The sequence below is a fragment of the Clytia hemisphaerica genome, unplaced genomic scaffold, assembly GCF_902728285.1.
Source record: "Clytia hemisphaerica strain Z4C2 unplaced genomic scaffold, Clytia hemisphaerica genome assembly, whole genome shotgun sequence".
Classification (NCBI taxonomy): Eukaryota; Metazoa; Cnidaria; class Hydrozoa; order Leptothecata; family Clytiidae; genus Clytia; species Clytia hemisphaerica.
In genome coordinates, this window is record NW_027104528.1 from 541,414 (window position 1) to 613,502 (window position 72,089).

The 72,089-nt window shown below is 35.6% G+C and overlaps 3 protein-coding genes and 3 long non-coding RNA genes across 6 annotated transcripts in view; 1 reads left to right on the forward strand and 5 right to left on the reverse strand.

Annotated features, from left to right (window-relative positions):
• Window positions 1-31,703: 31,703 nt before the first annotated feature.
• Window positions 31,704-38,281, reverse strand: LOC136822047 (uncharacterized). The gene has a single exon (XM_067078266.1). It carries the CDS (start codon window positions 37,861-37,863, stop codon window positions 32,206-32,208), a length of 5,658 nt encoding a protein of 1,885 aa, XP_066934367.1. The 5' UTR covers window positions 37,864-38,281; the 3' UTR covers window positions 31,704-32,205.
• Window positions 38,282-38,638: 357 nt separating this feature from the next.
• Window positions 38,639-39,399, reverse strand: LOC136822058 (uncharacterized). Its single transcript, XR_010848848.1, has 2 exons — window positions 39,100-39,399; window positions 38,639-38,910 (listed from the first exon to the last, which is right to left on the reverse strand). It is a non-coding gene; the product is annotated as an uncharacterized lncRNA (long non-coding RNA).
• Window positions 39,400-48,460: 9,061 nt separating this feature from the next.
• On the reverse strand, window positions 48,461-50,272 carry LOC136822100 (uncharacterized). The gene has a single exon (XM_067078314.1). It carries the CDS (start codon window positions 50,270-50,272, stop codon window positions 48,461-48,463), a length of 1,812 nt encoding a protein of 603 aa, XP_066934415.1.
• Window positions 50,273-63,826: 13,554 nt separating this feature from the next.
• Window positions 63,827-65,632, forward strand: LOC136822051 (uncharacterized). The gene is made up of 4 exons (XM_067078271.1): window positions 63,827-63,998; window positions 64,305-64,392; window positions 64,566-64,697; window positions 64,918-65,632. Exons 1-4 carry the CDS (start codon window positions 63,987-63,989, stop codon window positions 65,274-65,276), a joined length of 591 nt encoding a protein of 196 aa, XP_066934372.1. The 5' UTR covers window positions 63,827-63,986; the 3' UTR covers window positions 65,277-65,632.
• Window positions 65,633-68,405: 2,773 nt separating this feature from the next.
• On the reverse strand, window positions 68,406-69,281 carry LOC136822056 (uncharacterized). Its single transcript, XR_010848846.1, has 2 exons — window positions 69,061-69,281; window positions 68,406-68,615 (listed from the first exon to the last, which is right to left on the reverse strand). It is a non-coding gene; the product is annotated as an uncharacterized lncRNA (long non-coding RNA).
• Window positions 69,282-69,446: 165 nt separating this feature from the next.
• The window catches only part of LOC136822052 (uncharacterized), a 2,863-nt gene continuing 220 nt past the window's right edge, over window positions 69,447-72,089 (reverse strand). Inside the window, exons 2-3 of the long non-coding RNA XR_010848843.1 lie at window positions 70,270-70,364; window positions 69,447-70,054 (exon numbers count right to left, since the gene is read on the reverse strand). This is a non-coding gene — a long non-coding RNA (uncharacterized lncRNA). The remainder of the gene's footprint in view (window positions 70,055-70,269; window positions 70,365-72,089) is intronic.

Genomic DNA, 72,089 nt, shown 5'->3' on the forward strand with positions numbered 1-72,089 from the left:
AATCGTTGAAAATTATATACGGAAACGAATGCTCATCTTTGCTGACCAAAAAACAAGAAAATGGATCTAAGTAGTGGTGTTTTTAAGTAAAATATTTACTTACCAATTATTCCATTTCTGGCGGCATCGCCTGTACCATTTATCACTATTTCGGCATTTGGACCTTTGAAGAGAGCCTGATTTGTGGCACTAACGTTGATATGAGGTGCCAGCGAAGAAATATAATGCGTAAATTCGGTATTCGTGAGCCTTATTTTTGTGGTGATATCTGAAACACAATGTGATAAATATATAGAAAAATGTGCAAGGAAATATAAAAAAAAATATGTGAAACAGAATAAGAAAAGGACTTGAAAAGTACTTGAAAAAGTATTTAAAATCACTTACTAAAAGCAATATCAGCACTTGTTAGATCTGTATCCGAGTGTTCCTTACACTTCAGGGGTTCTGGAATTTTGGGAGGGTTCAGCGTCATTGGACTGTTATCGAAAGGTGACTTTCTTGTACCTTGAAAAAATGAAAATGTCTAAATGAATTGTCTCTATCATATACGTGGTACATAAAAACTTGGTCTTGGTGACAATAGCTAAATGGTAAAACTATTTTTTTTAGCCGTAGCTTTAATCTTTGAATTTAAATTGTAAAAACCTACAATAGCTTAATAAATTAAATAATAATGCACACATTTAGGCAGTACCTGGAACTTCAACTTGACAGAATTTGTGAAATGAACCAGAGCTGCATTTCTCTCCTTTTGGTATCTCACAAACCTTGTTGTTTGTCTGATATTGCTCGTTGCGTTGTATGTACATATAGCCCAAACCTAAAATGGTTAAAATTTAATAAATTTTAATGATTTTTTGAAATTTCGACATGGAAAAAAAGTCAGTTTTTTTTAAATAACTTTTGAACTACTTTTTCAAATTTAATGTATGATAGCTCAAAATTTAAGTTAAAGCATCCTCTATACGATAAAAAAAGAATGAGCAAAAACTTTAAATCCTGAAGCTCACAATAACTCGACAAACCTGTATACTTTTTTTGGTGACCGGGTAAGAATTTAGATAAAAAGAAAAAAATAGATGGTTTGAAATCTGTAATAACCCCTGCCTTTGCGCTTTTATACCCGCATCACAACAAACAGTCTGGAACTTTAGCCTAATTAGGAAGTAGTTCTGTAATTCTCCTAACAAACTATCCCGCGACAAAAACATAACAACGTGTTTTTTCGATCAAATACATTTTCTTCTTACCTTACAAAAAGAATTCTCGCCTTTTAAAAAAAGGTTAAATTTTGTGAAAATGTTGTATGGCATGGTGGAAAAAGTGAAAAAACAACAAGCAAAAAATCAAAACAAACACTTCATCAATACAATACCCCTCGCATCATTTTGAAACATCACTTGGTTTGTTTGGGTATAAACCCATTTGGAAAGAAAATTGAAAACCCCCTGTAAAGGTCAGTTAGTTATTGGAATATCCGTCCATAATCAATTCGATTGGGAGTATCATCGGCAATTGGCGGCTCTCTAAGACTAGCTAGCGTTGATCACTTTTTACTCTATCAAAAAAAATTCATTTGTGGAAAAAAGAAAATTGGTACATAAGCTCTTATGAAAATGGTAGCATAGCTGCGGTACCCATTCAGTTAGGTCAAAACAAGGTCAAAAAGAGGTGCAAGTTTGATGGTGGATAAGTGATTGGTTTGATTAGGAGTGAGTTTCTAACTTCAGTTTTATGTTTTTTTTGTTTCACTTTTCTGACAAAGTGAAATTTTAAGTTATGTTAATAATAGAATTTCACCGGAAAAATCAGATTCACCAGATTTCCACCAGGGCTAGCCACTGTTTTTTTGTTTTTTCCCCGGGTTATGGAAAACTTTGGCCCTATTGCCCGGGTTAACTCTTTTCTCCACCGGGGCTTAAATTTGGGCTATTTTGGAGCATTTGTCTATGATGTCCAAAGCAATGTCAAAGAAATAGCCGTTGATTTGTTCACTGTGAAAAGCAAAAGTGACGAAACACTTGATTATGTTGTTGATATGTCTATTGTAGTGTGTGATTGTATTGCTGGAAGAGATGGATCTCCTTGCTGGCACCAGCACCTAATATGAACAAATGGCTTTGCAAGGTCAGGAAATTTTTACCCAAATTCGATAAATTTGATCGTAAGAGATTCGCGGAAATTGCAATGGAAGAATCGCTTGAAATCTCATTCTATGAATCCATTCATCCTAACATTGAACAAGGCGATAAAGAGTTTAAAACAGCCGTTATAAAGTTTGTCAAACCTTTGATTCTCTTAGTCAAAATCAAAGAGTTTCGTCCTTATACAGCTTTGGTAGTTCATTTTTTTTTGGTAGAAAGCGTTCGCTAATGAAAGTTCAACCAGGAGCAGTGGCTAGAAGAAAATCTGGTATTGGAAGCCGTCAAAAACAGAGCACTTCCAAGCACAGAAGTCTACCAGATCGACATGTCAATTTAAAGAGGAAACATGACATTACACGTTCTATCAATGAAAATGTACCTCAAGCTAAGAAAGGTGGTGGTCGCTCGATGGTTAGCAATACCGGGTGTGCCAAAAAAAATAGGCCTAAAATTGAAACTTTGACGTAACTTTTTTCAGTTAGAATAGAAACTTGAAATTTTACATGCGTCTTAAGCAACCTATGCCAAAGCTTTCCTTGAAGTTTCATTTGTACAGCTTTAGTAGTTGCAAAGATATGGAGATTTTCCTAAAGGATGTGAAAATGTGCTTGTTTATAGATTTGACGTCAGTTTTTTTTTCTGAAGATAAATTCAGAATATACTTTTTACAAAGCAGTACTTTTGATGATAAAAGTAAATACAAAAAAATATAATGAGTAAATCCGAGATTTGCGTTCACGAATAATGCATCTTAATTGATGAACTATTACACTCACCAACAGTGCAAACACGACCAACAAATTGTTTCATAGATTTTCTGATTTCAGGTAGGTTTCTTGCGCATTCCTTCCAAACAGACTTGATCTTAGAAATGATTACCTCCTCTGTTTCAAAAGGCCCTTCAATCTTCCTCGGTACACCTTGCGTTTAACTTCGTTCCAAAAATAGCAATCTAAAGGATTACTGTCGGAACTCTTTGGAGGCCACTGATCTTTCCTAAGGTATCGTCTCGGTATGGTTTCCTGTTAAAAGTCTTGGGCAATGTTGCTGGTGTGCGATGAAGCTCCATCCTGAATGAAAATCCAGTCCCTTATTGGATAGATTTTTTCGATTGCTGGAAAGAGTTCACATTTCATATGGTTTTTGTAGTTTTTGGCGTCGACTTTCAATCCTTTTCGTTTTACGAAAATCGGCCTTGTAACACCATGCCAGGTGAGTGCAGCTGACACCATAACTTTTACTGATTGGTGGTTGCTTTCATGGAAAAGGTTTACATCAGGAATGTCTTTCTTTGTGCCTCTGTGGTAAATTCGATCGTTTTGGCTATTCAACGGTACCTGGAGTGGAAAATCGCTTTCATCTTGAAAGATGGCGCGTTCAATCATCCTTGGTTTTTTTGCAAACTTCTCATGAAGACTAACAGCTCGATCGACTCTACGATTGCGTGTTGCATCGTTCTTCTGTGTTGTTTTTAGACGTTTGAATTGGTTGTAACCTTTATCTTCAACCATTCGGCGTACAGAGGAATGAGGGATTTCAAGCTCTCTAGCGATTTCTCTTGGTAAAGCGTGCGTCCCAGGTTCGTCTTCCTGCGAGCAGATCATTTCTTCAACAAAAGCTTCATTTTCAGCAGCTTTCTCACACTTCTTGGTCTTCCAGATCCTTTATTTTGCTCCATAGTAACATACTGTTTAAAATTCTTGACGGCACGTTTAACTTTTGAATGATGCCAGTTCTTTTCTGGGTTCTGTTTCCATATCTCATTAGCTGTATACTCTTTCTCGATATAATGTCTGATGATCACCTTCGTCAGAAAGAGGTGCCATTCTTCAATCTGTCTTGTGGTGATCTTTCTTTAGTAATGGTTAGAAATGCTGGTTGTCTTGAACGTTAGTAAGTGAAACCATTTTGCAATAAAATGTCATATTTTAAAATAACAATGCAATGGCATCTTTCTGATTTCAAAACAAAAGCTGAAATAAACAAACGCAACTCCGATTCGGATACTAAACGCTAGTTAACTGTGGTTGACTAGTTTTTTGTTTTGACGTGAAATTTCAAGTTTCTATTCTAACTGAAAAAAGTTACGTCAAAGTTTCAATTTTAGGCCTATTTTTTTGGCACACCCGGTACTAAACAGTTTAGAAAACGCAAAAGTAAACTAACAAAAATCAAATATGACAATATTTTGCTATTTCGTGTTGGTGTAATCATGCTAACTTTTAGGGTAGTGAATTTAAATTGGAAATTCTTTTACAGTTATACCTACATTGAAAATGTAATGAGATAAATTGCCTCAAAAGCCATCCAACTGATATGCCATTGACTTTTTCAAGCTAGAAACAATAATATATATACGATTTTCTATTCCCATTGGGTTTTACCGTGAGTATCACGGCTGGTTGGCTAAGTTGGCTGGTTTGCTATAAATTTGGTTGGTTTTCTAAGTTGGCTGAGTTGGTTAAGTTGTTGACTTGAAGTAAAACTAAAAACAGAGAGATGGACTTTATTGTATGGTTATCTATGTTTAATCGTAATGTTATAAAAACAATAGACGTATGTAAAACATAACGCTACCATACACTTCGAAGAACCACCATTCACATTCAACTATTTGTGTTTTGTTTTCTGGTGATTTACCATGTTGTCCTTTTGTGAAAACCTTTTGCTACATACGGGGCAAATAAAATCTTTAGATTTTTTATGTGTTTCTTGATGGCGACTTAGTTTTGAGGCACATTCAAAACATTTTCCACAACCAGGTCGATCACACATAAACTTCTGATTGTGTTTATTCTCGCGAGCTTTCAATGCTTGTGATGATTCGAAGACTAATTCACATTCTTGACAGGGGAAGGTTTTTGAACATCTGTTGATATGTTCAGTACGTCTTTTAGCGTGGATAAACGTTGCGTTGCAAATGCTGCACGGTGATATTGGTTCGTGTTCTTTAGTCTTTTCATTATAATTCTAAAAAGTAAAGAATAACGAGTCATTAGTGACCTATGACCTCAACACAAATACATGAATGCATTTGTTGAGTTATTAGGTCTGGGGAATCAATCGGCTAGTAGGATTGGTGAATCTGATTAATCTGCTGATTTAATTGCCGAATCTTGAGAATCAGGTAATTTCCCAAATTCATCAATACCACCAGAAGATTCACCAGATTGATTTGTTAAGGCATATATACCAGGTACAGTATGTGGCCCCCAAAACGCCGATCAAATTTAAAATTTCTCTCAAATCTAGAGGAAAAAAGGTTTTACAAAGATTTTTGCTGCATGAAAAACTTCAACATCTCTACTTTATTTCCCAGAAGTTCTTTTTCAAAATTTTCAATTTTAACAATATTTTTCAATCGCTTAAAGATAGGTAGCTTTTTTCTAATGGCCCCCAAAACGAAGGTTTGCAATTTTAGCGATTTCTCGAGATATCTTTAATATATGAATACAAAATTTTGACCATAGTTTGGAAATGTGATTTAGAGGGTTTTGGGCATAGTTTTTTTTGATAAAATTTTTACTGTATACCCCTGGTTGTCAAAATGCAGGTTGGGGGCCCCCAAAACGGAGGTGTAGTTAAAATCAAATTATTAAGCCCAGTGATAATAGGGGAAAAAACTATGAACATATTTGTGTTTCCCCTTAAATTTACGACCCGACGGATGTAAAATTTGTGATTTTTATGAAATATTTCAAGATTTTCGATATTGCAAAGACCAAACTGAAAATTTAGAAATTTTCAAAATGACCATTTTGATTTAACAACGTCTTAATCAAGTTTTTTAAAACAAATCTTTTTTGAAAATAGTTCCATTCATTTATGGAGTAAGCTGTGAAAATTTTAGAAAAAAAGCTTAACTGAAACTGAAAATATTAAGCTTTAAAGATATTTTTCTCCTATATTTTGCAAAAAAATGAGAGAATTTGCTGTTTTTGCTGATTCAGCGAAAAAAATTGTATATAATGTTAATTTTTTGTTATAAACTATTAACTCAAGGTGTTAGGAATGAAATTCCAAGATTTTTTGCTGTTTCTCATATTTAGAACTTTCGGTTTTATCAATGCTGATTCTAGGGCTCCAAAATACTGGTTGACCTTCAAGATGCTATATCTTTTACCCAGTCTCTAAAGTCACAGATGTATCTGCATTTTCTAAACGGCATTAGATGTAGAAAGTTTCCTATACCCCGTTTTCATAACTTATTTTCAATATCCAAGGAGCTAGAGTGAGTTATATGCAATTTCTATCTAATTTTGGTGTTAAAATATTTCCTTTAGCCGCAAATATGTTATTTTGAATTAGTCTCAAACCAGCAAAAACATGTTCATTTTTAAGTATAACCATCTTTCTTTCAAAATAAACAAAAATGGTTTAATTCTGATAAATCTACAAGTCAGAATCTTCATTTTAATGACGACCTCCGTTTTGGGGGCCGTCTCCGTTTTGGGGGCCATATACTGTATATCAAGCAGTCCATTCACTATGAAATTTTACCACGAAGTTGATATATCCCCTATTTTTATTCGACCCTTCAAAGACTCAATCCATCACTCAATCCCTCCTTTTATTCAAAAATTTCCCTTTCCCCTTAGGTCATCTTTAAAAGTTGGATCCTCCTTTAAATATCGGGATTCACAAAATGGGGGCAAACGTCAGACCTATTTGCAAGCTTCAAGAGGGAAGTTAAGCTAGAGAACAATACACTACCTTTCTCTCTTCTTGTGAAAGTAAATTCCATGATATTCTGGACTTCTTGGCAACTGTCCCAAACGATTCAGCATCAGATGCAGATTTGCCCTGTAAAAGAAGATTCTAATTTTCTCAAAACCATTTTTATTCAATTTGATACACTTTTGATAGAATTATACAAATGGGTATAATGCTATTAGACTTTATGTACCTTTTAAAATTTATGCCTTTGATATAATCATTAAAGTTAGATTGTAAAAAAATTTGAATTTCGATTACTTACAAGATTTTCACTCATATATTGTTGCCAGCCAGTCTTTTAGGATTTAAATCGACTGAAATTGGAAAGATTTTATAAGTTAAAGATAGTATCCTAATGAGATCCTGGGGGATAATTAACACTCGATTAGGATTATTTGCTTAATAACAAATCTTTGTTGCATCTTATTTTCCAAACTTGTTTACCTATTTCAGGACATGTTTCGTCTGATGTTTCACAAATATTGTTTGGTGCTTCAGATATTGTGTTTGGTACTTCTTGTTTGATTTTTGTTCCAGTTTTTGATGTTTCATGTTTTGTTGATGACTCAGCTTTCTGATAAAGTCAAGAAAAAACAATTCACCACCTTAGTTTCAAAAGAGCCTAAGTCCTGAGAGCCTTAATTTTTAGGGGACCGAGTCCATTTTTGTGATTTTGAGAGAACTGCGTTAATGGTTTTTTTCTTGATTTCTGATTCTAATTTTTAACAGTTTACCGAAAAATGCTACACCAAAATTTGAATTGAGAGGTTAATGATCTTTGCAATGGAGGTACAATAAAACTATGAGAATAAAGGAATTTTGAAGAAAATATTTTTCAAACAGAAAGACTCAGACTCACTTTCTTAGAAGGTTCCATCCCAATATCAATCTCATTGATGACTTTGTTTTGATACCACTTGATCAAAATACTCCTAACGAATCGTTATAAGTATACATCTTTCCCACCCATGATGTGAAATCTGGTAATGATTGACTATGCATTCTACACATATTAGAGTTTAGACCTTGGTATGGGAAAAGGTTGTTATTACATTGTCCTTGGTTTACGATAAGAAGCTCGAAAGAATCTACGATGAAGCGTTCTTCAACCATAGAAGTAAAGAAATTGAACTTCCCTATTATGTCTGATGGAGCATCCCAAAGTAGAGAATCACAGTAAAGCATTTTGCCTTCCGGGATGGCAATTGATATGCACACCCAGTGGCTTCCTGACAAACCAGAAAGAATTGAAAAGAAAGTTTCTTCCGAATTAACATGCTTTCCAACGTTAGCAATTATGTTTATAAGTGAGACGTTTTTGTCAAACAGAGAGTTTATCAGTTCTTGCAAACGATTATCGCTTTTCATGTCTTTCAGAGCACTCAATGTTATGAATAAAGCGCTTAGTTTCAATTTGTTTAGCATATCAACGTAAATATTAATGATTGGCAAAGTTAACCAACCATTTCCGCCGATTGTTGCCAAGTCTGAGGTTTGGAGTTGTGGGTATTCTTCTGTGACATTCGAATTAATCTTTCCGTTACGGATGACCTTGTGAAAATTTGAAAGCGTGGCCTGATCAACCTTTTTCAAATGGATAGGAGAGACGAAATTCTTTTAGCGGGCAAACCATGCGTCTTATTTTGCCAATTTGATTTTCATAGATTTGATTTCGTGAATTCTTAAGCAAGAATGTATTTGGTGACGGTTGAAAAAATATTCTTTTGCGATTTCAGAATCATCATTTTCATCAAAGTGTTCTTTCACTTTGTGACAAAAGGAAAAAGGAAGGACTTGTTTTTCCTCGTAACCATTTTTAAGAATAATCTTGTCGTCTTTTTGCTTGTATACAACGGAATCAGGATCAGCTAGCATTGGAAGAGGTTCGAAATAGATTTCTACGTCAGAGCGTTTCAGTTTGCTGCGTAGGTAAACATCTTGAGCAGCATTCTGGCAAAGAAAAAGAAGACAAAACTTTTATTAGAACGTTTGGCTGGAACATCAAACATCAAACATGCTCCCCCGTACACTTTTATATAAAAATACTTTACTTTAGGAAGTGCAGATTTGGCTCAGGCGAGTAACGTCCTGTCCGAAATCAAAGTGAAGCAGTTCCACTCATTTTTAAATTGTCAAATATGGTTTTTTCGAGGCGCATTACGATGTAGATTAACGTGATCGGGTGTGTTGGATATTAGATATGAACAGTTTATTAAGCCTAGTAGGAATTATAGCCAAAAAAAGCTGTTTTATGAAGTCATAAACATTACATAAGATTAATTCATAAAACTAAAAGTTCGAATATCTCGAGAACCAAAAGTTTGTATAAACGTAAAATTTTGACCATAGATGTATATTGATGTAACAAATTTTGTAAAAGTGACGAGGTCAGCATTTTTGAGCAAATTTCGTAATGTTTTTTTTCGAAGGGCTACGTCCGCTAAATAAGGGCTTGGGCCGCTTACGGAAAAAATTTTGTGTCGGCGAAAGGAACCACCATTAACAATCTGCTTTGACGTATTTGACTCACAGGAAGTATCTTGGTAATGATTGATAAATAAGTGTTTATCACCTGATCATTGAGCCATCCAGAAGACAAATTTTCTATGTGCTCTCTTATCATCTTCAGCTGGTGTTCAGGGTGATTCACCTCTAAAGTCAATAAATCAGCTAGGCATATGACTTTGAGGAGACAAAACTCGAATGGTTATTTTTTTTTGAACACTGTCAATCACCTCTCCATTGATAAAGTCGTCAACATCAATTAGATAATCAGATTTAACTTTGCTCGTTTCTAGAGAGTGAAATATCAATATTGTGTTTACACCATGAAGTTGTGATAATTTGTTTTATCGTCCACCTAAGAAAATAAAGAAATCTGAATAAGTGAACTAGTAATTTTTTGGAGATTAATTCAAGGGGATTACGTTTGCTGAAGATTGAATATGTCACTACATGTTCAATGACTTGACTTACTTGACTTATCAGCACACCTCTGGTTGAGGCTTCGCCCACTTGTGAACTTTCTCTCGCCATCTGGTTCTATCACGTGCGTATCGTTCGGCCGTTGCTAATGGAAGACCTGTGTCTTCCCTGATTTTATCTTGCCATCTTTTTGCAGGTCTACCTCTCCTTCGTGTGCCTTGGAACTCATCTTTCAAACATATTTTAGCTAGACTCTCCTCGGGCAGTCTTGCTACATGCCCAAACCAAGACAAGCGTCTCTTTTTGATCATATAGACAATCGGCATTTTGAGCTTTGCTCTCTTACGTAGCCGTTTGAGTGATATCCGGTCTTGGAGTCTAATCCCCAGTATGGAGCGAATACAATTGTTTTCGAATACTGAGAGCTTGTTTTCATCAAGCTTTGTTAGAGACCAGGTTTCCGCGCCGTATATTGCGATTGGGAGAATGAGAGCATTGTACAGTCGAATTTTAAGAGTATTTGAGACTTAACCAGATCTTCTGCTTTAGTTTACCAAAGGCAATATTTGCAAGTGCAATTCGTCTTTTGACGTCCTTGGAGGTACAAGGAACATTTGATCCAAGGAAAATGAAGTCTTGAACAGTCTCAGAATTTTTATTGTCAATTTTAACTTGCTGAGGGCTGGCTGTGATGGCTTTGCATTTTGTAGTTTTGATTCTCATGCCGTATTTCAAACAGGCGTCCTGTAGTTGATTCGTGGAGAGTTGAAGTTTCTCAAAGACAGCTGCTATCAAGGTGGTATCATCTGCGTAGCGAACATCAATACACAAGCCATTGTTAAGGATTGTTGCCTCTTGTAGTTCTTGGAGCTCATCCATCACAAACTCCAGGAATAGGTTGAACAGCGTCGGTGATAGCAAGCACCCCTGTCTAACACCTACTGTCACTTCAAACCAGCTGGTTAATTTACCATCTACGTTGACGGCACATTGGGTCTTCTCGTACATGTTTTTGATCACCTCAATTACAGTTTCGTTGACGCCGATTCGCTTCATCATTTTCCACAGAGCCTCTCTCCATATGGTGTCGAATGCACTTTTGAAGTCGATGAAGTGGTAATGAAGATTGATGTTTTTTCTCTTTGGATTTTTGCATCAATTGCCGGACAACGAATATCGCATCTGTTGTCCCTCTGTTAGGTCTAAAACCGTACTGCCTGTCGCTTGTAATTTCCTCCGTTTTTGCTTGAATATGTTGCAGTAAGATACGGTTTAAAACTTTTCCTGGGATCGACAGAAGGGCAATAGCTCGGTAGTTTGCTGGATTTTTCCTTGTCACCTTTCTTGAAGATCGGGGTAACAATCATCTTAGCAAAGTGAGATGGAGTATCTGCTGAATCCAAAATCTTATCAAAGATAATCTTGAGCGCATCAACGATTGTGTTTCCACCTGCTTTCAGCACTTCTGGTGTAATGCTGTCAGATCCGGGAGCTTTGTTATTTTTAAGGGAGGCAATAGCTTTTTTAATATCCTATTTCAATATTATGAAATCGTCTTCCTCGGTAAGAACAGGATGGTGATTTTCGATCGTTTCTAGCGTCTGTTCGTTTCTGGGAAATTCCGTGTTCAAATGGTTTTTGAAGTGCTTTTCCAAAATTTCAAGGACTTCGGCTGGGTCTGTGGTCTTTTTCCCGTTTGCACCTTTTAGGGCAGGGACATTTTCTTGGTTTGCCTTCAAGCTCGCGAACGGATTTGAAAAGGCTGTGAGAATTCTTTTTCTGAAAATCATCTTCAAGTTGTTTTATCATGTTTTCGAGCTTCTCTTTCTTTGCTTTGCGGACTTCCTTTTTTACAAGTTTGTTGATTTCACGATACTTTTTCCTCACATCTTCACAGTTAGGAGACGATAGCATGTCTTTCCGTAGTTTTCTCCTTTTTTCACATAATTGTATGGTATCCTTCGATAGGCCATCGACAGATTTTCTTTTTCGAAAGCCTACAACCTCCTTGGTTGCTTTATTTACGGTTTCAACAAATTTGTTGTATGATGCCTCGACTGAGCTGTTGTTTATTTAATTTTTCATCCGGCAGATTTTCGCACCCCCTGATGTTAACCGGGACTGGGGGCCTTCTTTGAACAACTTTATACATTTCATCAAGTGGTTTACGAGTAGTTGAATCAAATTGACTTTCTCAAGGTTCAATCAGAGTGTTTTTCCAGAGACACCATCTCACCGATATGATATCAAGTTGGGTACCATGGATCCGGATACCAGCCAGCCAACAAGTGAACAGTTTATATTATACAGGGCGCTGAACACTCGCCCTGTCGTCAGGGCCCTCGATTTGCGTTATCCAGTGCACACCGTCGGGGAGGGAGAGGGTTGACTTCTGAGTTGAGAGGCTTTTAGAGACGCCGGACCTCTATGTGCTTTCGCACACGTCCATTCACTCAGCTTGAACACCAATGTTCAATGATCCATTCTAAATAGTTTCCATAATTAATTGTGTAAAAACTTTCATTTCGACCCTGCAAAATCAAATTCCTGCAAAAAAAAGTATAAAATGTATGCTCATTTTTAGTTCGATCTTCATTTTCAGGTTGATGCTCATTTTCAGGGTTGTGCTTCTTCCAAAAATCGTTCCAAGATTTCTTTCTGTAATGCATGACAGCCATAAAATGCTTGCACGGAAGGTGTCGCCTCTTCCAATCAAAGGATGTGCAACTTGGTAAATCGGTGTCGTTTCCAAAGAAGACTTCATATGTAGTTGATGTTGTGAATGAGTGAACCTTGAAGTTCAGGTGGTCAATTTCTGTTATCATGTCATCATTGGCGTCATCAATCACTGATTTTACCTTTGTTAGGCAATGTTGCACCAATTTCTTTGGCTGGCTGTTGAAACCAAGTTCATTGGCTTTCGCATCATAGATCTTGAATTTTTTGGACGATTTCACATTCTTTAAGATGCAGCTGCAATGATAAATTGAATCAACTTTTTGAGTTTTGGCCTATCGAGTAATAGGAGATTGATACCCACTATAGGACCTTATGAAGGGTCGATTTTCTAAAAATGAAAAGAAATGTATCGAGTTAAATTCCAACCTTTTCCTTTTTTCTGGTAGAAATGATTCCACCAAAACTGTTGCCATTCCACTAAGTGATTTGTCGAAGTGTTGCTTCAAATACTCATGTTTGAAATCTGTTCTTTCTCTCCACCCCTCTAAAATGCCTGCCCTGTAGTGACGTACCCACCACTGTGTAGTGAATATTGTAAAAGATTTCAACGGTGTTGTTGCTATGTTGTTGCTTTCATTTATCTTTATAGAAAAGATTTCATATTAGCAAAATTGGATTTCAATTTTAAATTGTTAGAAGTTGGAGGTTTTATTGAACATGCCTATAGTATGGCTTAAATTATAAATTAGCTATGGCCTAAATTATAAATTAGCTATTGGAATTGTAACCTGTGAGTCTTATTATATTTCAATTCCATGCAGACATTACAATCTTCGGTAACTTTCTTGATGTCATTAACCGAGTAAGGTAGATTGCGTGATTTAACAAAGTGTAACAGTCGAGTTATTCCCGAATGACATAAGGCGGAGTGGATTTCAGCGAGCTGATTTGAGTGTAGATAATCGTTGAACAAGAATTGATTCTAGAAAATGCATCTGCATGGGCATTGTATCTCCCTGGGCGGTACAAAATGTCAAATTTATGATCCGAAAGTTCCATTCTCCATCTGGCAATCTTTTCGTTTTTAATCTTTCCTTTGCCAGTATAGTCAAACATAATACGTTTTTTTTTCTTCTATTCAGCTAAAAGTTTGGAGAGAATCTCTCAAAGAAGGCTCTCAAAGAAGAGACGTATAGACGAGAGTAGCGAGGATGAATCGGAAGAAGGTAGTTTACAAAATATACTACAGATATACTATATATCTAGATATATATCTTTACAATGTATAGCAATGTGCCCTCCCGGTTATTACCATAATGGCTTTATGGCAACTCCTGAACTTGGGCACAGGATGTACGGTTACACATTTGTGGATTGCATTGTGGAGTCACAAGAGTGCTCAAATGCGAGCAGCGAGCAATGCATAATGCAAATAGTGAGCGTCTTAAATGAAGACTCTCCACCCAATCCAAGAGTGCTCAAACTACAAAAGCAGTGAGCCAATATACAATGTATAGCAATGTGCCCTCCCGGTTATTACCATAATGGCTTTATGGCAACTCCTGAACTTGGGCACAGGATGTACGGTTACACATTTTGTGGATTGCATTGTGGAGTCACAAGAGTGCTCAAACTGCGAGCAGCGAGCAATGCATGATGCAAATAGTGAGCGTCTTAAATGAAGACTCTCCACCCAATCCAAGAGTGCTCAAACTACAAAAGCAGTGAGCCAATATACAATGTATAGCAATGCGCCCTCCCGGTTATTACCATAATGGCTTTATGGCAACTCCTGAACTTGGGCACAGGATGTACGGTTACACATTTTGTGGATTGCATTGTGGAGTCACAAGAGTGCTCAAACTGCCAGCAGCGAGCAATGCATAATGCAAACCAATCCAAGAGTGCTCAAACTACAAAAGCAGTGAGCCAATATACAATGTATAGCAATGTGCCCTCCCGGTTATTACCATAATGGCTTTGTGGCAACTCCTGAACTTGGGCACAGGATGTACGGTTACATATTTTGTGGATTGCATTGTGGAGTCACAAGAGTGCTCAAACTGCGAGCAGCGAGCAATGCATAATGCAAATAGTGAGCGTCTTAAATGAAGACTCTCCACCCAATCCAAGAGTGCTCAAACTACAAAAGCAGTGAGCCAATATACAATGTATAGCAATGTATATATATACTTATCTCAATATATATCTTTATAAATATAATATAACAAATACCATAATCATAACATGTGATTTGAGGCTTCTGGATAATCTAAAATGGATAGCGAGACAAATTTCTGATGCTAAGTGTGCCATTCTTTTTATTGATTTAGAACAACCACCAAAACGCCAAAAGCCATTAGCAGAATCAATAGCGGATAAAAAACGTAAAGGTAAATTATATTATATACATGGTGTTACAACCGGATTTTAGGTACATGAAAACGGACTACAAAGAATTATTTGAATTTCAATTAGTTGTGTCCAATACCTCATGTGGTCGGGGTGATTTTTGGACCTACCCCGGTGGGGTGAAGGTCCTATAAATTAACCCGTGTTCGTCAGTTAGTTAGTTCGTTCGTTCGTTCGTTCGTTCGTTAGTTACCAACTTTTCTCGAGATTGGCTCATTCAATTTTTCTGATTTTTTGCACAAAGGTGCATTACTATAAACCCTCGAATGTGACGGAGCCCGATTTTCGAAAAAAAAAATTTTCCGGCCGGTAGAACCGGAAATGTCCCGAAAAAAGCGGTTTTTTGAGATTTTCTCGAGATTTTATCATTAGTTTTTTGCGATTTTTTGCACATAGATGCACATTAGTACTGCCGAAAAGGTGTCGAAAACCGTTTGCCGGAAATCGTCGTTTTTTTCACATTTCCCTCACATTTTTTCAACTTATTTAATTGTTTCTTTACAGAAAAATGTTCTTTATGATGATGCCCAAAACTTAGCATCGTTTGATTTCCAAAAAAATCATCCTTTGAATCCGGAACTCCTTAAAAATCGCCGGAACAGCCGAAAACCGGCGTAAAACGGTTTTCCTTCATTTTTTCAACTTATACTCGACAGATTTTCATGATTTTTTGCACAATGATGTAAAATGGCAATGCCCAAAATGTGACAGAGCCCAATTTTCGAAAAAGAAAGTTTTCCGGCCGGTAGAACCGGAAATGTCCCGAAAAAAGCGGTTTTTTGAGATTTTCTCGAGATTTTCTCATTAGTTTTTTGAGATTTTTTGCACATAGATGCACATTAGTACTGCCGAAAAGGTGTCGAAAACCGTTTGCAGAAAAAAAAATTTTTCCGGTCTGTAGAACCGGAAATGTGCCGGAAATCGTCGTTTTTTCAGATTTCCCTCACATTTTTTCAACTTATTTAATTGTTTCTTTACAGAAAAATGTTCTTTATGATGATGCCCAAAACTTAGCATCGTTTGATTTCCAAAAAAATCATCCTTTGAATCCGGAACAGCCGAAAACCGGCGTAAAACGGTTTTCCTTCATTTTTTCAACTTATACTCGACAGATTTTCATGATTTTTTGCACAATGATGTAAAATGGCAATGCTCAAAATGTGACAGAGCCCAATTTTCGAAAAAGAAATTTTTCCGGCTGCTAGAACCGGAAATGTCCCGAAAAAAGCGGTTTTTTGAGATTTTCTCGAGATTTTCTCATTAGTTTTTTGCGATTTTTTGCACATAGATGCACATTAGTACTGCCGAAAAGGTGTTTCTTAATTGCTTTCTCCGTTCCAATAGATATATAATTCGAAATTTAAAATTATACATTACTTCCATTAAATTCTAATTATTCGTTTTATAAATAGGTAGGTCCATTAAAGTATTGCTTGTTTACTTACATTTTTCCTTGCATTTTTAGATCATGAAAGTTTAATGAAAGAATTCAACGAGACGATGAACTACCTCTTGGCACAATTGGACTATTTTTCTTCGTCTGGTGAGTCTAATATTGTCAACATAAACAATGTAGTTTTTGAAAAAAGAAACCAGGGTTCGCGCATCGGCTTGTATGCTTAGAAAACCGAATCAGAAAGGGAATTAGAAACAGGAAGGGAAGAATCTGTTTTTTAAAATTATTTTAATAATGACATAATATACATATATAAAGAACTTTTTCAACATCTAGACGGTGAGCAATCGATCGATTTTGAGGCGACCTTCATAAAAACAAGCCGTGCTCATTTTGCTCATAAGGCCGAGAAGAATAATAAAACCATCTTCAGATACGTTGACATGAATACACCAAAATACTGAGCAGAGATGACTCTGCTCATCGTCAAGTTGTTTGACAGAGCAACCAAATTGTCATTTGCGCATTATAATACATTCGATGCCAATTTCACGAGGCATGGTGGTTTGGCGAGGAGAGGGGCTGTTCCGGCTATTGATGCTTGGTTTTTGGTGTCTGGAAGGGTTCGGAACAGCTTTGACATTCTGGGCTACTTGGACACATTCCCTTGGATTGAAAAGGAGTTACAGTCGATCCGTCGACACCTCGACATCATTGTAAAGAAAAAATTGATTTAAAATCTTAATAAAACCTGTCTATTTTATTTTTGGCATACCTTTCTTGAATAGTTGATCGAAAATATTCTGAAAAAACTTCTTTCTCCTTTTATTAATATTCCTGAATTCCTGAAATTTTGTTTTAATTTACAAAACACAAAATTTATAACAAAACAGTCATTTGCTACCTACGAAACAGAGCTTTACATTGCATACGAATCAAAGTGAACAGCTGACCAATAAAATCTAGGGTAAAATTTGAAAAATTAAAACAGCAACAGTTATGCATCCAAAAAACAGCAAATATCCATATTTCAAGTGTTTTTAACTTTGGCCTTCTCTCCGGTCTTTTCATCACAACAGGAAGCTGTCTTTATTTTCTTTTTTGGAATTTCTGCGTCGCTCCCGTCTGCATCGCTCAGCAGCCAAGCTGGAGTCGTTCGTTTAAATCTGACTTTGTAGATCTTTTTTCTGCTCATGTGTTTGACAATTTCGTCCACAGTTTTTAAATTTTCTGGAATCTCATTGTCTGTTTCGGACGTTACATAGTCTTCGGAAACAACCACAACGTCACTCATGATGTATGTGACGAGAATGAATTGATTTTATATTCAAACGTTTCCCATTTTATAGATTTTTGGTAAGGTAGACCCCAGTCCTTGATGGTAATTGAACTTTGATCGACGACGTGTACAAATTTCAATGGTTTAAATCTGCTGACTATGCTGACACCTTTAACCCTAAGAAACAATCTTTCTTTCTTGAAAATAGAAAAACATGCTTACAATAAATATCATTTGTGCATGTTTTGAAAATTGATATACAACAAAGCTCTTTGAAATTGGATAGCCCTGAGTAGCCCTGTTGTAGCCCTGAAATTTTAGGCAAAGGTTGGGTAGCCCTGTAGCCCTGGTAATTTAGGATTTTTGACATTTTTGACGAAACCAAAAGTGGTCTTACATTCTCAACTGACAACAGGCCTGTTTGAAATATTGATAATCTCATTTAAACTAAATTGAACTTAGTAGCCCTAATGTAGCACTGATGTAGCCCTTGAGTTTTAGTTTTAGTTTTTAAGGACTTATCGAATGTGTTCTTTTCTTTGACATATTTTTTTATAAATAAAAAATATTAGATAAAATTTCAAATTTTACAAATCTTAACAGAAAGTTGTACCAATTACAAAAAAATATCAACTGTCATCATCAACTTGTTTTCTAAAACAGGCACTGTCAGATCTAACCCTTAACGAGTCTCTAGTTCTTGATGGATGAAATTGAAAACTTAAGTCCTTTAAAATCAGGGGTGTCAGGAAAATTGCCCCCGAGAAAACTGCCCCCCGAAAAATTGCCCCCGGAAAATTGCCCCCCGGAAAACTGCCCCCTAGGAAAATTGCCCCCCAGAAAATTGCCCCCCAGAAAATTGCCCCCTAGGAAAATTGCCCCCCGGAAAATTGCCCCCTATTTTTCCATTTTTCGAAACTAAATCTAACTCAATTTTCAACATTCGGGAGATTTTGGATTACGCAATTTTACGTGATCGCGTCTTAACGGATTAAGAGATCTAGAATATTTTGGGGCTATATTTTGGTCCAACGGTTGCAGGTTGCAGCCGTAATTTTCATTAAGTTGACGCTTTTTATAAGGAATAATGTGGTTTAACCATGGAATACAGAGAAAGCGTTTTCTCTGTTTAGCGATAGTCAATTTCAATGTGTTTTATACTGTATTTCTTTCGCTATTCAAGTATTTTCTTTATGGTTTTACAAAATTTCTTGGTCATATGGAATAGATAACTTCATTCTTACTATATTCCTCACGCTGACCATTGATCTGCTTTGCATGTTTTAGTTTTTAGTTTTTTCTTAAAGAAAAAAGACGCCTCAAAAACGACTTTTACAAGTTTTGTATGAGGTGGAGAAAGATAGTCGAGTAATAAAATCACTTTCAAAAAAATCTTTCCCCATTTCTTAACCCTAAGCGCCCTGTCCGTGCTATCTTAAGCTAAGGGAACTAATTTTTACTAACTCGCCAAAATAAGTTCCCACCAAAATTAAAATTTCAGTTTTCTTGGCTAAATAACCCCTGAAATTCAACAAAGTTGCTCAAAATAAGACGAAATAGAACAGATTTGCGCTGTCATTCGCTAAAATTAATTCCAACCACAGTTAAAAAATTAATTACAGTATTCCCCCAAAAAAGTTACCAAGTTACACCAAAATAATCTATTTTTCGAAAATTTTCTACCCAGGACATTGTTGATCCAACCCCTCCTCCGCTTATCAATTTTTCGGAATCTGAAACTTCTTTTTTGTACGGATTATGCTGTTTTAGCCTTTTTTCCAATCCACCCCCGCTGACCCCCTTAGGTACCCTAAGAGTAATTCAAAACTACTTAATTTTACAGCTACAATGGCCATTTGAAGTTTCATTGGATTTTATAAAAAAGTGGAAAAAAGATGGCGGGGGGGGGGGCAATTTTCCGGGGGGCAATTTTCCTAGGGGGCAATTTTCAGGGGGGCAATTTTCTGGGGGGCAATTTTCCTAGGGGGCAGTTTTTTCCTAGGGGGCAATTTTCCGGGGGGCAATTTTCCGGGGGCAGTTTTCCGGGGGGCAATTTTCTCGGGGGCAATTTTCCTAGAACCAAAATCAGGGCCCATGATTTACGTCCGTACTTTTGGATACCCTCTTCGTTAGTAAATTTCACATTCTTTGTTTGTCTCTTAGTAACTTGTTGTTCAGCAACTTCTCTTTTGACGGCAACATTATCTTTTGGTACATCTAAAACATGACAAGAGCTGTTTGCTGACATTGCAATATCTTCACCTTCCACTGTGTGTGTGATTGGCAGGTCTGTAATTTCATCAAGTGATTCTCTTATTGGCTGATACGGATCTCTTTCGGTTTGATTTGTCGTCTGATTGATGTGAGAACTTGGACCACTAAAACTAGGTTCTCCTCCCTCTATTTTACGCTGACTCTGGCTCAGAACCTCGTTGTCGAATGAGCAAGATATGTTATTGAACATGCTTACCAGGTTTTTGTTAACGGCCGTTCGCGCTTCCTTTGTTATCTTGTCCATCCATTTCTTTCCTTCAACTGCAACGATTTTGGATTGCGTCTTCTTGTAATGTACCTTTGCAACTATCAAACTGTGCTTTTGATCCTCAGTAATAAAATGTTGCTCTTCTAGATTGAGTCGCTCGCTGCTTTCCGTTTCGATTATTTGCCTGTACCGTGTTGGATTGATATGTTTGCCAATTGCTTGATGAACGAGAATTGTCATAGCAGAAGTCAGTGACTGAAATTGAGTGCCGTTTGTTGAGAGCAGTACAAAATCACAATGCGGATTTAAACGAGGTCTTATGTGTTCCAAATACAAGTCGATTATTTCAATTGTATCGTCCGATAAGATTAAAGTGTCATAAATGTACCTGAAAATATAAGACAAAGAGTTTTATGTTATGATTGTGTTTTTTCTGTTTTTCATCATATTCAACACAAATACATTTGCTGACTTTTACTTTCATGATGATGATATGTAATGATCTATAATAGCTTTTATTAAGAAAAGTTTGATTCGGTGTATTAATTATAATGGATCTATTTTGATTAAATATTGATACCTTGATGCTGTTTTAAACTTTTTCTGGTCTACAAATCCACCATTCCCTCTTGCTTTGTTTACCATTCCGACGGTAAGAAATTGATAAGTCATAGGTCTCGAACATTTCACTCTCAGGAACAATAAAGTGGTAATGAATCGAATGCAAAATACCAGTTCGCCTTTTGTTAAAAGTCTAGCTTCTTCACTATTGGCAGACTTTTGGATGATCGTTTTGAACTGTCCCATGTGATGAGGTATGACTTGCTCCGTGTCTTCTAACATGGCCCAACTATTTCTAGCAATGAGAGTTTCCAAATCGAGGTTACTATTACAATCAAGGTTCTTTCTTTTACAAAGGTTTTCAGTTGCTCTCCTTAGATACACCTCTACAACAGTAAAGCAACGTAGAGTATTATCAGATACACCGTTTGCCTTTCTATGATCGATGAAGTCACTAAGAGCTTTCACGTAGTTCAATGCACCTGAAGGACCAACCTTCCAATTACTCTAAAGTTTTCAAAAATTAAATAAAAATTGAAGCTGATGACAGACAGCAATCAACAATTCGATTCTCAGCTCAATGTCATTTTCATTGTTTCCAATGGCCTGCATAAAATATTTCATTGATCTTTTTCCAATTTGCCGGGACTCTCTGTTGCTTTTTCCTCCTCCACAGGGTGTTCCAACCCAGAGCAAAAAATCGTATCCTATACCTTTATCGAGTGAAAAAGACGGCTTACCGGCAGTCCAAGCTCGTTTCGTAACTCTAAATGTGTCAACCATGTCTTCACGTTTAACCTCGGCATGTTCATCAAAATAGTAATACCATGGGTGCTTCACGTTTATGTGTTTTCTCAATCCGCGGCAACTTTTGAAATCTCCATGTAAACAAAATTTTATTGGACAAGTGTAAAAGTTTTGCCCATTTGGACGTAATTTTAGCGTTCTTTTTCCATGAGCGACACCAACTAAAGTCTTCCAGTTGACCTGCAGTCGCCTTGAGCGATGCATCGTGAATGAAAGTAGCAAAGTTTTCCCTTTTTATGTAATTTACAAATTCAACGCTGTTAGGGGGTTTGAAATATAAAATTTCCATTGAATTAGAAAAGGGAGAAGCATCTCTCAAACCCCCTTTAAAACAATGCCCAATGAGAAACGTACGCACGTAGCAGATACCACCAATGAGGTACTATTGTAAATTAGAATTCCCATGGTAGCGAACAATTTGAGTTAATACAAAGATCAAATTGATCTTAATAAAAAGAAAATGATCTCTTTTTTGTAGCCAACTCACAAAAAGAACGAGAGAACACTAAATTCCTACGCACTATGAACACTTTATTCCCTAGACAAGGAACTATTCGTACAAGCACAATAAAAGAACAATAAATTCATTTGCACTATGTACACTTTTCATTCCCTAAACAGTGAACAATTTATTCAGTAAAAAAATCTGAACAAGTTGTTCGATATTAAAAGGAACAAAGGAACGTTTTCTATACCTTTGAAGTTATAGAGAATAAACTATTCTTTAGAGAATATTTTATTCTTTCAAAGAAAACTAAAAAGAACATAAAGTTCCTTTGGGAACAAAAAGTTCATTGAATAGATGTTCCTTATGAGTTCCCTAAATACAGTGTTTGACCAAAGATCAACTACATTAAGTTATAATATAGAAAAATGTTCCTTTCGTGCTCAAAGGGAATTTACCGAAATTCCGCACAAAAATAGGCCCATTTCCGCAATACCGAAATCTCGTACGCTCCCCACCAGGAAATGTAACGTTTAAAATACGCTAAGATTACATCACAATCCTAATGTAAGGTAAAATTGATGTAATCTGAACGTCAAATTTACGTCATGTGTTTACTGGGATACTTATGGGCCTTATGTGAAAGAATTTCAAGTGATAAATGTGAAAAATTGTGGCTCGAACTCGCTGTATCGATATTTTTTCAATAATTGAAAAAACAATATTGCAAATAAATACTAGTGATATGAAAATAATGAATCTGGTGTTCTTGAAAAATTAGTAAAAAATATAACATTTTTGAAGTATTTACTTACTAATTTGTGAAATCATGCGGCTTATATTCACACTTTTTTGAAAAAAGGCCCTTATTTTAAATGGTAACCACACCTATTCACAAAAGAATTCCAAAAAGCTGAATTGTTTGAGACTATAGCTTGAAGGTCAAATTTTCACTTTCTGAATTCAAAAGTATCAACTAAAAATTGCCCTGTGATTCCACGAGGCTAAAAAGACTTACTAAAATTTGTTAAAAAGGCTACCCACATTTTCTCACATCGTGAGTGAAAAAATAATCTTGCCTTTCTTTTGATACCTTGCATGCCTTTCTTTAAAATTGATATGTGATTAATTGTGGCATTAAAACATGACAGGGAAAATCTATAAATTAGGCTTAAAATGAAGAAAAACTACTAGTTACTAAGTATGCAAATAGCTAGATAGCTAATTCATGAATTGAAATTGATAAATTAATGAAATAAATACTACATAATTGAAAAATAAATAAGAACTTCAATTTTTACTAAGTAAGAAATAATTACACAAGTAGAAATCTGAAAATATGTGGTAAAAATATTTGAAAATAATTTAATACCGTTTCTTGAATAATTATGAAAAAATGGAATTTTAAGAAATAATTGCTCTGAAAAATGAATCTCAACGGTCGTAAGGGGCTCATTTTCGGTTTTTTCAAAACTGCATGTACTTCCACCTCATAAACATAGCTATTTTTGGACTTTTTAGGAGAAGCTAAATTTAGCCGTCATGAATGTGTCCTGTCAGATGTCCCATAATGCACCAAACTCGAAAAATTGTGGAAAATCCTTGAAAAATCCGCCATTTTGATGACGTCATTGACAGAAAAACTTGAATAAGTTCAGGTAGAATGAAGATTTCGAGCTGAAATTTCGACCAGAGACGTATATAAATAAAACAAATTAGAAAATTGGAAAACAAAATCGAAAAAAGGCTTACGTCAGCAAAAATGGCTGAAAAACCATTTTTGCGAAAAAATGCTGACGTCATCAAAAAATCAAAACAATTTCGATTTAAAATGCTTTTAATTTTTAATTTGTATCTCTGGTAAAAATTTGAGCTCGAAATCTTTTTTCTACCTGAACTTATTCAAGTTTTTCTGTCAATGACGTCATCAAAATGGCGGATTTTTCAGGGATTTTCCCATTTTTTTCGAGTTTGGTGCATTTGGACACATTCATGACGGCTAAATTAAGCTTCTTCAAAAAAGTCCAAATATAGGTATGTTTATGAGGTGGAAGTACATGCAGTTTTGAAAAAACCGAAAATGAGCCCCTTACGACCGTTGAGATAAATATGTTTTATATATTAGTGGAACTGATATTTGATTTACTAATATATGTGATAAAATGTGGCTAATCAATAACATCTAAGGAAATTACTAATATGTAAAAACTGCTAATTAGTTAACAAATAAGAAGTCACTTACGAATATATTAGATCGAGATCGTGTGAAAATCTGTGGAAAAACTAAGTAACAATCAATTGTAGAAAAGAATTTGTTTACAAATGAGAAAAGCCGTTGTTTTTGAGATGGCATAAAATCTCTGTCAGTTGACTGTTTTCCAAAATGATTTGTCCTTTATTGTGATTCTCTGACATTTCCATATATGGATACAAAACAGATTCTTTATAAAAAATGTTATTTTTCTGGATTTTTTGTAAATTGTTGAGTTTTTTTTGTATTTACCTTCTCTAAAAATTGCCTTTTATGGAATTATTTCCTGAAGGAATGGAATGACCATAATCATCAATGACTACTTTTTCTTCAACTGTGTTGGCGTTTTTTTACGAAAATAAACCAAATTGGATCAACAGACGATTCTGATGCTGCCACAGCAACGATAGAACCTTCAATGATAAAGTCGTGAACCTCTTCATCATCATCATCTTTTTCGCAAAGAAGAGTTTTTATTCTACCTCAGATTTGCTGAAATAATTGGTTTGATCACCAGGCTGTACTGTCACAAGTTCCAAAGTCTTTATGACAGTGTTCACAAATGCAGTATCGATCGGGGGCAAAGAATGTAACTGAGAAAGGACAAAAGATACATAAATGAAAGGAGGTGGACCTTTTTACTGTGACAAAATCATTACTAGAAGACATTTTCTTGTAAGGTTCTAAGGCCTTGTTGACAATTTCCTTAATGTCGTACTTCACATATTGGCTTGACTCAAATTTTTGCTGCAAAAACTCCACAACTTCTCCAGCGTTTTGGTAGAATGAGCCATTCGCGATTTCTTGTCGGACAGCAACCTTCGCGATTCCCCTAACATGATCGATTTCCCTTTTTCCGTGACCTGCAACACCATAAATTCGAACTACTTGCCTTTTATATTCATTGGACAATTGCTGCTGGTGGAAGAAATGCTCAGCAGACTTGTATTGGGCCTTACAATTGTCAGATTCAATGATTAAGGGTCCATCTTCAGGAAGTCCAGCGGTTCCTATCCTCCTTTGAATGGAAACATTCACTCCTTTGAATGGAAACATTCACAAAAGACTGGTCATGGGTTTTGTCATCACTTACATATAGAGGGTAGATTTTTTCTCCACAACATTTGGTGATGCCTGAATGCACAGTGACTTGTTGTTTTGATAACTGCAACGACTGGGGTTCATATTTGATATCGAGTGTCAAGTTTTCTGAAAAATCAACATCAATGTAAATTCCATCAGAAAATGTTTCCCTGAGCGTAGGAATGGTGTTTCGATAAAGCTTTAGCATATTCCTGTGATGAATTATTTACGCAAGGAGATTGTCAACAAAGGTAACAAGGCAGCTTGTGGAAACTAGATCCTTTACAGGAACTAATCTCTTTTTCGCTTTGCCTTTCTTATAAAGTAACTTTCCGTCCTTGTAAACTTCAAGACGTTTGAATTCGGTAAAGGGGGTTTTAATTTCATCATTTGCATTTTGTAAAGTTTCACTCTTTAAGTCATTCCATTTCGATTCGATATCGGAGCAATATTTGTCAGGACTTTCTGTCCAATCGAAGTGAAGGTGTGTGCTATTCCTTGGGACAGTCACTATAAATATGCTCAAAAAATCATATGTCTTTGAAAAGTCGATTTTCTGACTTGATAAGCATTTAGAAAGAGCTTGCAGGGACCATCGGGTCTGCAGGTGAAGTTTCCAGCAACACATGACCATATCCTTTTTCGTTGCTTGATTAATGTAAAAAGGTTTCAGCCCCAAAAAAGTTCCCATTGAGACTGGTATTTCTGGAAAATCCACAAGATACTTTGCATACAACTAACGAATGGGCTTCAGGGTCGGTAGTAAAATGTCAGACATATATGAGTAGTAAAAGGATTTTTACGAATTTTTACATACCACCACCTAGACTCTTAGAAGAGGTATTTTACTGGTATGACACCAACAGCACCTTCACCAGACACACTTATAAAAAAATTTTTGCTATCCACATTATTAGTTGTTCTATTAGCTGGAACGATTTGATATTTTTCTGTTTTTTCTCATTTTCTTTTTTTTTATTTTTCTGTTTTTTTGCCCAGGATTTTAAAAAAGAATTCGTATCTTTTCCATTATTAGCCTTCCAAAAATCGTACGACTTCTGGGTCGATGGACCACCGTAAATCTTTCTATATGTGACATAATCTTTATGTGACAGTAATGCTTTCTCCCTCAGCTCTTCCTTCAACTTATCGTTTTCTTCTTTCACCTTATCGTTTGTAATTATCTAATTAGTTGTAATTAAACAAGTCTATTTTTACTGCTACCAATAATTTTACGACCCGGCCGCAGACAATGGGTTCATCTATATAGTTCATCATAAAAAAAGTCAACTTGGAGCATTCAAGCTATCAAAGTAGTTTGGTTATAGATATTCCCACTTGTAAATCAAGATTTGTTTGTTAGTAGTTGATGCATTAGTATATTCAGGGCTTACTTCATACTGTAAATACTGTTTGTACACAAAAAAGTTATCTTTAAAGTTCTATTTCAATGATCTTGATAAGTTATCAAAAAAAGCAAAGACATTTTTTTTTCTGGCCGGCTGCATGAAAGCTTTTTTTTTATTTTTGCCTGACAGGAAAACTTTTCTACATTTTTTAGATGCATGTGGAAGAAATTGTCAAGCTTACGACAAAAGTGAAAGTTTTCCCCATTTTAAACGCACAGGGAAGAAAATGACCATATTCACAGCAAAAATTTCCACATATTAAACACTTGTGTAAAAAAATTTCCAAATTCACAGCAAAATTTCCAAGTATTAAACGCACGTGGAAAATGTCCAAATTTACAACTTTCTGATTTTCCCGACCCTTAGAGAGACTTTGAAAGGTGAAAAAACCTACCCTTACCGTCTATAATCCATTTTTGCTTAAGTACCCCTGCCAAAGGTTTGGAAATGTTAAACTTTTGATAAGTAGCTTTCAGTATAGCCTGCATCCTGTTGGTATCAAATTCCATGCATCCTTGACGACCATTTATGTTGCAACTCATTATCTCTCCAGGGCTGAAAGATTTCTTCACTTGTTTGACCCCGTATTTAGCTGCTTCTTTGATGTTATGTTCATCTGAGTCAAGGCTGTTGGATAGTCGCTCAGCAATCATTTGAATCTGAAGGTAATTTGGTTCGTCTATAGTCTAGTTTGTGGCAGTTGATCATCTTGAGTCTGATCAATTTGGTGTGGCATAGCATAGTTTGCTGTTGTACTTCTTCATATTCCTGTTGAAATGGCATGGGAGTGTCGTGTTCAAAATCCAAAGGTGGCACCCAGTTGTTGTCCAAAGGTTGATAGTGTGTGTTTTGTTGATGCGATTGTTGTTATTGTTGTTGTTGAGTATTTCCAAATTGGTAAGTGCTTTATCAATCGCATCAAAGCGTGTTTTCATCCACTGAATCACTTTGAGTCGAGTTTGGAGTTGATGCAATACTGAAGGAAGGCATTGCTCCAGGAAGGGGGCCGTCCACATAAAATGTCGAAAATCGAGTACCCCCCACAAGTGTTTCAAGCGTCATTCCGAAGTAACCATATTTTGCTTTGTACAGAGCCGCTCTGCGCAAAAATAAAAACAAAAGCTGGTCAAGCGTACTAAGATAAATTATTGCGTGACATGTTTGACCATGCACATTTTTTGGGTTTCCCTTGTAAACTACATTGCGTGACGTCATTTATTTTCTTATTTTCTTACAAAATGGCCGATGGCCGCGGCAATCTGTTCCATTCGTTCTAATTCTAATTTTGCTAATTTCTTATGGAATTTTCTTTCGTTTCAGGTTTCAATTATAGTGGTAGATTTTTACGATGAAAATGGTCACTATCTGGCATCGTATTTCATCGAAGTTTTATTTTCTAAATCTACTTCAGGAGTTACCTTGTTCATCATGATCTGACTGAAAACTGTTGTATAATTAAACCAGATTTCACAAATTGGCCTTTTAGTTTACGAGCTACATTTCCCATTCCCTTGAAAAAAGAAGTTACTAAGTTATTTTTCTTTTAGAAACTTTTCCATCTTTCCTGGCAGAAACATGTTTTTTATGAACATATTGAGGAGACCTGGTTGGTAAAACAATAAGTGCGTAAGTGGGCCAGTCATTAATCAGATCCACACAAAAGTCAACCTCAGATTGATCTGGAACAAAAGACTTTACATTTCTTTTGATACAACTTTTGTCAAGCAATACATGAAGGATATCTTAATTCAAAAGGTTCACCCTGATGTTTGCCGTGTAGGTAAAACTATGGGATATGTTAACCCCGGACGACAAGCTATATGAATGGCCCCTTTGCTGGAATTTGATACCTTCAATGTACTTCAATTTCACTAAAATAAGTAAATATCTGGGATAAAATCGAATCAAATTCCGAATTTTTCTCGTGAAATATTTCAGAAAATTCTACTTTAGGCGTACAAACTTTCGCGCTTTTCGCGAACTTTGGCCCTTTTCGCGAAAGTAAATGTCTTTAAAAATTCTAGGAAGGGTCATTCGTGAAAGTCTATGCTCGCAAAAAATTCTTGACAAGATAGAAAATTTTTAAAACTGCAAACTTTGAATAAAATGTAAGTCAGTAAGTCAAAGGATAATTGTTTCAAGCCAATACATGAAGTATTTGTCCCTCTAAGCCATTTTTTCATGTGAAAATTCTCAATTTTACGTCTTGATTCGCGAAAGTAAATGTTGTGAATTTCGCGATTTTTCGTCCTCGTGAAAGTTTGTACGCCTAAAGTATTCGAAATGAAAAATTTCACGAGTTTGCTCACTCACTAAAGTTTCTCCTTTTAAGTTATTGATAATCGAAAAATCGATTCAAAAGTCAAAACAGAATTATTTTCGATCTTGTGATTATCGGTACAACCACAGCTCACAGCTTTTACTTGCAAAACCGGACTCAGGATTAGAAAATAATTTTTATTAATCTCAACTATAAACCCCAGGCGTTCACATATTTATCATCACAAATAGCTTTCGGAGCAGACAAAAAGCGAATTTATTCATAAGGGTTCTAGAAAAATCTGACTTTTTTAAGAAAAGGACAAGACGACAAAGGTGGTTTGATGTTCATCATTAAATATGGTGATATTATTATATAGTAAAAACTACAAGATATAGAATTCGTTTTCAAAATTGATAAATAAATAAGTGTCTCGTCATAAAGTTTTACAAACTTCATAAAGAATCTAAAGATTTCCATGTCGAGTTTTTGGTGGGCTGTGATGCGTCGCTGTTCAATGTTGACTCACATTTTTATGATGATTCGATTAAGATTCCATCCATATCCTGAAGACAGTAAAAAATAGGAAGGTCAAGTTTATTTTTACATATATCAATTGCGGTAATAGTGAAAATTCCTCGAAAGCTCGAATAATCAAAACTGCAGGAAAATTAAAAATACAAGCCAAAAGTTTATTTATTAAGTGTACTAAATTCTAGCCTAAACTAGCCATTTTTTCAAGTTTTTAACGTTTAAATTCTCCCTGACAAATAAACAAAAAAAATTAGTCCCGTACATTACTTTAACTACTTTGAGGCCGATCATGAAAAGCGGCCATAACGAAGAGGCTTCGAGGCCGCTAAAGGGGCCCGAGCGGTCCAATGCCCGGTACCCTTCGTCCCGATGGCCGCTATTAATTTCTTTACTTACTTACTTTTACTTAGCCTCGTTTTCGAAAATGTAAACATTGAGTTCATTTCTTGGAAAACGAGTTGCTGTGTGTTGTGAAATTGGAAACTGAGATTTTCTTCTTGCAGTTTTAAATCATTTGGATTTTATTTTGATATTGTAGAAATTTTTAACAACGTGGAAATTCGTGGACATTTGACATTCCATGGGAAAAGGATCACTTTCGCTCTCAACACTTTATCGATACGATTAAATTATCGATTCTGTCGATACACCTATCGATACATAGGCCTATCGATAGACTTTTATCGATAAGAATTTAATGATCCCAAATAAGCGATTGAAAATTAGTGATAGGAGCTTTATCTATAAAAGTTTAACAATAAATGATCCATGAAAGTTTAGCGATAGAAACTAATCGAAAACGATAACAAAATTAGCAATAGAAAATTAGCGATAAAATTTTATCGATACAACTTAGAAGTCATTGTAGTGTTTTTAAGTGTCCGAATTTTTACCAAAAAAAATGTCTAAAGACATAGTAGTACAAGACAAGTACGTCAAGTACATCAACAGACTTTTTAAGAAACAGAACACCCCTATCTCTTAGCCAGAACTTTTATTGAGCCGATCCATTTGTAACAAAAGCATAGTCTTTTTTGTCGCAGCTTGTTTTTAGCCTACCCGGAGTTGTTTTTCCGGATTATTCGTTAGTGTCATTAGATTTATTTTACTGACTTAAAGTCCGCGGTAAATATAAGAAAACTGTTTATCAAGTCGCGTTACAGGAAGCGTGAATTCGAGTCTGTATTTTAGATTTTGTGTACAAAAGCGTTTTGCAGGCCTGCACCCTGCAAAATTTTGCAGAAAGACCTGGATGAGGTCAAAATGCAGGGTTTGCCCGGGATTTGATGGCTGTTAGTGTCAAAACGTTAAAAGTCAAGACTCGGCAAATGGCTTTAGATGCTTGGAGAAGAAAACACAGAAAAGACAGTCCTGATTTTATCTATTTTGTCGCAAATTCCTCAGAATTTGAAGCCTGCCTATTTTCGATCTTCTCCAAATTCGTCATCTGAGGGCTGCCATCAAGTTCATCTCAATGTTTGTTTTTCTTCTTATGGTTATCTTCTGAAATCCATTGCAACAAGGAAAGTCAAATCTGTAAGGTATGTTGTATTTTTTCTGTTATTTTTCATGCCTGCATGTTATCAATTATAATCTGATAAGTGCAGGAAAAACTGCTTCCCTTCCCCCTCTGTTAGGGATAGTTGAGTCAAAAATCTTGGAACGTGGGAATCTTGTTGATTGTTGTTCAAGCTAAAAACACAAAGTTCAAAAACTAAAAATATGTACATAGGCCTATGAAAGAAAAATGTCGACTAGGTAAAATAATGTACAAGTAAAGAAATCGCTTCATAAAAATATGTCTTAATCTGACTTGGGTATTTATAAACTAGGGAAAAATATCACCATATGAAAGAACGATATGTACATGAAATTACTTACAAAATATTGTCCAAATACTATCCCCAAATGTTCGTGACTCCAAGTAAAAGTAAAATCAACTCTGTAATGAATTCAGATCTCATGAAAGTAAAAGTATTTTGCTCACATCTCGAGAATGAAAATCTCACTCACGTCTCTTGTAAAAGTAATTCTGATCTGATTTGAGTGCGTGAAAAAGGCGTAGAAACAATGATACTTTATGAAAAAACGTGATAAAAGGTAATTAAAGATAATTATCATCTTGTCATTATCGAGCTCATACGTCACAACCAAAACAAATCAGTTATAAGCACATTATCCAAAACACTCCCACCCAAAAGGGGAAGAACCAAGAGTTCATTCAGTCTATCAATCGGACTATTCAGCTCATTATATACAACACGGTGGTAGTCGTACCAACATTTCGTGGCGAACTGTGAAGATGACCGTTGAAACAGTTGATGATTTGATGTAGGGTGAACATCTGATGATTCCCTCAAGTTCAAGACGAACTTCTGATGATAATGCCTGGTTCCAGGCGAACGACTGATGATTGCGTCACGTTCAATGAACTTCTGGTGATAGCACTTTTGTAGAAACAAGGCGAACAATTGGTACAGGGCCTTGTTTCATTGATGGTAACTTCAAAGTTCAGGGGCGAACTTCTGATGATAGTGCCCTAGCAAAGCAAGGCGTTTCATTGATGACTTCAAGTTCAAGGGCGAACCTTTGTGGATAGTACCTTAGCAACGTAAGGTGCACAATTGACGACTTCAAGTTCAGGGACGAACTTCTGTTGATAGTACCTTAGCAACGTAAGGTGTACAATTGATAACTTCAAGTTCAGGGACGAACTTTTGTTGATAGTACCTTAGCAACGTAAGGTGTACCATTGGTGATATTTATTAACGCAACGTAATAAGCATATGTTTTTGCTTAACTCGATGACAGGGCAATCGTCAATTGGATGAGGTTCCGTCTTCCAACAAGCCTAGGCTACCGGTTGGCCTAGTGTATATCGAACCGTCGGACGTCTTGACTTTTGCAATCCTTGTGATGCCATCATCTGATGTGATGACACTAACAACGCGTGCCAATGGCCATTTGTATCTTGGGATGTCCTTTTCGCTGATGACAACTAAATCCCCTTCTTTAGTGTTCCGTATTGGATGGCGCCATTTAGCTCGTTCGTTGATTGTAGGTAGGTACTCCTTTGCCCATCTCTTCCAAAATTCGTCAAGTGTTGATTGGACCTGCTTCCACTTGCTCTTCAGGTTGTTTTGTTGAGGGTTATAAATGATTGGAAGATTGGGTGAAGCTCTTCCTAATAGAAAGTGGTTAGGGGTGAGAGCTTCAAAATCGTTGATGTCGTCACTCAGTGGTGTGAGTGGTCGCGAATTGATAGTTGATTCAACTTCAAGGAGGAACGTGTGAAGTGCTTCCTCAGTGAAGATTCTGTCTTTGATTACTGATCGTAATGATTTCTTTGTGAGCTTAACCATGGATTCCATAGCTCCACCCATCCATGGAGCTACAGGTGGATTGAACTTCCACACAATGTCATACTGTGAAAGCTCATCTTGGATTCGTTTCTGGTCCCATTTTGCAAGAGCTTCTCGTATCTCTCTTTCAGCTCCCACAAAGTTGGTTCCGTTATCACTCCTGATGGTTTTTGGATTGCCTCTCCTGGCTCGAAAACGTCGGAGTGCTAAGATGAAGCTGTCAGTTGATAGGTCTCCAGCTAGTTCGAGGTGTAAAGCTCGTGTAGTCATACACGTGAAGAGAGCACCATACCTTTTAGCGGTGCCTGCAGTTCTGCGAGTTCTACGTCCTTGTTTTACATTGATTGGTCCAAAGTAGTCGACTCCAACATTCTCAAAAGCGTGTGATCCAACTGAAAGTCTCTCCTTTGGAAGGTCTGCCATCATTGGATGTTTGGTTTTGATCGTCTCTCTCCTGCAAACAAAGCATTGATTTAGCACTTTCCTGACCTTGCTCTTTCCTTTCAAAATCCAATACTTCTCTCGCACAAGGGCAAGAGTGGCATTTCTTCCACAGTGGTGGTTGACCTCATGTACATGGCGTATGATGAGCTCGCTTATTGGATGTTCGTTGGAAAGAATTACTTGATGCTTGGACTGGTTGGGTACGTCACACTTGGAAATACGTCCTCCAACACAAACGAGGTTGTGTAGAATGATTGGTGTGAAACTTGAAAGTCTCTTTTCATCCATTGAGTGCTGCGATTCATCTTGGGCAATTCGACATAACTCCTTGGTAGCGTCATTGAGGTCCTCAACATCAAGGATTTCTTTGTTGATTGACGATTCACCATTACGTTTTACCTCTACCCATCTCCTTCTCAGCTTGAGGATCCAGGCGTAGCATCGTTTCAGCTTGGTCCAACTGGAAAATCTTTCCCAACTGATGACATTTGTTGATTCGTCAACTCTGATTTCGATATGGGCTGTGATGATCTCCATGAGTTCTTCGTCCTCCTCAGGTTCCTCAAATTGCCTGACCACCTTCTCCCTCAAGAATTCAGGTCCATCGATCCATGTCTTGGTTTCTTCAACACCAAAACATTTGGTTCCAATGTCTGCGATGTTGAGTTTTCCTGGTACGAAGCGCCAATTCTCAACTTCTGTCTTTTTACGGATTTCGTTTGTACGGTTCATTACGTAATTTGAGAATCTCTTTTGTTCATTCCGAATATAACTGAGGGTGACCTTTGAATCAGTCCACATGAAGGTCTTGTTCATGGGAAGATCCATTTCTTTGACGACACAATTTTTAATCCTGGATGCGAGGACAGCAGCTTGCAGCTCTAAACGTGGTGTTGTGCTTCCTTTAATAGGTCCTAACCTTGATTTACCGATGATGAAACTACAGTTGACCTCATCATCATTCATTGTCCGAAAGTAAGCAACTGCTCCAAATGCCTTCATCGAAGCATCTGAAAAGACGTGTAACTCGATTTCGGTAGCTGTAATCTTTGCAAAGTTGAACCATCTTGGTATGGAGATTTCTTTCAGTGACGAAAGTCCTTCTTGCCATTCTTTGAACTGTTTCAGGATCCGTTCTGGAAGGGTGTCATCCCATCCAACCTTTTCTTTCCAAAGGGATTGAAGCATCAGTTTTGGTGCAATAAGGTAGGGTGCCAAGAATCCAAGAGGGTCGAATATCGAACACAAGAAACTCAGCAAGCCTCTCTTTGTCTCTTTACATTCCTTGACTGGAACATTGAAGAAGAAGACATCGTCGGTTGGATTCCACCTTACTCCAAGGGTTCTTTCTGATGGTAGTACCTTGAAGTCGTGGTTTGTTATTTTTGGCGATAAATCCTCCTTTGGAATTGCTTTCAAAAATTCAGTATCATTTGAAATCCACTTTGTCAATCGAAAACCTCTTTCAGCGGTGATTCTGACAAGGTTTGAACAGGTGTTGACTGCTTCATTTGTTGAATCGAATGATCCTAGGAAGTCATCCATGTAGAATTCTTCGGAAACAGCTTTTGTGACAGCTGCTCTTTCATCCGATGTTAGCGATTTGAGCACTTCTCCTTCTGGTACGTCTTGAATCTTATTAGCACATCCCTTCAATGCCCAATTGGCACAGCACGGTGAATCCTTTTTTCCGAAAGGGTGGACCAGTATCTTAAACTCTGATATCTCTTCCTCATTTTTCCTCCACAAAAAGCGCAATGAATCTGTATCCTCTTCAGGTACAAGAACTTGGTGGAACATTTTTTCTACGTCACTCATCACTGCAATTTTTCCTCTTCGAAATTTCGATAGGACTGTGACCAGGCTGTTCAGTAAATCTGGTCCTTTGAGGAGTTGATCATTCAGTGAGGTTCCTTTAAACCTAGCAGATGCATCCCAGACGATTCGAATTTTACCTGGTTTGTTTGGTTCTAAGACAAAGTGATGCGGTATATAGTTCGTCTTGGATGATGTCTTTGCTGCTTCGTCTTTGGTCAATTCTTGGACGTGACCAATCTTTACATAATCTTCTAACTTCGAACTGTAGATTTGTTTGATTTCAGGTAATTTCTCTAATCTTCGCTCAGTAGACAGAAGTCTGGTGACAGCAAGTGGTCGATTATTCACGAGCTCCAAATCGTCACTTTTCCACAACATGCCCACTTCAAAATGATTGTTCACGAGTCTTGTGTTGTTCTTTAGAAGATGTAAGGCTCTCTTCTCATCCCGAGTAAGCAAGGCTTCTGAATCAGGCGTTGTCGCATAGGTTTCTTGACTCCAGAATCTTTCCAGCTTCGAGTCAAGGGATTGAACTGATATGTAATTAGAGCAACCATCATTGCTACCAGACTTCCCTCCGAAGATAGTCCATCCTAGCAAAGTCCTCACAGCAATTGGTTCTTTTGAGCTTTCACCTTTAATAAATTCGAGATGCAAGAGCGCTTCTGGTACGTCTGCACCGATTAGGATCTCAACGTCTTTATCGAGTGGTTGTGGTAAGGAAGCATCTCTGAGATGTTGGTATTGTTTCTTCATTTTCGAAACGTTGTAGGGTTTCTTCTTGATGTTTAGAGACTCGACTACCCAAGCGTCCTCTACATGAACGCTGGAATCACATGATGAAAGAAGAAAGTTGACTGATCTTGATCTCATGGTTTGCTTTTTTGTTAGAACGTTGCTGATAGAAACTTTCAGATTACTGTTGATATTTGGTAATTTCAATCGATCAACAAGGCTGGCACTGATTAACGTGGTATCAGAACCAGGATCTAGAAGAACATTCACCTTTTCTGATATATCACCGTTTGAAATGGTGACCGGCACGATCTGAAGGAAGGTTGTCCTTTTGGATTTAGCATAATGAGATTCCCCTTCCTCAGTTCCTGCAGGTGGATTTGCTTTGTAATTTGGATCATGGAGTAACGTGTGGTGCTTTCGTTGACATTCTTTACATCTTGTTTGGCACTTGCAATCTTTGATGGAATGACCTTTTGAGAGACAGTTATAGCATAGATTTAACTTTCTTGCTTCTCCTCTCCTTTCAGCAATTGATTTCTGTTTAAAGCGTTCACAACGCCAAAGCTTGTGGGGTTCATTGCATACGTAGCATACTGGGGTCTTTGAATCACCTTTTCCTCCCAAGTAATTTGATTGCCCTTCCTTGCGTTTGTCTTTCCTTTTGTCTTTTGGTTTCTGTTCTTCTTGAGCGATTATGTCTGCAATGGGATTATAAAACTCCTTGAGCTTGGAGTCAAGCCATGATTCAAGCTTCATCAGTGAAAGACTGGTATCCTCGTAATCTTTAGATGTCCGATAAAATGCCTTTCTCAAATTGTCAGGCAACCGAATGACAGCTCTGGACAGATTCTCAGCAGAGTGAATTGCACCCATATTACCAATCATCTTTAGCCATGTCACTGTTGATTTCAGGTGTTGGTGAAATCTTTTCAAGGAGGAACGATCATCAGAAGGTAACTGAGGTTTGTCAAGCAGGTTCCTAAGCTTGGAATGTGTGACCACCGTCTTATTACCGAAATCTCTCTTCAGGGTTTTCAAGGCAGTTGCGTAGAATATCCCAGAGGTTCCGATACATTCAACGCTCTTTTTGGCTTCACCAATCAAAATACTGAGGAGTCTTTCCATTCGATCGTTGTCGGTGAAGGAGAGTTTATAATGGACTCTGCGACTAAAATTTTCGACGAAGTCTGGCCATTTGGAGCTGTCGCCACTGAACTTAACTAATTCAATGGTTGGAAGAGCCTTTGTCTCGAATTCGAACCTCAGCGCAGAATTTGCTGTTAATGGGTTTGATAAGCCGGCGAGGCATGTTTCCTCTCCTTCTGTCAATTCGTCAATGAATTGGTCGACTGGTCTGAAGACGAGGTATGGAGGTTTGGGTTTTGTGTAAGAATTAGCATTAGCAAGAGTCACAGTGGCAGTTGAAGGCTCTGAACGATTATCAACTGATGCTGTAGATGCCTTTTGGCGTAGACGTCGGAAGCTGCTTCGTGGCTTTGCTGTGACAGAAGACACCGAAGGTGGACATGGAGTAAATCTCACCTGAGATAGACTTCGTTGAAGAGGTTGTGAATGGACAGGTGAGTGGTGAATAGCTGAGTTAGGAGGTGATTCGATATGAGAAACAGTAGGTGAGTTTCCACTGGAGCCAACAGGTATACGAATATGAGGATTGAATACGTTAGTACGTTTATCATGACCCGATATGTTGGAAGTTTCAGATGGATCTACATCATACAGACTTGTATCAGGTGTAGTGTTGGAAAGGTTTGGTGTTCTCAATCTTGTACGAATCTCATGCTCTATTTCAGCGATGCGATTAGCCTCTCTAGCTTCAGTCTCTGTGCATTCTTGTATCCTTCTTTCGTCAGTTTCATAGGTAAGATATTCTGTGTTTGCCGCTCTGAATTTTAAGTAAGTCTCCACAAGAGTGTTATGCAACGTAGACGCACTCGATGCATCTTGATCATTCAGGTAGGATAAGATTTGATTTGCCACCCGTGTAAGATATCCCAGAAGACCTCTTCGAGTGTTCCTTAGAGATATCAGTTTGGCTAGGTCAGTGGAATGATCAGGCCCTTGTCCTGCAATTCTTTGAGATCTCCGGATTGACATGATGGTCTGGACGGTGATGAAACAAGGTTGAATAAAGAACAGGTAGTCCACGGATTAGTCAACTGATGTGGTAGTTGCGTGTACCACAGACGAATACGACGGGCGGTATTGAATAAACGCTCGATTGGACACAAGGGCGGTCCCGATTGGGAACGAGTGTAGACCACTGATGAAAAGGGCGGCCGACGATTGATAACAAGGCTGAACCACGATTGATAACGAGAACAAACAACGATTGCAAATGAGGGCGGACCACGAATTACAACGGGGCGGATCACGATTGGAAACAAGAACGGGCTGCAAATTGAACGACGGCCGGTAGCGATTAATAATCGAGGGCGGAAGACAATTCAAACGAAAGTGAACTGCGATTGATAAAGTAGACCACTATTGAGGATGAGGGTGGACCACGATTGGTGGTGGGTCCACACCACAGTTGAGGGCGAACCACGTATGAGAACGAGGCGGGGCGGAAGTGGCGTTTTGCAACGGGAGAATCAACAACGAAATGATGGATTGTATACAATTTGGTGTGTATACCGATAAAACGATACGACGCTGGGTGCGGTATCTGAACGAAATGGAGTATCTGTGACGATACGGTAGGAGAGAATTCCGGATAGAGTGAATCCCGGAAACGATAAATTTGGGAGGACAACGGACGTTGGATGGACGATTTCCGAACGTGCGATTGGAGGATGATATTCGGACGGCCTTTTCCGAATGAGGGGGTAGCGGAAACAATATGGAGGGTATCAGAGAGAGTATGTTCCAAACGATAGGCGATTTTCCAGACGATAGGACTTGAGAGACGAAGAAGATTGTGAGCTATCTTCAAATTTCCAAGCCAAAGTTTAAGTTATACCTCTGACATGTGTCTCTACCTCTCAGCATTTGTCCCAGTTCTCCACTTGATTGTCCCACCAAAACTTGATCCTCCAAAACTTGATTGTTGTCCACTTGATTCCCAAATATTTTCTTGAAGATGTTAGGGATAGTTGAGTCAAAAATCTTGGAACGTGGGAATCTTGTTGATTGTTGTTCAAGCTAAAAACACAAAGTTCAAAAACTAAAAATATGTACATAGGCCTATGAAAGAAAAATGTCGACTAGGTAAAATAATGTACAAGTAAAGAAATCGCTTCATAAAAATATGTCTTAATCTGACTTGGGTATTTATAAACTAGGGAAAAATATCACCATATGAAAGAACGATATGTACATGAAATTACTTACAAAATATTGTCCAAATACTATCCCCAAATGTTCGTGACTCCAAGTAAAAGTAAAATCAACTCTGTAATGAATTCAGATCTCATGAAAGTAAAAGTATTTTGCTCACATCTCGAGAATGAAAATCTCACTCACGTCTCTTGTAAAAGTAATTCTGATCTGATTTGAGTGCGTGAAAAAGTCGTAGAAAAAATGATACTTTATGAAAAAACGTGATAAAAGGTAATTAAAGATAATTATCATCTTGTCATTATCGAGCTCATACGTCACAACCAAAACAAATCAGTTATAAGCACATTATCCAAAACACCCTCTTTCTCTACTTATCATCCTATGGCCTATGACTTGTCATAATTTTTGGTAATCAACGAAACCACTTGTTGTGTGTGGTGATTTAGTGGTGAGTGAGTGGCCAATCATGAGATATTTATAAGATATTTGATCAATCAGGGTACGTAGTTACTGTTTGTTTGGCCAATCACTCTGGCTAAGAAAAGGTTGACGACAGGAGATGAATTTGTGGCAATTTAAGAGGTAAAGGGACAACCAACCTATTGTGGTTTTATTTTGAAATAAGAGAAAAAAAATAACATTGAAAATTTTGTGATTCTGACCTTGACACCCTTATGTTTTTAATATGTTTGGCCGGTTAAGAAATTTTTCTGGGGAGAGAAAAAGAGCTGTGTGGGTTTTTCGCACACTATTTTGAGGTACACAAGACAAACAGGTTGTATTTGACTATGTTTAGTTTGCGGGCCAGCACCTGCCAGTCAAGTACTGGTCATAAAAACTGCACGACAATCTTTAAAATGATTTCTCTATTTTGTTTTAGTTCTCTCTTCCAAATGGAAATTGCCTGTACAGTTCCATTTCTCTCCATCTTGTGGGCAACAATTCTTTGATTGATACACTTCGATGCCTTGCACGTGTGCAGAACTTTTCCTGAATTGTAAGTATTATTCTCAGAACCAAAAAAACCCATCCAAGAAGTTTAGTAAATGGCTCAGTCATGAAGCATTGCGGTTGGCGGTTACCCACAGTCAGCCGATTATTATATAAGATTAATTTCATTGGTTGTCCAGTTGTCGTTTGACTTAAATTTTGTTATTTTTTGTTTGTTAAATATGTAGGTGTAGCTTGCAAAGATCCTAATTCCCTCTTCATTATATACTTTCAGGTTAGTTGCCATCATACTGTCCAGTAGCCCCTAGATCAATGGATTATTTTTCACCTTCACGTGGTTGGTACGAAATCTTTGTAAACACTGACAAAGTCTGCTAGTGCTAATAAGATGAGTGAAACCATATTTAACTAAACTTAAAGGAAACAACAGAACGGAATAATTCAATCAAAATGATGATGTGTACCTAACATTTAGTTTCTTGGAAGTTTTTGGATTCAAACTTTTCCCTGTAAACTGGATATCAATATTTGTCATGTAATATCATCTCTGGAAAGTACATCTTGATTTGATTTTGACATGTAATTGCCAATGCATAATGTATATATATAGTATAACATTTATAACACAACAACTGAATTTTGATACCAAACATAAAACATGCTGCATTATGTACATAATGAATAAATGAGTTTCTGATGACATATGGTTTGTTTTCAATTCGGATTGGGGGCTTTTTGCCCCTGGTACAGGATTCCCTGCTTGATTTGGCAAACAGTTCCAAACGAGACATCAGAATGGGGCTAGACTACAATTTCAAGATGAACCAACTATAGAGATTTCAGCTTCAGTACAAATTCTAGTTTTGGATAGTTTAATGCATCACATTAATCAATTTTCTAATGAAATACTCTTTTCTTGAGCAGTCTGAATAAAATAGTTTTGCTCTTTTTCTCTAAATTTTCATTTGAAATGGCAAAAGACTTTTAGTATTAATCTGCTTGAAATTATCTAAGTCACCTTTTGGCAGCAATAAGATAAATAAATTTGACATAATAAGAATCAAAATTATATTAAAAATTTTTAGACAGTTTGGTAAATATTATTATTATTGTTATTGCTATCATCACGATCATAGATAAAGATTTTTGTATAATTTATAATCTTTTGTGCTGTTTTGTGTGCTATTGTATTATTTTGCTATCATCTTTCACTTTTTTTGTGTAAAGTTAAAAAAGTTCTTAAAAAAATTCATGATAGTTATGATTTTTGTCATTGATATAATGAATTGCCAATGTTTTACACCTCCTTTCTCTTTCCTTCATTTTTTCCATATTTTAGAGGCCATTCTTTTTTGGTTTTTAAAACTCTTTAACCCAAAAAATTATCTTAGTTTTACCCCAGCTTCATTTTATGTCTATAAGAAATGAATTTTAATTCTTTATCTCTGGTTCATGGTTCATTGGGCATAAAAAGGTGGCTGTTTTAGCCAATCTAGAGGGTCGAAATTCAAAAATTTTCTGGCCCGTCGGGCCCAACCATCGTGGGCCCTCCTTAGACACTATATATAGCTGAGTCACTATATATAGCTGAATCTTTTTTGCAGGGTATCCTAAAAATCCTACATACGACCCTGTAGTCAACAAATATATGTTATGCTTAGTTTTATCAACTCGCTTTCTCCGTAATTTTCACGATCGTCTCTTATGCTTAGTTTTATCAACTCGCTTTCTTCGTTATTTTCACGAGCGTCTTTTATGCTTAGTTTTATCAACTCGCTTTCTTCGTAATTTTCACGAGCGTCTTTTATGCTTAGTTTTATCAACTCGCTTTCTTCGTAATTTTCACGAGCGTCTCTTCCTTATCGATAATTTTACTCTCGATACACCTTTTCAACATATCTTAATCATATATGGCTCATATCGAAAGATTTTAAAATGCTAAACGTTATTGACGTCTCCTCGATTGTACTTTTGAGGATTGAGTAGTTTTTTAGAACCAGACTTTTTTGGACCGGACTTTCGACCGCTCCAGGAGGCGCTTGGAAGTCTCTTGCTCAAAAAGGGCCGCTAAAAGAGTGGCCTCAAGCAGACCTTTCAAAAATTCTCTCGCACGATTGGAGGCCGATCTTCAAGAACAATGGGCCGCTAATGATTTTACTTCGGCCGCTTTAAGACCGGTATTTTACCCGCTTTGGGCCGATTGGTCTTTTTTGTACTCCAAATCGCTTGAGGAGTCACAAATATGTGAGTATTAGAGAGATTTTATATCACAGCCAAAACTAACATCTTAAAACGCCATCTTGCCATTAAAATCTTCATTCTTTCATACTTGGAGTTATCTTGATCCTATAAAAAATTTAAATTTTAGAATTGATTTCATAATATTCCAAAATTGCTATCTTGTCTGCATGAACTGGAACAAACTGAATGGAGTGCTCATAAAACCATGAAGCACAGCGATGTAGTACAATTATTGAGAAAGTCAGTTTGAACACACGTGTTTTGTCTACAACTAATAAAATCACGTCACTTTAATGTTTTCTGTATAAGCCTGATAAGAAATCTGCAGCCGAGTTACTTTTTCACCTGGTGGTAAATTCTTTACCCACATACCTATTTTTCCTACCAGATACCAAAATTCAGTACAAGGTACTATGAGTGATATACCCTCCTCTTCCCCAAATGTAATGCTGGCTCCTAACATTTATGAGATTCACCACCCCCGGCTATGAGTTAGTATTTTGCGGCTGTACTCCCTGATTTTTTTACAATTGAAAATTTAATCTTCAGTTAAGATACTTCAGATCGAACCAGATTGTTTGTATGAAGGCCGATGCAATTTACAAAAAAATTAAAAGTTACTTTTCAAGAGGTATGATAAATGTTTACTTTTGAGTGTCTAATAATCTTTGTACATTTATATTTTGAAAAAATCTATTTATGTATTAGACACTCAAGAGCACTTTTTGATTAAAGATTTATATACAACAGCAAATAAACATACTTTACACTGAATATTAAAATCTAAACAACCGAACTATTCGGATTATGATAAGGAAATTTAAAGATTTCGTATTCTAAAATCTTAAATGAAAGCTCACACCTTTAAGTGATGACACCTGGAAACCATCAAAAGGCAAGCCCAAAAGGTAACGATACTCGCACTGAAAATTTTAAGAAAATTTAAATACAATTTAATTGTTAAAGAAATTGAAATATGTAAACAAGTTGATAGCAGTTGGGTAAAAAATCAAAACCAGCCTTAATATTTTTGTTTCGTGACACAAGTTAGTTTGCTCAAAGCTTATATTTTATATACCATTTGAATCATTTTTTCAGACAATTTAACAGATTTGATGTTTGAAGATGGTGTGCAGTGTTTGAAAGTGAATGGTGACCATGTATTTCGACGTAAGTCATGTTTTAACTATCTAAACTATCTTTACTTATCTAAAACTCAGGCTTTGAGGATCGAATGTTTTTTTAATTTCTAGTTCTATTAAATTTTCGAAACATCATAAACAATAGGACTTAACTTACGTTGAATAAGTGAACCAGATACATCATTTTACATATGGCGCTGTTAAAGCCGATTTTGCTTGACAATACAGTAATATTGAGTCAGCCCTGAAAATGTTACAATAAAGCAAATTTTTTTTGTACATACAGATGAGCTGAGCAGTGATGGAGAGTATCATTCTGAAAATTATGGTAAGGAGATTTTTTGTCTTATGCAAATATAAAACTAGAACTAGATGTTGAGTATGGGTAGACCACAAGTTTATATCATATCTATATTATTTGACATTAACTGGTGAAATAGAATAGAAGCTCATCAATACAAGATAATGATCTCTTTTGATCAGTTCTTAAGTGAAATTTTGCAGCAAATTTCACTTCAAATAAGTCAGAAGAAAATTTACTATTTTTCCAAAAAATCACTTTAATGCGATAAACGTTCAAAATTTTGCGGATTTGGGTGTCATCCGTGAAAATCCGCGAAATTAAATCACATTGGAAATTTGAGTAGGCCCCAACCGCGAAAGTTAATCGCATCAAAGTACACAAAAAACTTTCGCAAATGAATAAACACTGTCATATTGATCTTTATATGTTCATTGGAGTCCGGAGTTATAAAATAAAAGATGATACTTACTGCAATTTACATGACGTGTAAATTTTTCTCTTAGAAGAAGAAGAGCCAAATCACGATTTGGAAGAATCAATAACAGAAAGCAACATGTCACCAATAAAGGAAGGTAGGAATATTATGCTTAGTTTTTCTACTACAAATTTATTTCAACATTTTATCTATCACCTAAGGTCAAAGGCAATTAAAATATCTTTTAAGGCAGAAAGCTGAAGCTCGTTGTGTATTTATATCACATTTTAATGATTTTCAAGTTTTTAGAATCAGTATGGTTAACTTAAGAATGTATTATTGACTTATAGCAGAAAGCACTCAGGCTTCGACAGGACTCGCACCAATTGTCAAAAAGGTAGGTAAACCTACAACTGATTTTTTGTCAATTTAAAGTCTTTATTTTGGAACCGATTTACCTGATTTACACTAAATTAAACTTTGTTTGGAAAATTCTGTTTTTCACAAATTACCTCAAATAATCCCTAAAAGCTTTTTAAATTGACATGGATTTTTCAAAGGAAACAATTTTCTAGATTGTTTTTGATTGATTTTTTTCTATTTAGTAAAAATTGCAAAACCAAAACGCGGAAGACCAAAGTGTACCAGTAAAACTGAGGAGAAAATTTAGAGAGAGTAAGTGAATGTCATTTTGCATATTTCAGGGAGGGTCAAGCAGTTAGTACAATCCATTATGCCATTGAGTCATTTAGTTTAAGAGATCAAAAAAGTCTTGATACTTTTGAAAATCGAGTCTAATTTTCATTACACTTGATTTTGTTGTAAGGTCGCAGTTACACTTTTATTTTTTATTTTAGCAAACAATTCGAACAGTATTACAAAGCCTTGGAAATGGACGAATTTATAGAGAAGGAGTCAAAATGTTCGACTGGAATGAAGTTGAAATCAGAGATTTCCATCAGTCTTCCGTAAGTCGCATTACTTTAAGGGAATAAATTAATGCAAGAATAAATTAATGCAGAATTAATTAATGCGAGCAACCCTAAAAAATGTTAATGTTTTGCAGAATGACACACTTTGGTGCTACCAAAGAATAACTACCAGGAATTACCAAGAAGGAAAAACTTCCGCTATTAGAGGTATGTTTTTGAAAATCAAATATGTTTTGTTAGTTATTTTTTTAACATCAGGACTATGTTTAAACTAATGTTTAAAATTTGTGAAAATTTAATCCTAACAAAAATTTTCAACATCTTTGGACTCAAAGTTGCAAAATATAATCCTTCCTTAAATTAAGTTACTCAAAAAATGATTTTCAACGAATTTTTTTTTTTTGAAAATGTAAGACAACAAAGAGAGACCCAAGATTAAGCTGTTAAGCAAGAAAAGAAGGATAGAAGAGCAAGAGAATGAAAAACGAAAGAGAAGATAAAGGCAAAGAAAGCAGCTGCAAAAAACGAAAATGCTAGGCAGCCTCAAGTGAAAAGGGTCAAATCAAGTAAGTATGAATGTTATAAAGGAATTAAGTCAAATTATTGCTTGAATCATTGAGCTATCAAACATATATAGTCTTGTGTCAAATCATCTAAAGGGCTACTTAAACTACACAATATACTGACAAGCAATATTTGACAATGTGGTTTGGGGATTGCAGTTTACGAAGTAAACAACTGGTACTCTATTATATAAAGGAATTTTCATTCCGTTAACGATCCCTCTAAATTGTTGGAATATTGCAAATCGAGCTGACAATATATTGCCAACACTCAGCAATATATATATATATATCGTCAATATCTTGATATTTTGCCTAACAATAACTTATTTAACTTACAATATTCCTGAGCAACAAAATTTTGGATTTTCAAATGACAACAGACCATTTTTCCTATAGTTAGGATGTCATATTGAATAACTAAAAACTCCGGAATCAAAATAATGATAAGAAAAAATAAATGCACACTTAAAATAATTAAACATTAATGTGTCATTTTTTTAATGCTAGAGTTTTTAGTTATTCAACATTACATTCTAATTAGCAATAGATCTATATTCTTCACGATCTTTTTTAAAGGCGATGGAGAAAATTTTAGTCTGTCTCTGTTTATTCCTGTCATATGTATGTATTAGAAATGTGAAATTAAATATTTTGTAAATATCAAGAAAGAAAGTATAAGTGAACAAAATTGGACAATCTTTTTAAGATTTTCTCAGATTTTTTGTATTTTTTGGTTCGTTTTTTGGATTTCAGCCGGGTAATAATTTTAATTAAGGATTATGGGAAAGGAAAAATCTATCAGCGAGAATAAATAAAAAATTAAATTTAATTGCAAAGAAAATGTGTTTGAAAAACATGAATCTTGTCGATTTCTATCTGGGGACCCTCTTCTATCTAATATATATAAATACTTCATACTAAGAGGTCCTACTGAGTACTGTAGTAGGCCATTGACTATAGATACATTGTTGGGTTATGTATTATTTTTCTTTTCATCAATTTTAAATTTTTTGACTGAGAAATATTATTTTGAATTTAAGATTTGTCGTCTACTCCAAAATTGCGAACCCAATCTAAACCATCCATGTCCACCATCACAAAATAAAAACTAAAACCTGGCTATACCTACACATATCAGCCACCTTCAAATATATACAAAGAAGTAGTAGTTCCTGAAGGAGCAACAAGAAAGAGGAAAGCAAAGAAACTTGAATCAGATTGATTTACACACAGTCAAATTAATTTAAAACAGAATTTCTAATGAATTTAATTTTGGGTCTATTTGTTTCATCGCTATTTTTGCTATTTTTACAATCATCTCAATTTTTTTCTATCCAAAACTTAAGCAGTTTTTGTAAATAAACTTGCAAACTACCTATCAGCAAATATAGTAAAAACATCAACCTTCTACAAGCAAAGCAAAGATTGCCATCTCCTCACAGTAAAAGTTGCATCTAAAATCAGACTGGATGATGTTTTCTTAGCCTGATTGCCGATTTTTATACCAATAAAATTAGAGAAGTGATTGAGCTAATCAAGAAAATTTTAAATAACTTTCTCACCTCAAAATAAAACAATTATGCTGTATATCATCTGGTTAACAAACCTTATTAATTTTATTATTTTTTCAAATTAATGTTTAGGTAATTAAAGATGATAAGAATCATAATAAATATTTTATTAATTTCATTACTTAGACCTATTTGATTTGTAACCTAAATGCAAAATCGAATTAATTTAAATGTCTTTTGTTTGTCAAAATGATATTTAAGATCTAATTTAATTTAATTAGATTTTAATTATTTTTCAGGTTTGTAGTGAATGCCAATGGAATCATTTTCATTTGGTTTGATTGATTCCATCATCGCTTCTGCTGATTCTCGAGAGATTTTTATTTCATTGGAGTTTGACCAATTACAATAATACCAATTTATATTTGTACGATAAATTGGTAACAAAAGCATGATTGATGGCTTTAGCCCAAAAGACAACTTAAATGATAAAAGTACCTATATGTGACTTTTGATGCTTGCTCGAATATATTTTCAAACAAGATATTTTTCACCAAAAAGTCTTTTTAATAATGTACTTGCGAATCAACTTATATTTTTATAAACACAATTGCCGTGAGATGGCAGATGGTAGATACCGTGAGATTGGGTAACTTGCATCAGTGGAGGCTAACACGCATAGCCCTCAAATAAAAGGCCTAGCTGGTTATTAAAATACAAAATAAATCAAAACAAAAATGGTAGAGTAGAGCTGCGAGCAGAGCTGCGTAGTTCTATTTTAATGACCAGCCAGGTCTTTCATTCGAGGGCTATGCACGGTACCGCTTGTTATTATTACCACCTAATAAATAAGATTATCATTGCGACTTTAATATACTTATATGAATTATAGAAGTTTTTGGATTTAATTATGCAAGGCAAGGTTCTTGAAAAATTAGTTTGGACTGGTTTGGATTGATTTTATAAATGAAACATTGGGAAGCTTGATACTACATTTGAAGTAAATGATATCATAAAGAGCACATTTTGAGAGATTGTATGGGTTCTAATGGCTGAAAAGCTCAAGATCATCTTTCAAACTACTGTCACACTGTACACACTATTTTCTTTAAAATTTTGAAGGAAAATGTATATGTTTTTTAAATTGTTGATAAATGTGTCACTCAAAAAAAAAGTGAAGACAAAAAACAAAATTTTGTTCATCCTTGACGTTTCGATACTTCTTGTATCATGATCACAAGCAAATGTTAGCTTACAAGCAAAAACGTGTTAAAAGATCAAAATTTCAAAATCACATCTAGCAATTATAGGTCATAAAATTTACATAATTGAACGCATACATATACTTATTCAAAAAAGCTCTAGAGGATAAGAAGATACCGTTTTATTTAAATCAGGTTTCAAATCCCTAATGATTAAAGATTCTTTTATATAAAGCTCTTCATCAGTTTTTCCTTTTTCGTAAACTTTCATGTTCTCTAGGGACACGTCGTGCCCAGTTCTAAAAAGATGTCTCGTTACAGCAGTTGGTCTTTCAATATTTCGATACTCCTTGTACCGTGTCGCAATATGTCGTTTTGTTTTCCCAATATAGTAAGACTCGCAATCTGTACAGTGCACTCCGTACACAACAAATGAACGTAACCTTAGAGGTATTTTATCTTTGAAAGTAAACAGATTTGAGAGTCGAAACGTTGTGCGGAAAACGATCTTTAGGTCAACTTGTGGGTAGGTCTCAGCTAATAACGAAATTAGCTGCTTATGAAGAACATCAGATAATTTACCATGAAAAGGTAAATACAGTTTCACTTCTTTCTTTGCAACAGTGGCGACACTTTCATTTTCATCGCTAGACTTCATTTTTTGTACAAAATTCTTACACATTGCTATCAGTAGTTTTTCAGGATACTTATTCTTAACCAATGTTCGTTTGATAACTTCCCAGTCACTGAGAAATAGACGTTCGTTGGAACAAATCTTCCATGCCCTACTTAGCAAATTCTTGATTAAATTGATTTTGTATTTCCTTGGAGTAAAACTATACCAATTTGTATATACTCCAGTATGAGTAGGTTTGTAGTAGGTACTTGTTAAGAATTTCTCATCTTCTTTGACAATCTTTGTATCAAGGAAGGGGAAACTATCCTCTGATGTCGATTCTTCTTCTTTGGTGAACACAATGTTTTTATGGCGAGTGTTCAAATAATCAAAAAATGGTGTAACGTGTGATTGATTTTTGAACAATCGAAAACTATCATCAACATAACGTCGATAAAAGGATGGTTTTTCAATATCACCGGGACAAATCTCGAAAGCCTTTTCCTCGAAATTTCTCATGAATATATTAGCTAATACAGATGCTAATGGTGAACCCATGGCAACCCCGTCAATTTGATCGTAACATTTACCATTGAAAATGAAGTTGGTTTCTTTAGTTGCCATATCCAAAAGGGACTTGAATTCGTTTCTTGATAAACCACTGACAGTAGTGGCGTTTTCATAAAGGTAATCCAAAGCTATGGTTATGGTTGCATCAAGGGGAATAGACGTAAACAAACTTGAGACATCAAAGCTTGCGATATGACAAGATGTAGAATTCATTCCTTGGAGTTCATTGACAAAAGCGAACGTATTTCGTATTGTGTATTGATTCGTAGCATATGGTGAAAGAATCTTAGCAATTTCGGAAGATAGTTTATAATTGAAAGAGTTAACCGACGAGCAGATTGGTCGTAATGGATGGTTGTTTTTATGAACTTTAGCAAGACCATATAATCTTGCTGGCTGGGAACCATTTGGACGAACGTCTTTGTAGAACTTATTCGTAATTTTCTTTTCATTTAGCAGTTTCAGAAGACAACGGATCAGCTTTTCTTCGCGTTTGATGGTTGGATCTTTATCAAGTGGCTTGAATTTGGTTTTATCTGCTAACAAAGTCTCTAGTTCAGTGACATAGTCAGATTTCCGTAACAAAACAACGCTCTTCCCTTTATCAGCTTTTGCAACGACAATACTTTTGTCTTTACTCAATTCAATTAAGCCTTTCATTTCAATGTCAGTTAGATTAACTTCAGTTCGTTTATCATATCGTTGACAGTAAGCATAAGCCAACTCAGCGAATTTATTCTTGTAACGGTCTGGACTGTAAGTAGCAGTGTTCATGTTTAAAGATTTAAGGCCCTTGTAACATAATTCAAACGCTGTAAAAACGCCATAGGTGTCTGCTTTCAATGGAGGAATGCCAAATCTCAATTCTTTCATTAAAGCGGATGTCTGAGCCTGAGTAAGAACTCGGTCGGTGAAGTTATAAATCAGTTTGTCTGGGTCAAAAGTATCTTGAACGATCCTATTCTTGGAAAGATCACGAAACTTTTTCTCATGTCGTTTTCGAACCGCAGATATTTCAATGTTGCAAATCGATCTCAATTTTGTTCGAATGACATTAAATCATACCAAATAACATTCTGTTCAATGAATCCAATAATTTCATCTCGTTTTGGAAGAAGATTACGCAACTCTTTCGCATCTAGCAATTGCTAGATGTGATTTTGAAATTTTGATCTTTTAACACGTTTTGCGTCTTACTATATTGGGAAAACAAAACGACATATTGCGACACGGTACAAGGAGCATCGAAATATTGAAAGACCAACTGCTGTAACGAGACATCTTTTAAGAACTGGGCACGACGTGTCCCTAGAGAACATGAAAGTTTACGAAAAAGGAAAAACTGATGAAGAGCTTTATATAAAAGAATCTTTAATCATTAGGGATTTGAAACCTGATTTAAATAAAACGGTATCTTCTTATCCTCTAGAGCTTTTTTGAATAAGTATATGTATGCGTTCAATTATGTAAATTTTATGACCTATAATTGCTAGATGTGATTTTGAAATTTTGATCTTTTAACACGTTTTTGCTTGTAAGCTAACATTTGCTTGTGATCATGATACAAGAAGTATCGAAACGTCAAGGATGAACAAAATTTTGTTTTTTGTCTTCACTTTTTTTTGAGAATAATCTGGCCCAGAAGAAAATTTTTTCAAATGTGTCACTGCAAGCGATTTGGAGCACATTCAGTTCGGCCAGGATGGCCAATAAAACCTTCGGCCAAGTTCGGCCTAGATCGGCCAGGTCCGGTCCCGATCGGACTGGACCGGTCCAAGCGAAACGTAAACAAAAATCCTAGGTTCGGCCCATGTAATAGATCGGACCTGGTCGATTTGGACCGGACCAGGCCGGACTGGACATTCCTGATAAAGTGCAGAACATATTTGCTATTTCTAGTTCTACTATTTTGACATTTCAAAGAATATTTTCTATCAAATTGTTACCAATATTGACGTTTCAAACATTAAAAAATAGTCGTTTGCTGATATTTTTTCAGAAATAGCACTTTTTGGTATCTATATCAATAAAAAACTTAGTGGAATTTTCGTTCTGTAAAGTAATTAAAATCGAATAATGCTCGACCCATTTTCCCTCGGACCTCAAACACGAACCCACGTTTTGTCTATTCCTTTGCCGTTCAGTTTCTTCTCAGGAAGTGTGTGCCATCGACAGCAGATAGAAAATCCTGGACATAATGTTTTTAGCTCAAAGTAAGTTGAAATCAACTTCTCTTTTCGATTTAATGGTTTGCAATTTGAATAAACGTCAAACCTTTGTGGAACTTTCATTCAAACGATTTAAAACAACATTGCTGAAGCTTAAAATAGTAGGTCTCTACAAGTTTTGGCACTATTTCAATTAACATCAAAACATTATAAATCTTACACTGGGTTGAATCTACTTTTCTTTTTTGAGGCTATTTTAACTTATCATAGAGGGACAATCAAAAGACAATTACAAATCTCTTCCTCTGTTAAGTTTCGTATGTTTCAAAACTGCCAATGGGCGGTTCAAGTTATAGTCCGTTACCCCCCTTGTGGACAACATGGATTTCCTGTAGCATTCTACAATGGAAAATTTCAGGATTTTGTAACATTATTTACATATTTTTCCGATACTTGACAAGAAAATTGAGCTAATGTTATGGATTTTCCAATACTTGGTAGGAAAAAAGAGCAAATTTTATGGAATTCCCGATATATTTCACTAAAAAATAATTAAGAAAAATCTTTGATTTTCCGAAACCTTTTCAAATTTCTCAGGTTTTCAAAGTGAAAAATGAAATCAAAAAAAACTTGTCGTCCACAGGGGGTAATGCTAATGTTTTTTTCTCGAATTGCACAATGCAACTAAATACTTTATAAAGGCCACTTTTTAAAATCTTAAATTGACCTCAAACCGATTGTGCAACACCGCAGTTCGAAATGTCACAAAATGAATTAATTTGATTGATAAAATACAAGAAATGTGAATCAATGTTGTGATGGTGACAATAGAATTGTTTTTCTTGCAGAACAAACTTTTCAAAAAAATTATTTCAACAAGAACATAATATTCTAATTATAAAAGAACATAGGACAATTATGAAATTTTGTAAAGTTGTTGTAAAGACAAATGTTGTAAACAAATGTTGTAAAGAATGAACAAAATACCTTAAAGGAAGAAATTTTGGCGGATTTGGCGGATTTGGCCATCCACCAAATTAAATTCCATCTAAAAAACTTTTTCGGCAATCCGCCAAATTAAATTCCCGCCAAAATTTCTTCCTTTAGGTATTGTCCTGTATAAGTGTCCTACATATCTATCCTTGCTAGCTATAACTTTCTCAAAGTAGAAAATATTGATCGAAGTTAAAAATCAGATTTTAAAAGACACTAATTATAGTCAAAGCACCCTATTTTAGGCAAAAATTAACCAGATTAATCATCATTATCACTGTTCATTCCTGCTACCAGTTTTAATCTAAATTAGACTAAATAAGTTCCCCAAAGTATTAAATCTGCTTTATTTGAACAAGGTCTAAATTTTTGGCTTTCTACTAGACATAAAAATCCTAGAGAAATCAAATTAAAAAATGAAAAAAAAATTATATAAATAAAAAACTATTTACAAATACTTATATTTTTTTTCTATATTTTTGTAATTTTTCCCCAATCTTTGACTCCAGTGTCGACATATCATAGTCCTGCTCCAAACCAAAATCAGTTCTCAATTTAGTATAAATTTCTGCCACCTTATCAGGGTTTAGTTTCTCGAATCCATGCCAGCCCTTTAAATTGCATCGTTTCAATTCTTCAGGATGGAATCTATCGATCAATATCTTCAATCCTGCAGTTGCCATCTTGCCGAGATCTTTTGTTGGTTGTTGGGGCCTGTCAAAATTCATTTGCAAATCTTCAACCGAAATTGCAGGTAAGGCGTCCTCGCCAGTGAAAATTAAAGGATTGCGTTCAATCGCAGTCTTGATATCTTTCAGCTGAGATGAAATATCTGAGTTCATGTTTGCAACTACATTTTTGAGGGAGATGACTTCTTCTTTTAGTTGACTATTTTCAATTTTCAAAGCAAATACTTCCATTTTCAGGGATTTGAAGTCATCAGCCTCGCAGTGGTCTTGTCGCGCCCCTGATTCGTTGTACGCATGCAGGACCTCACTCAGCATTGAACGCGATGATGGAATGATCGAGCCCAAATTTGAAAGAACTTCCCGTGTGTTCTGTGGTGTGGATTTCAATGTCGGTCGGTGAATGATGGCTGCAATGTCAAGTGATTCGTCAACGTTACCAGTAATCATGTCTATCTTCTCTGTCAAGTTAATGCTGTCATCGTTGTCAGTGAAGGTCAATTTATTACAGTCCTCGTGATCAGTAACCGTATTATCAGTATCAGATATGTCGTCAATTGTGGCGTCTTTGGTAACCGTTTCGTCAGCTGTGGGGTCTTTGGTGACAGTTTTGTCAGTTGGATGGTCATCACGGAGCAACCCTGTCCCTGTACTTGTGTCGACATTGTCAGGATTTGTCACTGTGTCCAGTTTGATAGCGTCATTTGTATTTATGTCATCAGTATTTGTTGAGTCATTTATTTTATGGTCATCAGTAATCATCGTAACGTCGTCAGTATCTATTGTGATTTTGTCCTGGTTTTCCGCAATTGTCAAAGTTATTGTCGAACTGTCTCGGTCAACTGGTTTTACCGTAAAGTCACAGTCGTTCAAAGTTATTTTGTCAGCCGATTTGGATGTGGTGGTGGACGTATTCTTCACGAAATCTTGTCGTTTCTCGGTACTGACCACTGAAAACCCAGACGACTTTGGTTTTTCCCACAGGTAAGCCCAAATTTACTTTTTTGAACACAAACGAGTTGACGTTGGCCATCTTTTCTGTTGAGATTATGTCTGTTTGTGGCTACAAAGGAAAAAATCAAATTTCAATATCATTCTCAAATTTCCCAAATACCTTAGGTGTTACCAAATTCTGAGTGTGACTTTTTCGTGCCTTGCGTGCCTTCGTGCCTTCGTGCCCTTCGTGCCTTTTGAAAAAAAGTTTGTGCCTTTCGAAAAAAAGTTCGTGACTTTGAAAAAAAATTTCGTGCCTTTGAAAAAAAGTTTGTCTTTCGAAAAAAAAGTTTGTGCCTTTCGAAAAAAGTTCGTGCCTTTCGAAAAAAGTTCGTGCCTTTCGAAAAAAAGTTTGTGCCTTTCGAAAAAAAGAATTCGTGCCTTTGAAAAGAAAGTTCGTGCCTTTGAAAAAAAAGTGTCTTCTTTTTTTGTCATTTGTGTAATTCCTGTAAATATTTAAGGCACGCAAGGCACAAAAAAATTCACACTCCCAAATTCTCCACTAATTGGAAAGTCTGAAAATTTACATTAAGCGAACCTTTTTGGTTAGAATTTTTATTGGAAAGTTTTGACAAAATTTGCCCAAAATTAAATATTTCACCAATGCCCAATAAGTTCTCCCCAAAATTTATCTCATTTTTTGTTCCAAAAAATACCAGGGTTTTCATTAGTCAAGAGCATTTAAATATTTACGACATTTTCCATTTCTCTAGTTATGCGGCGGAATAAAAATCAAATTAACAAACAGATGTAATTTTCTTTCGATTCAGTCTCTGTTCTCCTAAAACTATTCTTTTCCTCTTTTTTCAGCCATAAATATTGAAATTGTGTTGTTCGCTAAAATTAATTCTCACTAAGTTTAAGAAATTTTATGAAATCACCAAATTTCTGTCCAAAGTACACCAAAATTGGCAATGGGCTTATTTGCCAAAATTTCTTCCCTCAAATGAAATTTTTGTCCTTAGAAGGATTACTTTAATCGTAGAAATTTTGGCGAGACTAATTTTAGTGTTTTAGCGAGTTTTCCCTATTTTCGCTAAAATAAATCTCGATAAATCAAATTTATCTGCGCGGAATTTATGGTTATGTTGCCTTCTCGGGTAAGTTATGGCATGTCTCAAAAATGGGACGAAATTACCATAATTTTTGGAGGGCATTAGTCGAAAGATATCAAATAAAACAACGATTGATTAGTGACCAGTACAGGTTGATTCTTCACTTGATTTGTGTTACCTAATTATTTTCGCGCTTATGACGTCATTATTGAATTTTTTCCGTAAAAGTCGATTTTTTTGCGGCACTTCAAACTAAAAAAAAACGCATATAGAAATCGAAAATAATTAGGTAACACCAACTAGAAGGAGCGTTTTTCGGTCTAGTTTCACGTAAACTAGTTTTTATACCCAGTATCGGGGCGCTAATGCCCTACTTTCGCGGATTTCTGATTTTTCGCGAAAATGACGTAATGTTTTCTAAATATAGTAACTTTTAGAACTCTAACCGCGCTTTCTTGCCGTCTGAAATATTTTCGTCTGCCGTAACATTAAAAAGAGTATCATTCAAAAAAAATGTTCACGAATTTTCTGGTGGTGGTGGAAAATGTTTGTACTTTTGCTTACTTTGAAGTGTTTGAAGGCTATATTTTTTAATCTTTAGAATTTCAACAATGAAATCGGTATGAATGGAAGATTTTTCCTTGTAAATTTGTTTGGATGCTGTAATGTACCTTAATTATCAAGTAACAAGCAAGTCAACAACTCAACAAAAAAAGTCTGGTCTATTATCTATCAGTCTATGTGCTATCTTTGTTTGTTGTTTTGACTGAGATAAATCCTTTTTGTCTAATTGGAACCTAATTGCTTCAAATCCAGGGACAAAAATAGTTAGAGATGAGATGTGAGGACAGAAAGATTAATGGGAATAGCCACCAGTAAAACCTTTTTGAGGCTATAAAACAGCTTCATCAAAACTACAGCAGTATAGCACCAAAAATAATCAAATTACACACTCGTTATTTTTTAATCCCATCAGGTAATAGGCGGTTAGGGTGCGGGCGTTCTCTAATCTGCGTCCGCCCATTTTGAATGAAAACGAAAAAGGGCGCATTATCAGTGAAAGATGGTGACATGTTATTATGACAGAAAGTATGATATTGATAAACTTGGTGGAGTTATCAAAACAAATTTGTTGTCAAAGAGATTTAACAGTAAGTGAAAATACAGGCCACATATCAACAGTCCCGGATGTTTTGACCAATCGTTCCAAGTTAGAGCAGTTGATCGTACATTTTTCCTATGGAAATCGGAGTTCTTACTGTATACCGTGAAGTCGGGTAACTTGCATCAGTGGAGGGAAACTTGCATAGCCATCAAATGACTGACCAATCGAAGCGGCAAAATTTCAAAACAAATGAACTACGCAGCTCTGCTCATCAGTTTGTCACACTAGGAAATCTAGCTTTCAGAAAAAAAAACATCAGTCATCTACAGGATACATTTCAACAACAAGGATGAGAGTTACCTGAATCAAGTTCGCAAGACAATATTAATTAAAACTTGAAAGTTGGAAACAAAATAAAACGTGCAGCAGCCAAAATCAACCAACCAAAATTTGTCATTCAATTCCCGAGACAGCGCTTCGATTTTCAAGGCCTTGTTTATACGCTAAAGTAAAAACAATTACGCACATGTACATGGGTCGTTGTTTGAGGTCCGGCAAAATTTCCGGGAGATAGCCTATCCGGTAGTGCGCGGATCTAGGTGGGTTCTGCCTCCCCCGTAGATCTTTTTCTTGGTAAGTTGATCTTCAAATTAGTTTTCAAGGTTGGCTTGGCTCAAATTTTTTCATCTATGGCTCAAATGTTAGGCAATTTCTCAAAGTTTTTGAAAATGTTAATTTCATTAAAAAGCGCCCGATTATTTTTTCATGAATCCCTTTAGAAGTTTTGCGGTGCATTTTTTTGCTTGAGAGTCAAGTAAACGATATAGCGCTTTCGCAGCATTAATCTTTGATACGTATTTTGGCGGGACGCTAGTGTGGCTAACTGCTCATAGCTCTACGCTACCATTTTTGTTTTGATTTAATTTTGTATTTTAATGACCAGCCAGGTCATTCATTTGAGGGCTATCCATGTTAGCCTCCACTGATGCAAGTTACCCGATCTCACGGTATAGGGCCTGGTAAATGATTCTCCTTGGCATAAGGGTGGAGATTAGGTTGATTATAGACTCCAGCATGAAATTATCTACAATAGACCTTTCTTTAAAGAGGCTACCCTGTTGAATGATTACATATTCCAGCAGAAAAACAATGATATAGCCATGCATAATTATTACAATATGCATGATATAATAATTATGCATGACTGTATCATTGTTGTTATGTTTTTATGCTGGACTCCTTAATTATTCAACAGGGTCGTCTCTTAAAAAGAAGGTCTATTGTAGATAATTTCATGTTGGAGTCTATAATCAACCTAATGAGAATGAATTCTGATTTATTTCCTCCAATCTTTTTTTCCAGGGCAAAATCACTAATTGAAAAATATGGCAACCATCTTTCAATGTCATTATATGAGATCTTCAATATTTTATGTTCAAGAATTTATTCATCCAACTAAAAAAGAAGAAAAATATTTATATTTTAAACAGCAATTTAGCCATATTGACATGGACAAGAGAACCTTTTATACCTATTTAGCAAGATTTCATAAATTTTTGGCAAAAAAAAAATACTCCACTTCAATGAAGAAAAAAGTGATGAGTCACTTCACACTTGAGAAGTGGAATAATCTTGATGAGAATTACAAACATTTACATACACTTTTCAGTTGTGGTCCTTGTAAACATATTAATCTACCAAACTCTTCAGAGAATTTGCCAACTCCGTGTATTTCATCTGCATCTGATATATCTTATAATATGCAAACAAATGTTTCTTTTCCTCTCTCTAACAATTTTCTGTCACCACAATCTACCATGGCTGGTCCATCAAATTCATTCGTTAACATTGCTCCTTTAACTCAAATGGCTGGTCCATCAAATTCAATCGTCAACATTGCTCCTTTAACTCCAATGGCTGGTCCATCAAATTCAATCGTCAACATTGCTCCTTTAACTCCAATGGCTGGTCCATCAAATTCAATCGTCAACATTGCTCCTTTAACTCCAATGGCTGGTCCATCAAATTATAACGTTACTCCCTTGACTGCGATGGCTGGTCCATCAAATTATAACATAACTCCCTCCACTCCAATGGCTGGTCCATCAAACTTTGTTATTTTAAATCCATCATTACACCATACAAGTAGTTCACCTTATTTATTTTCTCCTCAAAATACCACCATGACTGTCCCATCAAACCAATCACCTTCAACGCCTGTTACACCAATCTCGCGGTTAACCATTGATCTTCCATCGTTTCATCGTCCAACAATTTCAATGGAGAAACAAATTTGTCGTGATGTTTTGGAAGAGGTTAATAGCAAATGGAATGAAATGTATCCTCACTCGTTTACCGAAGTGCTTTGTAAGATCCCTGAAGCCAATGTGACACGTCGTTTATCAGCAACAGAAAAGAAAAATCAATCTCGTCAGGTGAAAAGAAAAATTAAAAACCAAATTGAAGAAGAACTTAGCGAACGGGACACTTTGACTTTATATGGAACACGTCAAGCAGGCAGTCGATACGAAGATCAACGACTTGGTCTCTACCATGAATCAAAAGAAGAGGCAAAGGAAAGAACAGATGCACGTATGAATATATATGAATATTAGTTTTTATTTACTTTTTCCACTAACGTAAGGAGAGGTCAAGATCCATGAAACGAATCTAGTATGGGTTTCAATAAAACTTTAAGGGGACGGTTAGATGTTGTGTACCTTCAAATCCTTCCAACAAGATTACCATAAACTGAAAAATACGATGAAGAGATTTTTCAGTTTAGTCCAAAGCTTGTTTATTCCTTGTGACTAAAGAATCTTGAATAGATAATACTTTTAATTATTTAGGACAATTGAAGAAGATGAAGGTCTGGTGAAGCGGAAAAAACATGCTCCAAGTCCACATAAAGTGAAATTTGATCGAGCTGGATTACTTGCTGAAGTGAGCACCATGAAACTGGAGATAATGTAATTGCTTTCATTCAAATTTACTTTATTGTTCAACTTCATTTTCAATTTGAGAAAATTCTTCGCAAAACAGCGAGCAATTTCCTAGTTTTAACTTTTGATATTTTACTTTGTATCACCTTAACCTCTTTATTTACAGATAAGCTACAATAGACTTGCCGAAAAGTATGGAATGACACATACTACCAAAAATGTCACGTGCAAGAAATTTTTGCAACAAGAAGGAGTCAATCTGGATCAATTCGTTAACAATTTTGAAAGACCAAGAGATCCTCGAAGAGCAAAGAAGAAATTGTGTATGATAGCAAGTTTTATAAAATTGATACCAATTTTCATACTTTTTATTAAAATTCTGCGATAATTAACAAAAAGTTAATTTGGTGGAAAAAACACCTTGTTCCCTCATAGTTTACAAATTGTGTAACTAAATAGTGCTAATAAAATGATTAAAAAATGTGAAGGCAATTTCAAGAAAATAAAAATCTTATTTTGTTAGGCGATTTCAACATAGACCTTTTGACTTGTGACTCTGTGATTTCTCACTCCAAATTTCTTGACATTCTTGGTGCCTACCAGATTCTACCAACTATTACCTTGCCAACGCGGATCACTGATACCTCTAGTACTCTTATTGATAACATCTTTACGTCTCCCTTTCCCTGCTCTTCTTTCTCTGGAAATCTTACAGTTGCTATATCTGACCATCTTCCACAATTTCTAATTTTGAATACTGACTGTGACTCTAAGTGCAAACCTGAACTTCCTTTACGTCGAGATTGGTCTAGATTTGACGAGGCTAGTTTCAAAGAAGAATTTGATAGCGTCAATTGGAATGGTCTTCTTGAAATTGAAAAGGGAAATGTTGACTCATCTTTTGATTCTTTTTTGACTCGTTTTACTTCTTTGTATGATAAGCATGTTCCTTTGAAACAGTTGACCAGACGTCAAGCTAACCTTCTACTCAACCTTGGATCACCAAAGGTATTCTCGTCTCTATGAACATCAGAGATAGCCTTAAAACCGACTATTTGAAAGTCCCTGATTCTTCATCCGATCTTAAGAATTTTCTTCGTGACAGATTTAAATTTTATCGAAATCGCATTGTTTCTCTTATCCGTGCGAGTAAAAAACTCCATTATTCTCGTTACTTTTTTCAAAACTCAGGCAATCTTCGAAAATTATGGCAAGGCGTCAGAGAAATTATAGCTTCTCCTTCTTCTTCAAGCTCTATTTCTCTTAACATCAATGATTCCCTATCTTCGAATCCTGAAGAAGTTTCTGAAGCTTTTAACGATTTCTTTTCAACCATTGCAGGTAAAATACGATCAAAAATTCCCTTCACACGTCATCATTTTTCAGAATGGCTGAAGAATGACAATCGAAATACCGACTACTTTCTCATTGCTCCTGCTTCTAATCTTGAACTCTCAAAAGCTCTTATTGCTCTCAGTGAAAACAAGGCTACGGGTCCGAATAGCATCCCTTATCGAATTATTTCTTCCAATTTGGACACCCTTTCTTCGATCTTTACTCGTATTGTAAATCTCTCTTTCTTTACTGGTGTCTTTCCAAGTCAGCTGAAGGAAGCGAAAGTTATTCCTGTTTTCAAAAACAAAGGTTCTCCATTCGATGCTGAGAACTACAGGCCGATTTCTCTTCTTTCTAATATTGACAAAATCTTCCAAAAACTTATGCATAAACGACTGATGAACTTTCTCGACCAATCAAATACAATCTACCCATTACAATTCGGATTCCGATCAAATCATTCAACTGAAACAGCCCTCCTTTACTCCATCAACCAAATTTCAAGTGCTCTAGATAAAAGTAAGTATGGATGCTCAATTTTTATCGATTTACAAAAGGCATTTGATACCGTTGATCACTCTATTTTACTGTCAAAGCTAGATTTTTATGGGGTTCGTGGGAAAGCTCTTGAATGGTTTCGATCATTTCTTTTTGAAAGATCACAGTTTGTTTCAGTCTCTGGTAAAAACTCTTCTTCTAAACACATGCAACATGGTGTCCCCCAAGGTTCTGTTTTAGGCCCTCTACTCTTTCTCCTTTATGTTAATGATCTTCATATTGCTCTTCACTATTCTCTTGTCAGTTTGTTTGCTGATGATACTATGCTCTTTTTTGCGAATGAATCTTTGAAACCGATCGCCAAACAAGCTAATATTGATCTGAAGCTTCTTATGAATTGGCTCAAAGCTAATAAAATCTCTATAAACGCTAGTAAAACCGAGCTCTTATTATTTCGTCCAATACGTAAGAAGATCGATTACGACTTGAAAATTAAAATCAACGGGCATCGGATCAGACCAAGCAAAGTTGTAAAATACCTTGGTGTGTATATTGATGAACATCTGAACTGGAAACACCACATCGATTTTGTCTGTAATAAACTAAAGAGAGCTAATGGAGCTCTGAGTAAACTTCGGCATTATGTCGACAAGAAAACATTAACTTCATTGTATTTTTCTCTTTTTCAATGTCACATATCTTATGCAGCGCAAATCTGGGGGCAACGCCAAACCATCCACGCCCGCCGAATTCTTATTCTTCAAAAACAAGCTCTCAGAATCATGTCTTTTTCTGACTTCCGTGCTCATTCTTTTCCTCTCTTTTTGCAGTTTAAACTTCTTTCATTTTTTGATTTTGTTAAATACCTTAACATTCTCTTTATTTTTAAACTTTTGAATCGAAAATTACCTCTTCCTCTCATACAAACTCTTGAGTACAAACGTTTAAATGATACAGACCGTCATGAAGTAATCCGTTGTAAGTCTGGACTTTTAAAAATACCTGAAGTAAAAACAGTGACTTATGGTAACTATTCAATTTTATACCAATCCATCTTGGTTTGGAATGAAATTCAAGATTTCGTTACTTTCGATGATTCGTCTACACTAGCATTGGATCGTCTTAAAGATTTAAGTAAATTATATTTCCTTTCCTCGTACACTTGATTTGTTTTTGTTTTTGTTATTTTAATTTTTTTAATTTTTTAATTTTTTAATTTTGTAATTTTTTATTTTATTTTATTTTTTTTTTTTCCCCTTCTCTTTTTCGAGTTTGATTTTAAATTTCAATAGTTTCTTCTTTTTTTTATTTTGGTTTTTATTTTATTTTATTTGTTTTATTTTAATTTTTTTCCAATTTTTCGAAAATTGTTTTATAAAAAATTTTATTTCACTTTGTTACTAGTAAGACCTTAGCAACTTTATTTTTCTTAGCTTTTCTTGTAATTATATCGTGCGGCCACCTCCTTAGTTTAGCTTTATGTCTATGAGTGTGGTCGCTCGTCTCGCTTTTTAGGACAAATAAATTACTTACTTACTTACTTACTTACTATGGGATCTTTTGCCAGATCATCTCCCTACAAATTTAAAGGAAGAGTTCCAAAAGGAGGTCGCTATTATTCTCGGACCAAAGGACCAATATCGTGGTGCTGACTTCCGTTTCTCTGCTATTGTTGTTCACCGTCAAATGAAACCTAAATTTCCATCCGAAGTTTCTGATTTAACTTATTCGCTGGTTGAGATTTCTAGGCTTGTTTACCAACCTGCACTGAGACGATCTCCAAAATCAATTTTGAGGCTCTATACAATGTCTTTCTTGCATAGTATGAGGTGTAAGCAAATCTTTGGTGAATATCCAAAATTGTCTAAGTTTTATGGTGAATACTATCACTCAATCATTGATCATTTTGCCTTTGTTCAAAGAATTGTCGCCCCTTCATCTCTCCACACGGAAAGTGAAGAGCGACTATTTGGAACGCTGCGATTGATAGGGCTGGCCACATCAGGAAGATCAGTAGAATCAGTTCGTGATGTTGGTATAGTAAGGTAGACTTTTACGTTATTTCAGACAAAGATAAATTCTTCAGTGGAAATTTAGAGTTTATCAATGTTTTACGTTAATTTAAGTCTTAGTGATTTTTTAAAAGTTTAGCCTAGAGAAATATAAAACTTTCAGAAAGTGGTTTTGATGTTATTTGTATTTATTAAGAAATATTAAGTGACATATGCATATATAATGTAAGTTTCGATTGTAGATTTTGTAATTTAGAGTTCAAGCAGAGAAAGATTTTCAACAGAGAAATGGTAGAAGAAAGTCTGGTGTCGATAGCAAAATTAGCAAAGCTGCTAAAGGCCTAGGTAAATTGAACTATAAGTTTAGAATTCAATTATTCAGTAAAGACTGAAATAATCCAGGGAAGTTATCTCGCCTTCTTTTAAGATAATTAGAACATAGCTATAATACAAGATATTTTTATGTTGAATGGCTAAGCTGTTATTATTATTATTTAGAACGTGGTTCAAATGCAAAGTTTTTGGTAAGTGAGTTCGAAAGTCAAGATTGGCGTGCCTTCCTGCAACAAATCAGTGACTTTTTGAAACACGATGAAGGAGTTTGGTGGAAAAGAGACGGCAATTATGTCGAATTTTTGGATGGTGAAGATGAAGATGATTTTCGCGAAGAAGGTCCACGGTTGAAGGATTTTACTGATACAATGCTTTATGAAGTAAGTTAACTTTATTTTTTGGGTGTAAAGCTGTTTTGTTGGTACTACGCTCATTTTTTCCCTGGTCAGTCAGAGGTGTGATTCTATCGGAAGTGTGATTATGAATCCCTTTACTCTTTTGTGTCTAATTTTAGGGGGTCTATAATTTAGAGATGGTGATTTTTCCTCTGAAAATGAAGGTCATAATCTGTCATAAAAATGAAGGAGGTCTTAAAGTGATATTGAGTTGAGAAATCTGATAAATTGCTTTTTAAAAGAGTACAAAGTACGAAATTCTGATTCAAGTTTTATTTTTCTTTAATTTAGCTTTACGAGCCTTTGAAGCAAGACTGGGAAGAGTGTAAAAGGAACGGCGTTGCTGCGAAACTATTGGATAGCAGCTACATCGACGAAGGTATATTAGTTTCTTTTTCATAATCATAACTAAAACCATAAAGTGGGGAGGATCATAATTAAATACTATGGGGTGATTCATTAATCTCTAATAAAGATTTCTAATAAAATGGAAAATATATTAAACCTGCATATCCACCACTCATTCACACCTATAACATTTCATTTTCTAAGACGATGATCCAGAAGTTGAGGAGCCAAGAAAAGAAAGTCCTCCACAAGAACGAGAGAACGAACAAGAAGAAGAACGCGTGGAAATCATTGAGGTTGCTGCAAATGTTGAGAGCGAGAGACCAGAATGTCCAGGTAAATACACCTTTTACGGTTAGCTGCTTTCTATAAAAAGTCACCAAAATTTCGAGTAAACAACATCTCATTGGCTAAAAGCAAAAACAGGTGTATTGTATGATGTGTACAACTATAGTTAACTTAAGACTACTTCTGTTTAAAAGTTATTTAATGCTAAAAATATCGAGTCAACGATTATTTTTGCAATGTTTTCTCAAAAATTATTTTATTCTTTCAGTAAATACCATCAAACACGACCTGTCACACACCCTCAAATCGAGTACTTCAAAAAGTCTTTACATCTTGTTCGGTATGTGTGACGACATCAAAAACTTTGATCATCACCGAATGAAGCACCGTACCGATAGAAATGAAAGATCTATGGAAATATGCCGGACAATCCAAAACAGATTAAGGCCTCAAATTGTTACCATCCATGAAGAACAGAAAAAATTGGTGAAAAAGTGGGAAGGTAAATTCTTCAAAGATCATGGTTTCGAACCCAATAATGACGATGTTAATAAGAACGAAGATATTTCTCTATCTCTAAATAAAGTTAAACACTGTGTCGCTGTCCTAAAGTCATGGGGCAAGTAATAAAACATCTTGTTTCCTCTTTTTATAACTTCACTATCTTTTAGATCTGTTTAGATCAAAGATATATTTCCTAGAAAAGTTATATAATTATTTATTTTCATAGCTCTATAGTTAGTTACGGTTCTACTTCTTTCATTATGGGAAAATTATTTTTAACTGGGAAAAGATGGTGGGAAATAAGATTTTTTTTGGTTACTCGGTGATTTCGCAGTATGGTCTCTAAAATCATTCATTTTCTCACTAACTTATTTAAAATCCAGAAGAAATGCATGCTATTTGTCTGCTTTTTCAAATTTGAACCTTTTGTTTCATCATTATCCGTTTCATTTTACTATATTTTATTAAGTTATTGATTGTTTCATTATTCTATTGAAACATGGTTCCACTATTTCATAATTTTATCATTCGTATAATTAATAGACCACATTTTTTCGCATAGTGTCCTCAGAGACAAAAACTTTATTGAAAGGGGGCAAAAATTAGTTGCAACTGAGAAAATCTCTAGGCGGGAAAAATTTTCAGGTTTCAAGTCAGTAAAATACAGCATTAATTTGGCATTTATGCTTTTTTTAGGAAAACATTGTAAAAACGTACCTTTTTCAGAGACATAACTTTTTCATCAAAAAATGCCAATCTTGGCTCAAGGAGGGATTGAGAAGGGGAACATTCTATTTCAAAATCTCAAGGGGGGAACTAAGGACATTATGTATTTTGTATCGTAGTTTTTAGCAATTATATTTTAAACTAATTAGGCTGTAATATTTGAATCTCAATGTATCATAATAATTAAGTAGCATTCATAAATTATTCATATAAGATATTTATTTCATAAATTTTCATTTTATAACTACTTATATTCTTAATAGAGTTAAAAGATACAACACAAGAGGATAAACATTCTTCTAATTTCCAAAACTACCATTCATTTTTGAAGCCTATCCTTTTTAGTTGTTGCTGTGTGACGAGACGCGTTTCGATAAAATAGTCGTTGCAATTTCGTCAAATTTACGCTTTTTATTTAGTTCTATCAAAGGGTCAGGAATCAGAAGCATCAGAAATTTTCCTTGAAAATAGAGCTAAATTCTTTGGGAAATCAGTTCCATCTTCAATTGATAGGTTAGTTTTAAATTGAAGGATGGACAAACTAGATGAAAGCCTAACCCCTGGAAGATTTGAACTTTTACTATAAGCCGTGGAAATTTGGAAACATAAGGAGATTTTCCATCTTAAACCCCTGGAAAAGTTCCCAGCCCCTGTATTGGCATCAAATGAAACTAATCCTTCTATTATCTATTGATGAGAGTTTGGTTTGCTTATTACGTGGTGGCCATTAGCAAAGGAGCGTATAATTATTAGACTTATTCAGAGGGTTGATTAACTGTCACAGATACAATGAAACACCCCCTTCTCACAGACCCGGTGGGATTTTTTAGCCAGTGGGGATAAAAATAACGGATTAAAACTCGATCTGGGGATGGATATTCAAATATCTTTTTATGAATGGGGATTCTTTTGTTTTAAAGTCAGAAAATTCAGTGGCGATGGGGAAAATAGTGAATATCGTGCAGTAAGCATTGGTTAATTTGATTATCTTCAGTAGGAACTAAAATTGCAGAGGATAATTTTCCACCTAGGGACGATATGTTGGCCAATTTTATCAAGGGTTCCCAATGGGACTGCGAGAAGGGGTGCAATGAAAAGTGCGAATAAGGTCAAATTGTTTTTTAAAAATCAAATATAACTATAATAAGCCCCTCGGATTCCGATTTTATGCGCAAGTTAAGGCAAACTTTGGTTTAGCACTTCGAATTCCGATGATTAAGCCCATGCTCACCCTCCTAAACTCTCTACTGTCACCCAATTGGACATTTCCCCCAAGGAAAGGTGCGAATGGTCAAATTTGTTTTTTTTTAACAAAATGTAGATATAAGCCCCTCGGATTCCGATTTTAAGCGCAAGTTAAGGCAACTTGGGTTTAGCACTTCGAATTCCGATGATTAAGCCCATGCTCACTCTCCTAAATTCTCTACTGTCACTCAATTGGACATTTCCCCCAAGGAAAGGTGCGAATAAGGTTAAATTTGTTTTTTTTATCAAAATGTAGATATAAGCCCTTCGGATTCCGATTTTAAGCGCAAGTTAAGTCAACTTGGGTTTAGCACTTCGAATTCCGATGATTAAGCCCATGTTCACTCTCCTAAACTCCCTACTGTCACTCAATAGGACATTTCCCCCAAGAAAAGGTGCGAATAAGGTCAAATTTGTTTTTTTATCAAAATGTAGATATAAGCCCCTCGGATTCCGATTTTAAGCGCAAGTTAAGTCAACTTGGGTTTAGCACTTCGAATTCCGATGATTAAGCCCATGTTCACTCTCCTAAACTCTCTACTGTCACTCAATTGGACATTTCCCCCAAGGAAAGGTGCGAATAAAACTCTCTTATTGGACATTTCCCCCAAGGAAAGGTGCGTATAAGGTCAAATTGTTTTTTTTAAATATCAAATGTAGATACAAGCCCCTCAGATTCTGATTTTAAGTGCAAGTTAAGTCAACTTGGGTTTAGCACTTTGAATTCCGATGATAAGCCCATGTTCACTCTCCTAAACTCTATACTGTCACTCAATTGGACATTTCCCCCAAGGAAAGGTGCGAATAAGGTTAAATTTGTTTTTTTTATCAAAATGTAGATATAAGCCCTTCGGATTCCGATTTTAAGTGCAAGTTAAGTCAACTTGGGTTTAGCACTTTGAATTCCGATGATAAGCCCATGCTCACTCTCCTAAATTTTCTGCTTTCCCTCACAGATACTAGATCAAATTCGTCTTTTCAAAATCAAATGAAGATAAGCCCCTCGGGTTCCGATTTTAAGTGCAAGTCGGGCGTTGAGCTTTTGGGTTTTTCTTATTTTGAACATTTTTTTAGAAAAGCAGGTCATCTTCTTTTATAAAAGGGGTTCTAAAAATCCAAAATAAGTAATTCTACTCTCTACATTGCGCTATCATAGCAGGCTATACTTTGATGCTTTAAGAGTCCAAAAATTTTTGAATTGAAAAGAAATTAGCTGAAGAAAATATCACCAAACAGCAGTTATCATAATGCAAAAAGGAACTGAGAAAGAGTTTCAAATAATGCTTTTGAAAATAATTATTTCATATAAATTTGTTCGACGTTGATACATTAAAATAAAAAATTTTGCTTCACAAAAATTCAAAATTCAAAATCCAAATGGCAATAGTACATGGGATTGATGTTATAAAGGTTGACGAATCTGATCGCTACAAGACGTCGAGACGATGAGCAATCTGTCCGATCCAATCCAATCAGTCCGATCCTTAAGGTCTAAAGAATGAAAAAGAGAAATAAAATTTACATAACATACATAATTTCATAGCGTGGATAGGTCGAATCTTCCCATCTTGGCACCCCCCTAATCTTAAAAAATTCCGATTCTCAATCTGACTGCTTACCACTCACATACCACACTAATATTGCCTAAAAATGGGGAATGGGTCATAAATTGGGCAAATTTTCTATTAGATTGTTTACAAATACCGAAAAGTCTCCATTCCTGACCAGAAAAATAAGAATTCATTTCAATTCCTTTCCAATGGGATCTCCTTTCCTTAGAGAAATTTTCACATGGTTCAGACCCCCCTTAAAAGAGGTGTTAGAACTAATTACTATGTACAACTCCTTGTCACAGTTCGTGTACCCTGAAATAATTAGCAAAAATTACCACAGTCCAAAAATTTCATAGAATTATTTCAAATTGAAATATCCTTACCTTGAAAATTGCTATCCAGACACTTCTTCCACTAGCTTTTAAGACCTGAAAATAAAATTTGAAATTAGAGCATACTGAGTGTTTAATATTCCACTAGAACACTTGTGACATGGCTAAATTCATTTGAAAACAGAACACATGGACATCATTTAGGACCATTCATATAAAGTACATATGCTCTGAGGGGGAGGGTGCGGTCATAAGCAGCCTTTGTATAATTTTCCACTTATAACACCCCTTGGCCATTAGTTTTATTAAAAAATTCCAGCTAAAAATTCCTGTCTATTAGAGTCTTGAGAGTACAAATCAACATTTTTCAAATTTCAGCGAAAGTTTGGCTGGATGTTCTGTATTTTCATCAACAAACACAAAAGGAAGTTGAAGTTGAATATACTTTTTCCAAGAATCCCTTAATTTAAACAATTGCTCATGTATAAACCCTTCAATCTGGGGGATGGGGACCCAGGGTGGGGGGGGGGTTCTTAGGCAAAAATGGATGATGGGTATGTGCAGACAGTAAGGGTCGGTTTTTTCACCTTTCAAAGTCTCTCTAAGGGTCGGAAAAATCAGAGAGTTTTAAATTAGTCTCTCTAAGGGCCTGAATATTCAAGATTTTTAGAAAATTTTTTGATTTCCAGAGAAGAAATTGTAATAAAGTCTCTCTAAGGGTATGACTTTCTTCAAAAATCGAAAAGAAAAATTCAAAAAGTCTCTCTAAGGGTCACCTTTTCAGCAAAAATCAGTCTCTCTAAGGGTTGGTTTTCGGAGGTCCCGTCCGCACATACCCCTCATTCGCCAACCCTTGTACCCCCGCCCCGGATGGGGGTAATTTCAAAAGCCTATGTATGTGAAGGGGGTAAAGCCAACATACTATACATATGTTACAAGATAATATCAAATTATAAACATATACACCTTTTTGTAAGATGATTTTCTTTTTCCCAGTTTGAATCGATTAAATCTTGTTTTGTAGTTCAACATTCATTTAGCATCCCTAAAAAAAATCAACAAAGAAACCTAATGATCTCATTTCTAATTTCTACAAAAAAATTAATTGAGGTAAGGTTTGGATAAGGGTTTTTGACTTAACTGTCTTGCTATAAATAGCCTTGTTCAAGTCAGAAAAAGTATAATTTGAATTTATAATATTTCTCTACTTTTTATTTATGCTTTTAAAAAAGTGGTTCAAGTACGAGAAATATTACCTACCAATTACCGTTTGAAGAAAGGCAACTCAACAATTATAGAATCAGTCGGTCATCTCTTCCTAGCTTGTTCCAGGGTCAGCCATCAGTGAAAAAAGCCTGAAAGAAACACAAAAAAAATTAAAATTTGTTGAAACTGAAAATACCAACCAATACACAATTACAACCCAATACAATTGGACATTAATTATTTTATCATTACATCTATAGTTAATTTTTCTAAGTTTTTCAAACTTGTCGTTCAAATCGATATCATCAATTGTACCTATCAATATGATTGATTATATATCGTTTATTAATTGATTACATTAAATCGATCTATATTTATAAAGGGGGGGATTCTGATTTTGGCCCTTTTTTTAAAGTATGGGGGAAAATGAAAAATTTGAAATTTGCTGGGGGAAAATAAAGAGGGGGGAAAACCATAAATTTAGGAGATTTTGACTGGGGGAACTTCACTGATCTCAAGGTGATCTTGTTGCAAAACCTGTTTAAGCAATAAAATCAGCAAATCTTTTGGGATAAACCAACTTTTCAATACAATTTCATTTTTCCAGCACTTTCAAGGCTATTTTTTCAAGCTTTCCAAAATTTCAAACTTGATTTAAGGCATTTTTATGTTAACCATATGGGGAACCGCAAAATCTTCAAATAGCTGGGGGAATTCAAAAAAGAGGGGGGAACCGAAAAATTTTGAAATATGGTGGGGGAAATAAAAGAGGGGGGAATGGAGAAAAATTTGGATTTTTAGTGGGGGGAACCAACCCAGGAGGACACTATGGTTTTGGAACTTAATTATTATATCTATATCGATTATTGATTGTAATTGATGTCAAAAGGCGATGTCAACCAAATAATTCTATTGTCAAATTAATTGAAGTCAATCGCAAGATTAAAATTCAATTATAGAATCTAATAGAAGGCACTACATTTTTACTTGATCAATTTGATTACATAAACCTTGGATTATACCTATTGTCTTCAATTTAGTGTTTCATTTTCAAAAAACAAAAACAAATTATTTTGTCTCACTTCCAATTAATTGGTTGGTTGACATCGCCTGAGAATGTATACATGATATGCACCACTGCAATGTCTTCTGACATTACATCACGGACCCAACAGCTGATTGGTTGTAAGTGACGTAAAATCAGTCAATACGTCACTTTGAACCAATCAGCTATTGGGTGGAATGGAAGACAATGCAATGGTGCATATCATGAATATACCGTGAAGTCGGGTAACTTGCATCAGTGGAGGGAAACTTGCATGGCCATCAAATGACTGACCAATCAAAGGGGCAAAATTTCAAAACAAATGAACTACGCAGCTCTGCTCGTAGCTCTAATATATTTTAATGACCAGCCAGGTTACTCCACTGATGCAAGTTACCCGATCTCACGGTACTTGTTAATAATTAATTATTGTGGATATACAAGGAATCAAATTGTCTACTATGAAAGCTTATTTTCAAATTGTAAACATAGGCAAATATCTCTATTCTATGATGATACATTTTTTTGAGAAAAGTGAGGGATAAATAAGGGAAATGATAAGGGAATCTTTTTACCAAACCAGTCTAGTATAAAAATAGTTTCAGTCATTTCATCTTTTCTGAAAGCACATAAACTGGTGAACTGTTTGTGCACTTGTTGGGTGTTGTTTCCCAAAAAAAAAGAAAGAAAGTGACTATATTGTACAACATGGACAATCCACCCTAGGTTTATATTTCGTCTGATGGAAAAGAAAAAATATTTGAATAAGCTCCAAGAGAAATCTAACTGAGGCTACAACACAACAACATCGAGCACCAAACTTTGATTA

Bases quoted from the DNA above. Each gene is read 5' to 3' on its own strand.
- LOC136822047 (XM_067078266.1), bottom strand. From the start codon at position 37,863: ATGTCAATCCGGAGATCTCAAAGAATTGCAGGACAAGGGCCTGATCAT.
- LOC136822100 (XM_067078314.1), bottom strand. From the start codon at position 50,272: ATGAACACTGCTACTTACAGTCCAGACCGTTACAAGAATAAATTCGCT.
- LOC136822051 (XM_067078271.1), top strand. The intron at 64,393-64,565 runs GTATATTAGTTT...TCATTTTCTAAG, and splicing joins TAGCAGCTACATCGACGAAG to ACGATGATCCAGAAGTTGAG. The intron at 64,698-64,917 runs GTAAATACACCT...TTATTCTTTCAG, and splicing joins CGAGAGACCAGAATGTCCAG to TAAATACCATCAAACACGAC.